At 39.0% G+C, this 72089-nt stretch overlaps 1 protein-coding gene and 1 long non-coding RNA gene across 2 annotated transcripts in view; both read left to right on the top strand.

Moving 5' to 3' along the window:
- LOC127544697 (uncharacterized) overlaps positions 1–2673 on the top strand; it is a 2710-nt gene extending 37 nt beyond the window's left edge. The window contains exons 1-2 of the long non-coding RNA XR_007949517.1: positions 1–619; positions 2601–2673. The exon at positions 1–619 is cut by the window's left edge and continues 37 nt beyond it. This is a non-coding gene — a long non-coding RNA (uncharacterized LOC127544697). The remainder of the gene's footprint in view (positions 620–2600) is intronic.
- A 9768-nt stretch (positions 2674–12441) lies between these two features.
- Positions 12442–54561, top strand: LOC127548021 (immunoglobulin gamma-1 heavy chain-like). Its single transcript, XM_051975180.1, has 8 exons — positions 12442–12481; positions 12758–13085; positions 46161–46204; positions 46774–47127; positions 47732–47995; positions 48362–48406; positions 52851–53613; positions 54197–54561. The coding sequence occupies exons 1-7, from the start codon at positions 12442–12444 to the stop codon at positions 52958–52960; spliced, it is 1185 nt and encodes a 394-aa protein (XP_051831140.1). The 3' UTR covers positions 52961–53613; positions 54197–54561.
- Positions 54562–72089: the final 17528 nt, after the last annotated feature.

The raw sequence follows: 72089 nt of genomic DNA, 5'->3' as shown, positions 1-72089 counted from the left end.
TATAAACTTAGGTAAATGGACAGTTATATCCTTGACAGATACAATTATAACAGGGTAGGTTGCAGCTGCCCTGCCTGTTTCTAACCAGTTACATTTGCTCACATGGACACTTTGAAGATTAATATCTTATAAAGCCCCTCATGTGTAATTTAGAACTGAAGTGTCTTGGATGTTTTAGGTGTGACAAAGCAATTCTTTATTAGTCATTCAGCAAAAGTACTGTTGACTCAATAGATCTTTAAAAAGGAGTCACCCATCTTCAATTCCCTCTTCCTATCTACAGTCTAAAGATTCTGTCAGCGCTACTCAAGTCTATCCCTGGATTGAAGGAGAAGGCTGACAGTGAGAACAGGGGGATTCAAGATGAGTTTCATTCAGCACCTTTGACTACCTCTTCTGCTTTATGGCTGTTGTTGGCTGTTTTTTTTTTTTTCCCTGATCATAGCTGATGCTGAACAATGATCCTGAGATGGATGTATCAAAATCTTGAAGCCAAGCTCACAAATTTGAGATATTGAAGATCCTGGGTCCATTGGTCAGAGTCTGGCAGAAGAGGGAGTTAGATCAGATCAGAGAATACAACTGCAGAAAAGAGAAGAGTCTAAGCCTAGCTTGCCAGGTAAGTCATGTATCTTGAAGGAGATTCCTTGAAGTGATATACCTATTTAGTAGCCCTATGAAATGCATCATGTTCTGATGTTTAAAATTTTAACTTCCCAGGAGGGCATAAATGCAATTATAAGTGACTGATTACTTAAGTCTTTTCAGTGTGCGTTTGTGTGACCTTTTTGTATCAAACATTTCTTTTATGTCTTCAAAGGAATTACCTGTAACATAGTTGATTCATACTGTACATTGAATACTTTCCTAGTCTTCCCTTTGCAGAGTTACTAGTTATCAGACAACTTAGAACTAATAATGAAGTATTTACATAGCACTTTAAGAATTTTAAATAAACTGAGAATGCTACAGGGGAAAATGAAAAAGAAATGAAAATTATGGAAGAAAAATTGGAAAGGGAATTAAGAGTTTGGCACAAGAGATTAAAAAAAAAAACTTACCCAAACAATAAAATCACTGAAAATTTCAGTGGATCAAATAGGAACCAATAACATCACAAAACAACAAGAAATAATAAAAAATTGAAAAAACAAAAAAGAGAAGAAAATGTAAACTATCTCATAGTAAAAATGACTGATCTGGAAAAAAAATGATTAGAAATTTGAGAGTCATTGGATTATCTGAATTCTATGACCCAAAATGAGCCTAGACTCGAGAAATATTAAAACAAAATAGCCCAAATTTCTTAGAACCTGAGAGCAGAGTATAAATAATAAATATTCACTTCCTGAAAGAATCTCTCCCCCCTTAAAAATTCCAGGGAATATAATAACCAGAACTCAGTTTCCAAGTCAAAGAAAATATTGCAAATATCCAGAAAGAATTCAAATTCTAAAGAGCCATATATAGTCTGACTCATAAGTGATTTAACAATCATTCTATAAAGGAATAAAGGACTTGGAATATAATAATACAGAAGGCAAATAATATAGTGACTTATAAATAAAAAGAATTTATCAGAAAAATTTAGGAACATGGTGCATCTATTAATGAAATAGATGGTATCCCCTTATTCCTTATGAAAACACCAGAGCTCTGTAGAAACCTTGAATTTCAAACATAAAATATCAACAGAATGCATAAAAAGGTAAACATGAATAAATAATGATAGAATACTAGACAAGCATAAAACTGTTTACATTGTAATGTGGGGAGAATTGATACCTGTTCTCCTCTGAACCCAATCATCATCAAAAGTTATGGAAAGAATTTAATTGAGAAGGCCTGGGAATGGTTTTGTTATGTGTTGATGGTTTTAAGAAGAAAATGGAAGAATAGGGGGAAGAGGAACACACTATGGGGAGGGGACAGAAGATTAGGGAAAATTAAGTCATATAATCAGTATTTATAAATTGACATCTATACAAACAATGGGAGTAGGGAGAACATCTGACACTTAAACCTCACTCTCATTTGAATTAGTCAAAGGAAGGAAGAATATATACACATAAATGAGTATAAAAATGTATTTTACACAAAAAGAAATGAGGAAGGAGAAAGAAAAAGAGAGAATGAGGAATTAGAAGGAAGATAGATTAAAGGAAAGATTAGTCCTAAGCAAAATACTCTCTAAGGAGGCACAAACATTTTTGTAACTCTTTTTTGACACATCAAAGAGTAGCAATCTAAAAAGGTAAGCATAAATTGGATAATAGTAATAATATATAAATGTAATAAGATACTATTGTGTTGGAAGGGTTGATGGAGTGGTTGAAATCTGGGAAGACCTGTATGAACAATTTATACAATTAATATATAGTAAAGACAAACGGTTCTGAAAGAATAATAAACCATTAGCATAATGACCAACCATGATTACAGAGAAGAAATGAAATATTCTACCCATATCCTGACAAAAAGGTGAAGGTCTCAGAGTGCAGAAGGAGACAAATTTTTTTGAACATGACCAATGTAGACACTTGTTTTGATTAACTACATATATTTGTAATGGTTTTTGTCTTTCTTTTGTTTTCATTTAGGTAGAAGGTTGGAAGGAAGAGTGAAAAGGCAAATTTTTGCTGATCGAAACAAATAAAATATAATTTAAAAGTATTATATTTATTTAAAATTTTTATTTCCAGTTACAAATTCTTTCCCTCCCTCCACCCTGTTCCCATTCATTCATTAAGAAATATGACATCCATTTAATATAGAAAGTTATGCAAAACATTTCCATGTTATGGTGCCAAAAAAAAGCAAGAAAAATAAAGAAAATGAGAAAAAATATACTTCATTATGTGCTGAATTGTCTCTTTAGAGGTGGGTAGGATTTTTCATTATCAAGTCATTTAGAGTTGTGAATTATTGTATTTGATTAGCTAGCTAGCTAGCTAGCTAGCTAGGTCTTTCATAGTTGATTATTGTTACAATAGTTACAATATTGCTGTTACTTTGTATAATGTTCTTCTAGTTTTTCTAACTTCACTTTGTATCAGCTCATATAAATCCACTGAGTTTTTTTTGAAATCATCCTTTTCATTATTTCTTACATTGCAACAGTAACAACTTGTTCCACTTATGATCATCTACTTAGTTTTCACTTTGCCACTGCTCTAAGAATTACTATATTTTTCTATGTATTTTTAAAAAACTTTTCTTTGTATTCTTCTAGACATACATTTAGTAACAGTATTGCTGAGTTAAAGGTTATGCATGGTTTTTATAGCACATTGGCTGTAATTCCAAATTGTTCTCCAAAATGAGTGGACTATTTCACAACTCTCCTAGCAGTGCATTAATATCCCCATTTTTCTACATTCTCTTCAGCATTGTTTTCTGTCAGAATTGTATTATTTAATGTGCATTTATCAAATTATTATTATTCAGAGCATTTTTATATGACTATAGCTTTGAATTCTTTGTCTGAAAATTGCTGTTTATATCCTCTGATCATTTATCAGTTTTTATCAGTTGTTATTTTTTCTTTCTTTCTTTCTTTCTTTCTTTCTTTCTTTCTTTCTTTCTTTCTTTCTTTCTTTCTTTCTTTCTTTCTTTCTTTCTTTCTTTCTTTCTTTCTTTCTTTCTTTCTTTCTTTCTTTCTTTCTTTCTTTCTTCTAAGGTAATTGGGGTTAAATGACTCATTCACGGTCACATAGCTAAGAAGTGTTAAGAGTCTGAGGCCAGATTTGAACTCAGCTACTCCTGACTTCAGGCTGGTGCTCTATCTACTGCACCAACTAGTTGCCCCAGCTCTTATTTTTTTCTATAAATTTGGCCCAGATTCCTATATATTTGAGAAAGTAGGCGCTTTCAAAGAAATTTGCTGTAAAATCCTCTTACCTCTACCTCAGTTTCTTGCTTTTCTTCTAATTGTGACTATATTGGTTTTATTTGTGCAAAACCTCAAATTTAAATTAAACTATCAATTTTAGATCCTGTGATTTTCTGTCTTTTTTTGGGGGGCATGAGCTCTTTCATTATTTATAGAACTGACAGATAATTTTTCCATGTTCTACTAATAACATTTTCCTTTATGTCTAAATCATATACCACTTTGCGTTTATTTTGCTAAACAATGTAAAATGTTGGTATATGCCTAATTTCTCCTGGAATGCTTTCCAGCTTTCTCAGCAGTTTTTGTTGTTGTTTTTGTGATTGTGGTTGTGGTTATTTTTGCCACAACCTCTGACATTTTTGTGTCAAAAATAAGGGTATTGTGGTCATTTATTTCTGTATATTGTGTACCTAATCTATTCCATTAATCTACTATTTTATTTCTTATTTAGTACCAGATTGCTTTTTAAAACATTTTTTCCAAAATAAATGCATAAATAGCTTTCAACAATCACCCTTACAAAACCTTGTGTTCCACATTTTTTCTCACTTCCTTCCTCACACTCCCTCCCCTACACAGCAAGTAATGAAATATATGTTAAACATATGCAATTCTTCTGTACATATTTCCTGTACAAAAAGGAGGTGAAATGGTCAAGCCTACTGTGCCTGGAGGTAGGGGATCCATAGGCTGGAGAGGAACAGATTTCACCTCTCCAGGGGGTATCTCAGTTGTCCCAGCTGCATACAGCTCTATTCTCCCCAATTGTAATTCCCTTCTGCCATCAGGTTGCTTCCTGGCTGGTTGACTGTGTAATCCCCTTCTCCCATCATATGGCTTTCTGGCTGATTGGTCATGTCTGGATACTGGACTTCTAGGCCCTCCCTGGGTGCACCATTGGCTGCCATCATGCCCCAAGTGTTTTTTGCCTTGGGCCCTGGGGCTGGGCCCCTCATCCCGTTTCCCTGAATCTGTCTGCATTCTGAGGCCCAATGGAAGCCTCTGTTGCATTTTGGACATGGGGTTTGGGGTCTTGTTCTCCCCCCTTGTTTTCCCATTCTATCTCTATACCAACATTGAGCTTTCAGATGCCCTACTTTTCCACACTGAAAGCATCTACGAGTCTCTCTGGAAGTCCCTTGCCAAGAGGGATTCTGTCTTCCCATGTTTGAATTTTGGGAAGTCTGCACCATAGCCTGGGTATAAAAGGCACCTGTGTCCACTGTGGCACAGCGTCTTATGATCTCCTCTAAAGGAGCATCCCTGCGCAGTCCTAGTATAATTCTTCTGCAAACCTCATTAGCATTTTCCTTAGCAAGTTGCCTTATCAAAACGTCTGTTATTGGATTTTCTCCATTTGTTCTTGTGATAGCTGTCTGCAAACGTCCCACAAAGTCAGCAAAGGGTTCATTTGGCCCTTGTGTTATTTTTGTGAAGGCCCCCCTCTTGTCGTCTTTACTGTGGAGGGAAGCCCACGCTTTGATAGCATTAACAGCAATTTGCTCATATGCTGCTACAGAATAATTAATTTGTGCTGCGACATTTGCATAAGGACCTGTACCTGTAAGTAGGTCATAGGTGATTGCAGCATGAACTCCACTTTGACTATTTTGTTGGGCTTGTATCCTACAGAGCTCACTATATTCAGAAAGCCACAAGTAGTTTTGTCCAGGTTCTAGGCATATCTTTGCTATAGATTTCCAGTCATCAGGGGTCAAGATTTCAAAAGACAAATTTTGTAATAGCATCTTAACATAAGCTGATGTAGCCCCATAAAGAGTGCAAGCTTTTTTCAGGTCTTTGAGGATATCTATATCAAAAGGAGAGTATCTTCTACTTTCTTGACCTGAAGAATCAAACTGTTGAATAACTGGAAAAATGTGGTGTTGGATTTCCAATACATTTCTCCCTTCTTCTTTGGCCTTAATTAGTGCCTTTTGCAATCTACTCAAAGGAGCAGCTGGACGCTGTGGGGGAGGGGCTGGATGCTGGGGGGGAGGTGCTGATGCTGTCACTGCCCCCCCTACTACCCCTCCTCCCTCCAACCCGGAGGGTGGAGTTGATGGAGGAGAGTCAATTACCTGCTCCTCAGGTGGGGCTAAAGCTGCCTCAGGTTCACCCCGCCCTTGAGCCTCACTTAAGTCTTCATGCCCTGTGGGGATATGGCCATTAATCTGTTCTTTGTCTTCCTCCTTTACCTCAGGCTTCCGCATTTGGCCATTCTTAGAGTTTTTTCCTTTTCTCCTAAAACTAGTACGGTATTTTAAGGCCAACTGTATCGTATTGTATAAATAGAATGCCTCAAAGGGAACTGACTGAGGGTTGTCAATGTTATAATCAGAGATCTGTTGACCAACCAATGCCCAGTTACCCAGAGAGATTTGCTCTTCCTCTAAGAACCCAGGGGAGGTGCGTTTTAATGTATCCAAAAGTTTAGCTGCGTGTTCCCAAGATACAACTAGCCCTTCCTCTTCTATCAGGTCACGCAGGTTTTTTATAACACCACTCCTGGGTGGGGCTGGGGGTGGGGGGGTTGGGGTGGGGGATGGAGAATCTTTACCTAGGGTCTGTCCCATTTCAGCCAAAAAGTTACTGCTTTCGTCTTTAAGAAAATAAGTTCCCTGTTTGTCTTATACTCACCTAAGTTCCTGGTCACTGGAGACTTCTTCAGTGAAAGTAGGGTCCTTGGTTCCCACGCTTGGGCGCCAAATGTAATGACCGCGTATTTAAAGTCAGCCGGAGTCAGGAATTCAGGTTAAGGGAAAAATCTTCAATATTTATTGAAGTGAAGAGGTGAATAAAGATTGCTATAGCAAATATAGGCAAGAAAGATTGCGATAGCAAATATAGGCAGTTGCGACAGGAAGCCAGCTAAGAGAGAGCAACGCGAGCCAAGCCAACAGTGGAGTCAACAGTGGAGGCAACCGTGGCAATGGCCGTCCCAAAAGTCTCTCCTCCCCTTCCTTCTCCACTCCCCTGCCTCCACCCACCAAAATCGTCATTTCCTATACAACACATCAGGACTTGTACAAAGAGTGGGTGGGGGCCATTCTTTCTCCAAGCTTACATATTAATAGAGTATGGTCCAATTACTATTTAGCCTCATGTGCTTGGGACCTCAGTGCATCAACTCAAGCCTCAGCCCATTACACTCCATAACTTTCCAAAGTCTACAATGTCCTCATTTATAGAATATGCTAATTTCCAAAGCATAAATGCTCACACTGAAATTCAAAATTTATTTTTTCTATAAAATGGGTCCAGCACATCCCCATGTGGGACAATAGGCAACTCAACCTTTTTTGAACCTAGTTTCCTCATTTTTAAAATGAAAGGGTTGAATCAGAAGACCCTAATTGTCCCTTCCAGTTCTAAATCCATGATCCTATTTTCCTGGGGTCTTTGAGTGCTCTCATTTGATCATTATTTGGGTCTTGATTGACTTAGATTGAATACAAATAGAAATCATTTCTGCTTTGACCAGAAACCCCAAGCATCTTCCTCTCCCAAATTCATTCAGTCATTTATTTAAATTTTTTAAACTAGGTGAATGAGATTCTTTGCCTCAATTGCTACCTAAGCTTGACCACTGAATAGGTGTGGCTTCAGTCAAACTAAGACATGTTACAGACTTTAGTTTAAAAAGGTCAAGGTCTCCCCTTTCATCCAAGGCCATCTCCAGTAGACTTGATATACATCTGACTATTGGACCCAGATGGCTCTGGAGGGGAAAATGTGGCAGGTAACTTTGCACAGCCCTCCCTCCCTCAAATCCTATTCACTTGCATGTCATGGTGATGGGTTACAGCTTCTAGGGGAAGCATAGCAGTGATGAGTTCTCCTGATCTTATAGTGCTTTTGTTTTAACAATCTGCCAATGATCTAAAATTTTCTGGCGTTAGGATAGTCCTACAAACTTTGCTGACTGTCAGACAGATAATCTGCTGGTCAGTGATTACCAAATTCTTGAGACAATAGTGAATAGATCACTCCTCAAAACTATTTGTAAGCATAAAATTAGCAAATAAGTAACACAAAGCTCTGGTCTCTCTAACTTCATCTGATGTAATGGGCTGAGGCTTGAGTTGATGCACTGAGGTCCCAAGCACGTGAGCTAAATAGTAATTGGACCATACTCTATTAATATATACCAGCCAGCAATCTTCCTTTCCGCTTCCCTTTCCACTCCCTTGCCTCCACCCACCAAAATCGTCATTTCCTATACATCACATCAGGACTTGCACAAAGAGTGGGCAGGGGCCATTCTTTCTCCAAGCATATATATTATGGTCCATTACAGTCTTATAAATTTATCTTCTTTCTCTGGGTTCTTTGCTAAATTCTTTTAGAATTTAGTACACTTCAATTGATAATTACAATTACAATTAACTTTACCTTTTGACTTGGAGACGGGTTCAAGCCTGCAAATTCCTCTCAACACTGGTCTGTGATCCCAAACTTTTGAACCTTAACATTGGCATCATCTCCCTGATAGCATACTCTTCTTCAAGAACAAAGGATAAAAGGGGCAGCTAGGTGGCACAGTGGATAGAGTATCAGCCCTGAAGTCAGAAGGACCTGAGCTCAAATATGTTCTCAGACACTTAACACATCCTAGCTGTGTAATCCTGGACAAGTCACTCAACCCCAACTGCCTCAGCAAAAAAAAGAACAAAGGACAAACAAGAATGACACTAAATCATGTCAACCCTGGAAAACAGGGCTTGACTCATATGACTTTAGGTTGATTGGTCAGAAGTAGGATTCAAATCCAGATTTTCTTGATTCCAAGCCTAATGCTCTTTCTGTTACATGTGATTTCGGATTCAGGGCATTAAATCTGGGAATACAAATGAGAAAAAGAATGAGAGTCCCTGTCCTCAAGGAACTTACAATCTAATGAGGGAAGATAACACACAAGAGGAAACTGAAAAACTGAGTGGGAGTGACCAGGGAATACATGGCACATCATGTTCCTTGGGGTTCAAACAAAGCAGAGATGCATATGTAAGGCGGAAAATGAACTAGAAGTTCAGATCCAGCCCTGTCTAAAGTAGGGCTTTGGGAAGAAATGAGTGCTCCACCCTCCAGGGAATAGCTGAGGTGATAGGAAGCTGAGGGAATTGAGAAGGTATCTTGATTTTCCTCTTCATCCCTTTTCCTCTCCCCTTCTCCCACCCCACTTTCCTCTCTACTCTCTTTTGGTCTTAAAATATCAGTAGTCCTAAATTCACATCCAATTGCAGCGTCATTGTTGGACAAGATCCTACCTTATGTACTAGGTTCCAAAGGCTGCTTCTCACTCCCTAGAGCTCTGATTTTGGATTGGGTACAAAACTGGGTATGGGCTCTACTCTTTGACTCCATCTCTGATCTCTTTCACTTAAAATTAAAGAATAAATGTCAAAGAGAAGAATTGAGGCCTATACTCATGGGTCATATGCTGGTCTCACATAGAAGGGCCTTACACTATCATTTCTCTTTCTCCCTGAAGGCCACCAGGCAAGAAGAAGTCAAACTAAGTGAAGGGACAGGTTATGGTGAAAAAGAATATTTAAATGTACCTTTTCTAGCTGTACAGGTAATCAAAGAGATCCTCTTCATAAAAGTTTAGGTCAATGGATCTGATTACAGAATATATGTGTATGCTCCCAAGTCCACATGGAGATTGTATTTGCTGAATACTGTGCACACAGCTTTATAAGGACTGGGGTCATGGGCCAGTTATCCATTATACTAGTTTTCAGAAAGTCTGTTACTTCCTGATAAGTTTTATCATTACATTTTCTAAGTTATTTATTCTTCTAACTGTTCCTTTGAGAACTTTAATATAATTTTTTTTATATTTTGTTACATTTTTTCTAGATAATCATAATCACAAAGTATTTATGAACAATTAATTTTTTTCTTCAATTCTCTATTCTAGTTGTTACCTAGACATCCTTTTCTTCTTTTGGGAGATGTCTATGTTCATAATAATTTTTGATAGTGCTTTTCTTTGGTTAACTCATCATTCTAAGTTTAGTATGTAAATTTTTACTCTAAGGTCAAGGCCAATCTTCACTCCCACTTCTCTTCCCCCAACTTCCCTCCTGTATTTTGGGTGGAGTTGTCAGTTCTGTTTGGTCTCCTTTTGGGTCAGTTGAATTTTTTTGTGTTAATTTCCTCTGGGCATGACTCCCCCACAATCTTTGAGGTTGAGTGCTAGACACTCATTATGCCACCTTAGAATAAGCTCAGAACTCTTCTATGTCTGGGTTTGGGATATACTTGTACTTGTCTTAGCTGCTTTTTGGGGATTCCAAGGTTTTTTTTTTTTTAATTTATAACTTCCCTGGGGATTTCTCATAATGGCCTTCTATTCTTGCTATTTCTGAACAGAAAGCTATCACCAACATTCTTTTAGTTTTAAAATTGTGCTAACATACTAATATATGCCTTTTCTCTTCTCTTCCTACAGTTCTGTTTGCTGCTGCATGGCTCAGGTATCTCTGTGTATTACACACAGCTCAAGAGGCTGCTTTTCTGTCAATTACCATTGGCCTCACTGGAAAATTAGAATAGGCTACAAGGGTCTCTGACTTTTCTCTAATGAGTACTGCTATGAGACTAGTCTTATTTGCTTGCACTGAGGCTGTCTTTGATAGGGGCTCCCTTTTCACAAAATTGTTCTGGGTTTCAGGGTTCCTCAGTTTTTCTCTCTAAAGTTCTCCTGTGGGTATTATGCTTAAGCAGTCACACACATATTGAAGAGCCTGAATTAACAAAAATTTAAATATGAAGCAGAGACATAACTTCTGTATGCTTGTAGAGGAGTGATATGTAGAACAAATCATGAAACATTTTGTGGAAAAGGTAAACAACCATTTAACTTATACCTCAACTCTCTATGGTACAAACAAGTCCTGCAAGATTCATATCTTTGAATCAGGCCAGCAGATCCATTCGTTAGAGATCATTTTTAAGAAGAATGTATTGGTAGGTGCCTGTTGCAGCTTCTAATTAGCTTAACTGAGAGAAAGGACCAGGTGCTCCCATTCAAGTGATCTATCTCATAATCACTGTTTGGTCATCCATGTTAGGGGGAAGAAACAAAAGAGGAAGTCAGAGGCAAAAGATTCAGAGTGTCCTATGGTTTGTTCAAACTTCATTTCCCCTCAGGTTACTCTGGAGCAAATCCCAGTGGTTTGCTTTCTGAATTGAGCTTCAGTGATTCAATTACTGATGCCTAGGGTTAGGCATGTCCTTGTTTTGAAAAGTGCTTAAGCAAACATTGTTAATTCTCCTTGCAGAAAAATATTAATGAGCAATGAACAGCAATCTTTGCTGGTTGTACAATACAAACCTTACAGCACCTTTTCTCTGCTATCACTCAGGAGATTTGGTGACAACACAGAACTTATCCAAACACCTCAAGGAATGCTGAGATAGGATGTTCTATAGATGAGAAGAGATGATGGAGCTGAAGGTATCTGCAAAGAGAAGGAGGGTCATATATACCCCAAAGTAGGATAATCCACTCTTCCTTTATTTTACTGCAGCCAATTTGATTTGATTTAGTATTCAGGGTCACAATAATCATTTCTGAATGTGTAAAGGGGAAGACACACACACAGATAGACAGGGAGAAAGAGGGGGACAGAGACAGAGAGAGAAAGTGATAGAGACAGAGACAGAGAGACACACATACACACAGACAGAGATAGAGACACACAGAAAAAAAGGGAGAGACACAGACAGAAAGACAGAAACAGAGAGTCAGACACACAGAGACAAATGGATGGACACATATACACATACAGAAAAAGAAAAAGGCATATAAAAATATCATACAATATTAAGTCTTTTGAATCTGAAGTTCTTAGCTAGGAAACGATACCAAATTTTCAATGTTGTGTTTGACAGCCCTCCTCCCCCCTGCTTTTTTACCCCCTGCAAAAAGAAATTAAAACTGTTTCAAGGCCAATTAATTGGCTGTATTGAAAAAACAAAACACAAACATATAAATAAGTGGACTTTTAAAAATGGTCTTAATAGGACTGCATTGTTCTTGTTGCTTGATTTTTTGTTCCTTTAGAGGAATTTCATTTTCTTTTTGTCTAATTCTCTAAAATGACACTTTTGTAGATTAATAAGTATGGCACTAAAGACATAAACTAGACTTACCTGCTTAGCACACTTATGAATGGTTGCCTGTGCCTTGAGCATCCCTAAACTATGTGAAGGATATACTCCATGATACAGAAGGGAGTTGGGAGTCAGCCATATAGTCACAGTTATACTGGGCAAGTTCCTTCTCTTTTGATTCACTTTTGTCTTTCTCTTCTGCTCCACCCTTGTCCTCCCCACCCCAGATGGGGGATGGGCTGCTGATACCATTGCTCTCAGCTACCTTTTTAAAGACTGCTCTGTCTGGCTGACCACATATCCATGCAGACATAATCAACCCTAGATCACAACTGTCTGGCTCTAACACACCCCTTGAAACTTGCTCCATGCTTTTTATAGTTGGCAAAATGTTTACCAGGAGCCCTACTATGCTTGCCATGGCCTATCTTTTGGGACTACTCTTCTTTAATCTTTCAGGTATCTCTGCCCTCATTCCCTTCCTCCTCTCTTCCTGGATTACTAGCTTCCAGTTATTTCTGTTCCATTCTGTTCCCCATTCTTCCTTCTTCAATTGCCTGGGTATATAGTTCCTTGCACCTGGCTCTCAGTGACTTGGGCTTTTCTCCCGAGGAGCCCCCAAGTGTGAGACCTAGCCTTTCATTAGCTTTCAGGTATCTCTGTCCTGGTCCTCCAGCTTTCCTTACCAAGAACTCAGTATGGGGTTGACCTTCTTTTTCCATGTTTCCTCTGCAGGGTCCTGGGCCCAGGTGCAGCTGGTGGAGACAGGAGGTAAATTGACTTATGAGGGCCAGAACTTGACCCTGACCTGTACAGCCTCAGGACTCCGCTTTAAGGACTTTTCCTTTTCTTGGCACTGGAGCCCACCTGGAGGGACTAAGGAATTTGTGGCCAGTATCACTGCTGGGTTAGGTAACAAAAAGGAATACAAGAAGAGCATTCAAGATAGAGCCTTCATTTTCAGGAACAATGAGGCTGGTACAGTCTCCCTGACTCTGCGCCATCTGCAGAAGGAGGACTCAGGCATTTACTACTGTGCAAGACTCACCGTGTTGAAACCTAGGTACAGGCTCTGACAAAAAACCCATACTCCCTGAGACAAGATCAGGACCAGATCTGAGAACACAGCTACAGCCTAAAGAATCCAGGCCTGGGAAACCTCTTAGAAGTAGTCCTACTACTGTGTCTCTATGTGTATATATGTCTCTCATGAGTGTGTTTGTATATTGGGGCAGAGACAGAATGTGATAAATAAGAATCTATTGTAGTTAGACTATAAGAGGATCTAGGAAGGTAGTGCAGTGGATAGAGCATCTAGGCCTGGGGTCAAGAAGACTCTTCTTCCTAACTTATTCTATCTTTTGAAACCTACTGGCTGTTTGACTTTGGGGAAGTCGCTCAATCCTGTCTGTCTTAGTTTCTCATTTGTAAAATAAACTGAAGAAAAAAACCTCAAGACTACTCTAGAATCTTTGCCAAGAAATTTACAAATTGAGTCACTAAAAATTGGACATGGCACAACAACAACAACAATAGCAGCAACAATTAGGAAACCAGTGAACCAGGAGCCAGGAGGGCAACTTGGCCATACATTCATCTCTTTGGACTTGTGATATGAACTGGCTATGAATTTGAGCTTTATCATTTACAAGTGTCAATTTTTAAAGAGAATTTGGATACAAAACTTCAAGATACTAAAGATAGCCTTATCTTGTTGGTCTGGGATGAGTTTGGCACTTCTTTAACCCTGTAAGGTCAATACAGGGGGTGTTAGAGGACATTAGAGAGCCATTTTCAAGGAAGCATAAAAAGTCTCACATCCTTATTGTTACAGGTGCCATCCTAGTAATAATCGTGCTTAGAAATCAAGTGTGCTTGTAAGTAGCTAACTAGTTTCTTAACTGTATGTCCTGTATTATTATTATAATTATTTTTGCTGAGGCAATTGGGGTTAAGTGACTTGCCCAGGGTCACACAGCTAGGAAGTGTTAAGTGTCTGAAACCAGATTTGAACTCAGGTTCCCCTGACTCCAGGACTGATGCTCTATGTCCCCATGTCCTATATTAATAAAATAAATCAGAGACTGGACCTACTGTGATCTGAGTGATTATACCTAGTGGTTTTGATCTTCAACTCTTCCCCTGGCAACTAGCTTTCAGGAAGAATGCCTCTATCCTATGGCCTTTCCAGTATAACAGAGAATGTAGGGAACATATGGATGGGCATGTTCTTCCAGAAAGAGTATTGGATGTGCAGTTATATACATACATACATATATATGCATAATATATGTGTATATATAAAATACAAAGATACACATATAAGTATATATTCATAAATGTATATTATATATGTGTGTATAAAGATACACATATAAATGTATACATGTGATGTGTAAAAACAAAGATATATATATATAACATATATGTATATATATGCATGTGTATGCATATTATATATATGTACATATATATATATATACATATATAAAACATTTAAAAAAGTTGAGATGGTATGCTAAAGCTTTATTAGAAGTATGGCTATAATAGCCTCTAGGGAAGGAGCTTATTAGTCAATTAGTTATTTTATTTAGCACCAGGCAGAGCTGGACACATAGAGACAAAAGACCCTATTTTCAAGGAGTTCACAATTGTGGCAATGTGGTATTGTGGCAACAGCAATATATACAAATGATATATACAGGATAAATAGGAAATAAAGAAGGGAAGGCACTAGAATTAAGAGAGAATGGGAAAAGCTCCCCCCAAAAGATAGAATTTTAGTCGAGATTTAAAAAATCAGAGAAATCAGTGAGTGCAAATGAGGAGGGACATTCTTCCAGACCTGGGGAACAGTCAGACAAAATGCTTGGAGTCAAGAAATGGAGAGCCTTGTTCATGAAGAACCGAGGAGGCCAGTATCACTGGATTGAAGAGTATAGTTCCTCTCTATTAGAATCTGAGCATTGTGTTCATGAGCTTATGCATCTTTTCTAAGAAATTTTTGCAATAGAGCCTATATACTTTTGATATGTACTCATGTAGAACCTTCAAGGGTCTCTGATATCATTTTCAAGGATTCTTTCATTCTTTAATGATATCGGTGAAGTTATAAGTAATACTTTTTGAATTGTGTGGTAGAAGAATTCCCACTCAGGGGAGATTTTAATTGCTTTGTTAGCTTGTTTTAAGGCCATGCTGTTGGAATAAGATTCAGAAAGCTTTGAAAAAAGACACTGAATTGTTTCTTTGATTCAATTTTCTCACTAATAGTCATATACCCCAAAGAGCTCTAAGACAAAAAGAAAGATCTTTTATAAAACAAAATATTCCTTACTAGTTCTCTTTCTGGTAGTCAAAAGAGAAACAAATCCGAATAATATGGATGATGTAGATACCAGGTGATGGCAGGCACCAAAAGTTGGGATTCAGTCATGTGAATTCAAAATTGCCATTCTCTTTGGCAAAAGGATGATTTATTTAGGGGAATAGGTTGCAGACAAAATGAAGGGATGCAATAGACACTAGAAATGGTAAATATGAAATAGAGTTAAGAGAGCATAGAAAAGGTTTTAATAATTAATGATGGAAAGGGCAAGTTCTCTATGTGGAACTTGCCATTTACCAGGAGAAAGGAAATACCCTATGAGATTAGGGCACGTCCTTAATTGACAGGTTTAATCCTGAAAAGGATTTACCAGCCCAAAAGAGTTAGCTAGCTATAAGGAGAAGTGAGGTTAGGAGAGACACCTCAAGGTATGGTGGGATTAGGAGAGACCATGTGGCATGGAGAGGGGCAAGGAAAAAGACACCAGGAGACAGAGCGTCATGGCAGACTGACCCAAAAGAGGGTAGTCAGTATGGCATGGGCCATAAGGAGATTTTATAGAGAAAATTTAACCTCAGGGAAATGATTGGAATTTCTGATAGGACATGACAAGGTGAGGCTGCCCAAGACCCCTACAGAGGGTAGGCTTCAGAGGTCTGACATAAATTTGATTTCTGACTGGAGGGTGGGACCATGAATCTAAACTGATTTCTATTAGTGCCTATTCCTTGCCTGTCTCAGGGATCAGTTCTTCAGTTTCTCTCTACCCAACACATCCACATTTAGGACCTTATCACTAATATTCAGTCCTATCCAAAAATGGAACGAACTGCTTTGTAAGACAGAAGAATACATAGCCCCACCGAAAAATGGAATAGGATATCTTGGGAAGTATGAGGAGATTTTTAGGCAAGTCTTTATGACCGCATGTCACATGGATTATAGAAGGGATTCTTTTTTATTTATGTATTGGATAGTCACTGGAGTAACTTCTAGTATTGGAAATCTGGGATTTTGTTGTAAGGGAACAGAGTGTGATTATTTCTTCATTTTAGCTAAAGAAGTAAGATTATATATATGTTGCTAACTTTAGTTCTTTAGAATAAAATAAATGTTTAGTGCTATTATTTGAAGAGTACTTGGTAGTTTGGAAATAATCAATTAAAAATGGATAAATAGAAAAAAAGTAAGATTATACTCACATATGATAATGTTTTATCATGTAACAAAAGAGACATCTATTCCCTATTCAGCATTTTATCCACTGTAACACCACCTTCCTTTTCATTTGATAGCATGTTATGTGTCTCACTACCATCATGTAACTCATTCTTCTCATGGCCTCTGTGTACATTGTTGGGAGAGTATGCTTTGGGCCTATTCAGGGAGCAGAGCTAACCTCCTGCTTACCCAAACTTCTTGAGAAAGTCATATGTTTGGGGCCCTGGACCTGAACCTCCTGAAGTGAGTTGAGGACTCCTTTGTGCCAGGACCCATCCTAACCCAGGATTCCTTGATTACCACGCTGAAGTGGTGGAACCTGGCCCGTGGCAGGGTAGGCACAGAAAGGATGGGCTCCTCCTTCGGGGAGGGATTGGAGAGGAGTCCCTGCCCCAATAGATGAATTACAAGTGGAGGGAAAAGGACTATAAAAGGAATGGACTCGGGATGGCTTGGGGGAGACACCGCTGACTTGTAACATCAATAAACATCATTGCATTCTATCCACCTCGGTTCTCTGTCTGTTATTTCCCTCCTCCCATCTCCACGAGGAGGGCCAGAGACGTCCGAAGCCCCATCTGGCTCAGGGAAGCTGGAAGAGGCAGTCTCTGTTAAGGTTCCCAATGACTAGGTCTCGGCCCCTGACAGTCATATATGCTAAATAGGTTCTCTCTCCTTTCATATATTTCCAAATCTTCTGTAATTTGGTTTCTGATATCATTCAATTGACACTACTCTTTCTAAAGCTAGCAAAAACTTTTGAACTGCCAAATTTAACCACCCTTTTTCAATCTTCATCTTTCTTGACCTCTTGGCAATCTTTGATACTTTTCTTTGTACTCTCCTACTTTTCTTATCACTTTTTTTCAGTCTCCTTTACTGACTTTTCATCAAAGTTTTATTTTCTAATCGTAAATATCCTCCAAAGGTCTGTTCTGGACCCTTTTCTTCCTTTATACTATTTCATTTGGTGAACTTATCATTTCTCATAGATTTAATTATCATGTATATGAGAATGATTCCCAGTGCTATGTATGCAGCTTTCATTTTTCTTCTAGGCTCCAGTCTATATCACCAATTGCCTTTTGGATGTCTTAAACTGAATGTTCTATAGGCATCTCAAATTCAATATATTAAAAACAGAATTCATTATCTTTCCACCCCAAACCTTTCCCTCTTTCTTTCTTTAATATTTTATTTTTCCCTAATTAAATGTAAAAACAATTTTAAGCATTTTTTAAAAAATTGAGTTCTAAATTCTCTTCTTCTACTTCTTCCCTCATTGAGAAGAAAACAATTTAATATTGATTATACATGTGCAGTTATGCAAAACACATATATTAGTCACATTGTAAAAGAAAACAGAGATAAAAAATCCCAAGAAAAATAAAGTAAAAAACAATGCTTCAAACTACATTCAGACTCCAACAATTCTTTTCTCTGGAGGAGGACAACATTTTTTATGTTATTTTTCAGAATTGTCTTGTATCATTTAAGTGCTGAGAATAGCTAAATCCTTTCATAGCTGGTCCTTATATAATATTGTTGTTACTGTGTACAATGTTCTCCTCATTTTACTTTACATCAGTTCATGTAACTCTTTTCAGGTTTGTCCTTCCCTTTTCTAATTTCTCTATTGCTGTTGAAAGTAGCACCAATATCTTAGTCATCAAGTTTCACAATCTCAGTGTTTTCTACTTCTCACTTAATTCATCCCCATATCCATTCTCTTCCAAGTCTTCTTTCTGCCTTCATAATATGTCTATTTCTCTCCCTCATATTTCCATTACCCTGATATAGACCTTTATCACCCCAAGCATGGCGTTTTGTTATAGTCTTCTTGTTGGGCTTTCTCTCTCAAGATTCTTCTCACTCCAGTTCACCTTTCACCTGGCTGACAAATGGCACAAAGTTCTGTGTATATTGGTGAAAAAATGTGCCTTAGTCCTATACAGGAAACAGAGCTGTAATGGGCGGGAGCTCTTGAAGTTTCTCGGTGCACTGAGGTCCTAAGCATTTGCGGCTAATTAGCAATTGGACAATACTCTATTAATATATGCTTGGAGAAAAATGGCCCCACCCACTCTCTGTGCAAGTTTGATGTGTTGTATAGAAGATTACATAGAGGATTTGGTGGGTGGAGTGTGAGAGCTAGAGGCACTGCTGGTCAGATTCTTGTTGGCACTGTTCTCACTTCGTATTGCCATTCTCCTTCACCTCCACAAAGAATAAAGATCAAGGATTTTCCCCTATTCTGACTCCAGCTGATTTTAATATACTCTGGGTGCTAAAGGTGGTCATCACACAGTGCTAATCATTTGCTTGTCCAGACTTCTTGAGAAAGACACATATACTGGGTAGCTTCACTTTCCCTCCTTTCATATACTTCAAAATTCTCTGTAATTTGGCTTCTGATGTCATTCAACTGAAACTACTTTTGCTAAAATTAGCAATGATCACCCTTTTGTTCAGTGAACTTTAGTAACTCAGCTTTAGAATCAAAATATGAAATGATCTTCTTGGCATTTCAAGTTCTTCTTTTTAGTCTTCTTACTCCCCTTCAAGTATTCTGTGATTTACCTATGCCAGTTTACTTGCTGTTACTCAAACATGATACTCCATCTCCTGACTTAGTGCCTTTTCACAAACTGTCTATGTATAGAATGCTCCATCTTCTTCCTGACTTTCATGACCTTCTTCAAAATTTATCTCAAATGTAAATCTTACTTCCTATAACAGACCTTTCCTGGTCATCTCACCCTTTCCCCCTACTGCTTATGCTATACCTCTGAGATTATCTTTCCTTTATTCTAAATATAAGTTGTCTGTACATAGTTATGATTATGTTGCTTCCTCCATTAGAATGTGAGCTCTTTGAGGGAAGGGACTAGTGTTTTTAACTTTTTTTGGTAGCCCTAGTGCTTCTCACAGTGTTGCTTCATAAGTGCTTAAGAAATATTATTAGAAAAATGTTGACTGATTGATTACTAACAGGGAACCCATAACTTGGAGCTCATGACTTATAATAATAGGATTATGGCCCTATGGGGTGGCTCCTAGAACTTAAAATAGCAGCTTCCTCTCAACCCATGAATGAGAACATAAACTTGGGAAATATCCCAGCGAGGGTGGCACACTACTTTATCATATAATTTGACATCTAGCTGTACTAGGCTCATTTCATTCCAACTTAAAAGAATTCTACCTTTTCTAGGCTAGCCATTCCATCACATTCCTTACTATCCTCAACTTCTTGGTTTTTGGATCTTGGGACAACCCTACCAGAGGCAGAACTCCTAGGGGATTATGATAACCAACCTGAATTCATACTATTAATTAAAAAATTTTCACTGATGTTATCTCATTCCCTATCCCAGTGATTCTAAACTGCTGGTTGACATTGTTCAAACCTGCTCTATGTCCCCTACTTATTCTTCCTTGTTCTTATCCCCTCAACTGAATCTCCCTAGCATTCTATGCTAAAGCTACCCATTCCCTCCACTGTGCTCTCTGGAATGCCTGCTCCATAGATAATTATTTGCTTTTATCTGAAACTTTTTTCTTTTTAACTCCTTCCATCTCCTTGCAATCATTGAGATCTAGCTCCTTCCTGATGACACAACATCCATGTTCCTAACACTGACTGCACTTTCACTCATTCCACAGATTCACTAGAAGACATTGGACTTAAAATAGTTCTTGCTTCCCATTGCCACTTCCAGGTTCTTCTCTTTCTATCATTAATCACCACTCTGCTATAAGGACTTCTCCATACACTTCAGAATCTTGCGAATCAGCTAGGAACACCTTCCATAGACCCTGCCATACCTGGGGTTTAAGGTAGGGCATGTATCACTGTGTAGACTGAGTTGGAACTCACAGTGATGAAACCTCAGAAACACCTGTGGCAGAAACCAGCTAGTCTGTTGGAGGTTGTGAGGAGAGTGTGTATGGGGAGCACACCTGTATTTCATTCCCACTTAGACACACACCAGCACTTTCTTCCCCTTTTGACAGAGGTCACAAAGTGGATGGGAGTTTCTTGACCAATGGCCCATCATCCTGATCTGAGATCATTTGATCCAAACCATGATATTACCTAAAAATGATCTTGAGGAAGTGCTGTCCAAGTTAGTTCACCTACTGGACTTAAATGGCCATATTTAGGTATAATAGAAGGGGACAAACCAGAGGAATTCTAATTCTTTCCCTTCCTCTGTGCTTGAACAAAATTGGGATTTGGCTACCTATTAAAGTATTTGAAGAAATGGTATGTGGGAGAGAAATTAGACTTTGTTTTAAAGCTTGGCCTAAAAGGCAGACCTAGGATGGGATGAGACGTTGCAGGGAGTTGGGTTTGGGCTAAATGAAGTGAAGAACTTTTTAAACTGTTAAGAGTTGTCTCAAAGAGGAATGGAATGTCTTGAAGGAGAATAAATGCTTTACTCCTGAAGGTCTTAAAGCAAAGACTGGAAATGTTTACAAGAGTCCTAAATAAGTCATTTTCCAACTTCTAAATAATAATGACACTTTCCAGGCTTCAGCCTCTAGGATATTATTCATTCCCACTTCTTTATTCCTGCTTCTTCCACCCTACTATAACAGTCAATTAGTACCTGCCTAAATTATGCTAATAACCTTCTGCCAACATTTTCTCATTGATTCAATCCAGCCTGAATACCAAAACTAGTTTAAGCTTCCTTGTGAGTAAGTCAACAAGCATTTTTTTTTCCAGTAACTGAAGTTTTTTTTTTTTTTTTTAATAGCTTTTTATTTACAAGTTACATGCATGGGTAATTTTACAGCATTGACAATTGCCAAACCTTTTATTCCAACTTTTTCCCTCTTTTCCCCCACCTCCTCCCTCAGATGGCAGGTTCATCAATACATGTTAAATATGTTAAAGTATAAATTAAATACAATATAAGTATACATGTCCAAACAGTTATTTTGCTGAACAAAAAGAATCAGACTTTGAAATAGTGGTTCATAGCCATCTCCCAGAGTTCTTTCGCTGGGTGTAGCTGGTTCAATTCATTACTGCTCTATTGGAACTGATTTGGTTCATCTCCTTGCTGAAGATGGCCTTGTCCATCAGAGTTGATCATCATATAGTACTATTGTTGAAGTATATAATGATCTCCTGAAGTCCTCCTCATTTCACTCAGCATCAGTTCATGTAAGTCTCTCCTCTTTCCTTTCTGAAATCATTTTTAACAAGCATTTGTTAAAAATTTACTGTGTGTCAGATACTATGCTAAGCACTAGGGAAAGGAAGACCAAAAAAAACAAAGTCGGTGCTCTCATAGAGCTCACACCTTGGTATTTCCACTTTTCTGGATTATTATAAAACTCACTTCTGAGGTCTTCTTATTTCCATTCTATGTAAATTCAAAGTAATTTCCCAGGGAGTCTAGGGAGGGGACTAGCAATTGGTGTGTGTGTGTGTGTGTGTGTGTGTGTGTGTAGGAATCAATTATCTTTTACTAAGAGACACATTGTCTTAGAGGTAGTACTCCTAAAGCATTAAATCCCTGTAGACTTTATTTCTTGAAAGATCGCCATCCCAAGATTTCTATATATTTTTCATCTACTCTGATTTCCATTTGTTACTTCACCCATTCTCCAGCAGTCTCTTTTCTTAATACAGGAGCTTTTCCGTTCATTGATTTGATTAGAGTACATCATATTTTCCTGCATCTTCGTTATAATCAAGTTGGATTTATATCAAAGCTTCAAGGATAGCTCATCATTAAGAAAATAATAAAGTATATAAAAAATCCCAAAGGACATGATTATCTTAATAGAAATAGGAAAAGCATTTGACAAGTTGCAATATTCACTTAGAATAAAAACCCTATACAATATATAGAGGGACCCTATTTAATGTATATTAAATATATAACTAAAGTATATAACTAAAAAGAAATAAGTAAAATCAAAAACAAGTGTCATACACAATGGTGATCTATTAGAATCTTTTCTAAGAAACATGAAAATTAGGGCTAAAATAAGACAATATCTGTGAAGTGTTTTCCCAACCTTAAAGTGATATATATATGTTAGTTATTGGCTTTGGGGTGCTATGTTTCATTATATTTCATGTTATGCCACACTTTCCTTTAATTGTTCTGCCTCAGTCTCCCAGAATTGTTCTATCTCAGTCTTCCTGGTGGCAACCCCCCTTTCTGGACATTAGGACTGAGATAATTAGGGCTGGGAGCCCTGACTGCTAGCATTCCAGAGAGTCATAAACTGCAGATGGTTTATCTCAAGATAGGTAGTCATATTTCCTATCTCAGACTTAGTGACTCCTAGCCTCCCAACTTATTAGAATTTATGATCCTTGCTTACACCCAACCTGTCAGACCTGGAAGTTCCCACTTAAGGTAGTGCTCTACCCTAACCTTGCCTTTGTGTCCCTGATCACTGGAGCCCTATAAGAGTCTCTGGAATCCCTTGCTTTCTGCTGGATACTTTGAGACAAGAGTCCAATCCAGCTGGCTGGAATCAACATGAATCCTGTTTTGTACCCAGTCAAGCTCTCCATTAATAAAACATTAAAAATTCTCTAATCTCTATTTTGCCTCAGTTTCTCCAGCATTATTTATTTAATGTTTTTTTCCCAGTTACATTCAAAACAAAAAAAAATTTAAATTTGTTTTTAAAATTTTTGAGTTTTAGGTTCTTTCCCTTATCTCCACCCACAATTAAAAAATCATGTGTAAAATTATACAAAAGTTTCATAAAAGTCAAGTTATGAAAGAAAACATAGCTATCCCACCCTAATGAAAATAATCCTCAAGAAAAATTAAGTTAAAAAGAAAGAGAGACAGAGAGAGGAAGAGAAGAATGCTTCAATCTGTATTCAGACACAATCAGTTCCTTCTCTGGCTATGTATAGGATTGTTCATCATAATGCCTTGAGAATAGCTATATTATGATTATACAACTGAGAATAGCAAAGTCATTTACAGTTGGTCATCCCAGAACATTGCTATTACTTTGTAAGTAATACGTTTTATTTTGCTTGATTTCATAGAAGACTTTTCAGATTTTTAAATGAGAGCATCTTGTTCATAATTCTCCAAAAAATAATATTATATCACAAACCTACATCACAGTTTATCGAACCATTCCCCAGTTGATGGACATCCCCTAAATTTCCTTTTTTTTTTTTTTTTTTTTTTTTGCCCTGAGAAGAGTTGCTATAAATATTTTTTGTATATATATCATTTTTTTCTTTTTCCCCCCCTAAATCTCTTTTGATATTCATGCCAAGTGGTGGCCTTGTTAGGTCAAAGAATGTACATGAATTTATAGCCCTTTGGGCACAGATCATATCTTTTGATCATTGATAAGTTGGGGCATGGTTTTTACTTTTACTTTTTTATAAATTTGACTCAATTCCCTCTATGTTTGAGAAATGAGGCCTTAGCAGAGAAACTTGTTTTGGCATTTTTTTTCTACTTACTATTGCTAGCAGTATCCCTCCCACCTCCACACCATTTATTCTCTCTCCCCTTTCACCCTATTACTCCTCAGAAGTGTTTTGGTACTGACCACTGCCTCCCCCAAATACCCTCTCTTTTATCATCCTATCTCCTCCCATATCCCATCCCTCTCCTATTTTCCTGCAGGATAAGATAGATTTTTAAACCCTTATTGAATGTGCATAATATTTCTTCTTTGAGCCAGTTCTGATGAGAATAAAGTTTTTATACTTATCCTCTCTTATACTGTCCACCTCGTCCATCTTAAAAGCTTTTTCTTGCCTCTTTTTCTTTAATGGCAGATAATTTGCAATATTCCACTTCTTTTCTCTTTCTCCTAGTACATTCCTCTTTTATCCCTTAATTTAATCATTTTTCAAAAAGATATTATATTGTGGTATATGAACATTATGGAATATTATTGTTCTGTAAGGAACGACCAGCAGGATGAATACAGAGAGGACTGGTGAGACTTACATGAACTGATGCTGAGTGAAATGAGCAGAACCAGGAGATCATTATATACCTCAACAATGATACTGTTTGAGGATGTATTCTGATGGAAGTGGACCTCTTCGATAAAGAGAGCCTTAATTGATCAAAGATGCTTTATAGAAGCAGCTACACCCAGAGAAAGAACACTGGAAATGAATATAAACTGCTTGCATTTATGTTTTTCCTCCCGGGTTATTTATACCTTCTGAATCCAATTCTCCCTGTGCAACAAGAAAACTGTTTGGTTCTGCACACATATATTGTATCTAGGATATACTGCAACCCATTCAACATGTAAAGGACTCTTGCCATCTCGGGGAAGGGGTGGAGGGAGGGAGGGGTAAAATCGGAACAGAAATGAATGCAAGGGATAATGCTGTAAAAATTACCCTGGCATGCATTCTATCAATAAAAAATTATTAAAAAAAAAAGATATTATACCTTCATATTCAACTCACACTTGTGCCTTTTGTCTATATACGCCTTCTAACTGCTATAATAATGAGAAAGTTCTAATAAATTACAAGTATCATCCTCCCATGTAGGAATATAAATAGATAAATCTTTTGATATCATTTTCCTGATTACTTCCTTTTGCTTATCCAGAGTTCTATATTTGAATCAAATTTTCCATTTAGCTCTTTTCACTACAAATGCATGAAAATCCTCGTTTCATGAATATTCATTTTTCTCCTGAAGGATTATGGTCAGGTTTGCTGGGTAGGTTATTCTTGGTTGCAATTCTAGTTTCAATGTTCTCTGGAACATCATATTCCAAGCCCTTTGGTTCTTTAATGTGGAAGGTGCTAAATCTTGCATTATCCTTATGGTGGCTCCAATCCTGAGGTTTTATATCACTGCACAAATTGGCAAAGATGACAAAAAATGGAAGTCAATGAAGGGGATCTGGGAAGAGTGTCATTACTGGTGGAGTTGTGAATCAATTCAATGATTTTGGAAAGCAATTTAGAATTACAAAAATAAAGTGATTAAAATGTTTATGCTCTTTGACCCAGAAATTTCATTGCTAAATTTATACCATCAAGAAGGTCATTGATAAAAAGAAAATCCTCATATAGACCAAAATATGTATGGCAATAATTTCTGTGATAGCAAAGAATTGGAAACAAAATAGATGTTCATTATTTTTGGGAAAGGCTAAACAAATTGTGGAGCCAGAATGTATTAGAATATTACTGTGTTAGAAGAAATATAGAAGAAATAGTGATTGGTTGTTTGTCCTTCATTCTTGAAGAGAACTAAAATGATATCACTATGTTAGGGTTGAGCAGACCAATATGAACTTGGAATATTTTACCACAGAAAAATCCATATGAGCATTTAGAGTATATTTCAAGATTTGTGTATCTCATGTTACTTTTGAATTATTTCTTTTTTAATAGTTTTTTTTTAATTTAATTTTATTTAATAATAACTTTGTATTGACAGAATCCATGCCAGGATAATTTTTTTACAACATTATCCCTTGCACTCGCTTATGTTTCATTTTTTTCCCCTCCCTCCCTCCACCCCCCCCCCCCCCAAGATGGCAAGCAGTCCTATATATGTTAAATATATTGCAGTATATCCTAGATACAATACATATTTGCAGAACCGAACAGTTCTCCTGTTGCACAGGGAGAATTGGATTCAGAAGGTAAAAATAACTCGGAAAGAAAATCAAAAATGCAAATAGTTCACATTTATTTCCCAGTGTTCCTTCTTTGGGTGTAGCTGTTTCTGTCCATCATTTATCCATTGAAACTCAGTTAGGTCTCTTTGTCATAGAAATCCACTTCCATCAGAATACATCCTCATACAATATCGTTGTCGAAGTGTATAATGATCTCCTGGTTCTGCTCATTTCACTTAGCACTTTTGAATTATTTCAATTCTGCTTTGCTCATAGAGCACAGTGTCTATTCTGATAGGAGCATATCATTCTAGGTAGTCCTGTGTCTGTGTCTCCCATGCCCCACAATCAATTTCAAAGTTCTTAAGAGAGACTTTGAGAGTATCCTTATATTGATTTTTCTGTCTACTATGTGAGGGTTTGTATTGTATATCTTTTCTATAAAATATTCTTTTTTGGCAAGTGTACATTTGGCAATTGTACATTCAAACAATGTGGCCAGTCTAACAGAGTTATGCTCTCTGTAATTGAGTTTGAATGCTTGGCAGTTTATTTTGAGTGTCTGGTATCTTATTCTGCCAGGTGATGTTTAGAATCTTCCTAAGAAAATTCAAATGGATGCAATTTAGTTTCCTGGCACAGCATTGGTACACTGTCCCATGTTTCACAGGCATACATCAATGAGGTTAGCAAAATGGTTCTGTAGACTTTCAGTTTGGTAATTAGTCTAATATGTCTCTCTCACACTTTCTTTTGGAACCTCCCAAAACACCAACTTAGCTTTGGAAATACACACATCAACCTCATTTTCAATGTGTACATCTCTACTGCTAAGTGTGCTGCTAAGATATTCAAATTTCCCCATTTGCTGTAAAGATGGTTCCACCTATATGGTGTGGTGCTGGTTGATGGAGCTCCTATGTTTTCTTGGTGTTAATCATTAGGCCCAAAGAAAACTGCAGAGAATCAATCAATACTTTGTTGCATCTCAGCTTCAGCGGCTACATTGAAGGTATAATCTTCCTCAAACAAAAAAATCAGGCACCGAGACCCCACTTCACTTTAGTTTTGGCTTATAACCTTTTCAAGTTGAAGAATCTATCTGTATGGTTGCAGACCTTGATTCTGTGTTCTTCCTCATTGGAATGAAGTCCTGGGGGATAACCTCCTCTTGCCATATAACTCAGAAAATTTCAGTCAGTTTTTGAAGGTGCAATGGACCCCCCGCATTTTAAATGTCAGTTGGAATAAAATCAGCACCAGGTGCTTTGTCACATAACTTAAGTAACTCTTCTTCAGTTGGAATTTCAAGCTTGGGGAGGATTGACTTCAATCTGACGTATATGGTCAATGACTTCAACATTGATGCTGGTCTGTGGAGAACACTATGGAAGTGTTTAGCCATTTCTCTCCAATTTCTGTTTCTGTGGATTTAATCCAGAAATGTTTGCACTTCACACAGGTTAATTCTTGGCCTGGGGGCTTTCTTCAAATCTTCTTGGATCGAGGAGGACCCCTGTCCTGCCCCAGGTCTTCTTGATATTTCACTGGCTATGTTTGCCCTGTTGTTCTATTTGTGGGGGAAATCTGGAAAGCTTGAAATTTAGAAACCTACTTTTCTAACTTTCCAGATCCTTCCCTCCAGGCCATCTCTCTAGAATTATGTCATTATCACTAAGCAATCAGCACTCAGTAGTTGAGATGCATCATAAATCTTTGCAACCTAAGTAGCCTTCAGGGCATCAAAAGGCATAATCTGCATAAAATTGGATTTTATCTGTGGTCTTAGTAAAACAAGAATTCTGCATCTCTCTAAGCTTTACTTTTACCTTATTTTGATATAATTAAATGCTGCCTTCTTAGAAATGAATGAACTATTATGCTGATATACTCTGTGGAGTTCTCATTTTTCATTTAGCAACTTCTAAATTTGACAAAAGGGAAAAACCATAAGAGAAAAAAAAACAGAAAAAAGAAGTAAGCATAGCATATGTTGATTTACATTCCATCTTCACAGTTCTTTTTGGATACAAATGGTGCTTTTATTCAAAGTTTATTCGGATTGCTTTGGATAATTGAACCACTGAGAAGAACCAAGTCTTTCATAGTTGATCATTACACAATTTTCCTGTTACTATGTACAATATATTCCTGGTTCTGCTTGTTTCACTCAGCATCAGTTCATGTAAATCTTTCTAAAATCAACTTGTTCATTATTTTTATAGAACAATAACATTCCATTCCTTTCATGAATCACAACTTATTCTATTGATGAGTATCTATTCATTTTCCAGTTTTTTGCTACTACAAAAACAGCTGCTACAAATATTTTGTGCATGTGGATTATTTTCCCTTCTTTATGATTTCTTTGGGATATGGACCCAGTAATGGCATTGTTGGGTCAAAGGGTATGCACAGTTTTATAGTCCCTTGGTCATAGTTGCAAATTGTTCTCCACAATGGTTAGATCATTTCACAACTCCACCAACATTGCATTATTTATTTATAATTTTATATCGACTAGCAATTCCCCTAAGCCAAAAGAACCATAAAGGTCATCAGGATGACTCTAGATAATACAGATAGGCCCATCCAACTTTTCATGCTACAGGAGGTTCTGTTGTCCAATTGATGGGGTGAACTCTGTATGACTGTTATGCCACAGTTTTCTTTAACTGTCCTGACTCAGTTTCCCTGTCTCAGTTATCTTAATTGTTCTGTCTCTGACCCAGTAAAACTAAGGATTATTTGCTCTCGGGTTATGAATTAGCAAGATAAAAGAGTAGATCTCCTGATTCTTTTATGGATTTACAATATTCCTTTAGAATATTCCAAGATCAACCCATGATATCTTTACTACTTTGTCTCTGGAATTTTTAGGTTTTATGGCTTCCCCTCCCTGATAAAAAAACTTTCCCTCCCTTTCTCTTCTTTGTCTCCAAAAAGGTATTTAAGAAGTTGGGGTTCTTCCATTCATGGCTGGAGAATGGCATCTGGCAGCTGTATGCTGGACGCTGGATTCTTTGGGTCCTCCAGCCCTGGGACCAATATGGATTCCTTGGTCCCAGTATACTTATCTCTGTCTGACTAGATAATCTGAGATGAGAGTCCTGTCCAGTCAATCTTACTCTCCCATTAATAAAATATTAAAAACTCTCTAATCTCTCTCCTGCCTCAGTTTCTCCGGCATTACAATTCGGAGGTTCCCACCGAGATAATAGAAACTGAGAACTGGATTAGAGATTAGAGACCTCTCGGTCTCCACCTAGGCCTGAGGGGGGCTCAGGACCTGGGTCTGTTCCTTGGGAAAAGGAAGCAGTTCTTCAGTCTCATTCCGGCCTACAGTGGACAACGAATCGATTCGGCATTTGATTCGGCATTCGGGAGAGTAAGTCTATCTGGTTTTGGTTCTGGTTCTGGTCTGTTCTGTTGCTAGCAACCTATAGTCTCAGAATAAATACCGACGGGTTTAAAAATTCTGAGACGGGTATTTTCTGGGACGCTGGAAAATAGCCTCTGGGTATGTTTGCTTAATGTTGTAACTGTGTAGTCTGTCATATATGTTCTATGTTCTGTGTGGTTTGTCTGTTATGTTGTTGGTTGGAAAACAACGTTGCAACTGTGCATAGTAAATTGGAGCTCCATGTTTGTCTGTGTGTGTCTGTGTTAAAATTTAGGAAGCTTGTAAGAGATAAGAATTCAGCCTCTGTGTTGCAGGCTTAGAAAATATCAAGAAGTTTGAAAAATCTTTCACTCTCTTCTGTCTCTGGCTGACTGCAGCAGCCTGTGAGAAAAAGGGAGAAAAGGGAGAGAAAGGAAGAAAAAAAGAAAAAGAAAGAAAAAATAGATTGAAAGGGATTTGAAAGCTTGGAAAGTTAATATACAGCAGTATGCTAACATTTAAAGGAAAGGAGATTGTTTAAATATGTAGTCGGGGGAAAGAGAAAGTTGGAAATGGGTGGATTTGGGAAGAAACCTGGTATTGGGAAACTGATGGGTTAAATCTTGAAAAGGATTCCCATATAGGAAATTGAGTGGGGAACCTGAGGGAAGTTTTTTTCCTAGGGGTCAGGAGTGGGGGAAGGGTGGCCACGTGGAATCCTCTACTTCCCTCACCCCCCTGAGTATGTTCCTGCCGTTTTTATTCTTATCTGATTGCGGCAGTGCAGCTAACTGTGATTTTTAAGGACATACTTACTTTTGGGTTAAATTGATTGAATAAAGTTTTCTTGGTTAAGAGATATGGTCATAAATGTGATCCATACTTTGGTCTGAGTATTTCTAAAAGTTTAATTGCTATGTTAAAAAAAAACCCTTCTTGAATTCTTTTATGTGGAATTGGGTGTTTTGCATAAGTTTAAATTGATTGTATTGGGTCATCCTGAGGTTATTTAAAGGGCCTCTGAACATAATAATTTTTTTCTTTGTCCTTTTGAAAATGTTTGTTATGGACAATATGCAATTTGGGATGTTTTTCTATGTATTGGATATTTTAAAAGCAAACTGATTTGTATGTATAATGTTCACTCATGTAACATCTACCTAGATATGATAATTGTTCTAAATTGTGAACTTACTGAGGCGAAATTTCTTTTTGTTATTACTGTAAGGTTATGGTAACTCTTTGTTTAAGATTTATCAGAAATTTGATTAATGACATCTGTTATTGGAGGTAAAAGTTTTGGGCTTAGAGTTAATTAGTTAATGCTATTTGGGAGTTTTAAAGCTCCACCCTCTGACAGTTACTGGGGCAATTGATTGATAAGCTGTTAAAACTCAACTGCTTATGTTATATTATAGTTATGTTCTTGAATTTTTCCTTCTGTAACTGATCTCTCTCTGATCAGAGCAATGGTCAATAGAACTGTTAAATGCAATTCAATTATGTCATGCTTTGCTATTTTCAGTCTGGTTATATGTAATCATTGTATCCTAAATGCTTGGGCAACTATTTCGCCTGGTCATCTGTCTGTTACTGGATATTTGTGTTTTGTTTCTAGGTTTCTACACGATAAGTGGACAATTAACAGGGGTCTGTAAGACTGCAGCCATTTGCTTGGCCTCTAAAGCAAACTCATTTCTTCACATAGGAAACTGCTGGCCAATTATTTTGGCCTCCTCATGTTTTGCAACAGTCTGGTGAACTGAGTCTTTCTATCTGAGACTGATCTAATCTTTATGTGTTAAGATTTGTGTTTTTGTTCTAGATTTTGGTCAAATTACAGATATTGACTTGCTTCTGGAACCTGGATCAGCTTTGATCAGCTTTGATCAGCTTTGATTGTCACCATGGCACACACCCACTCTGCAAGGAATGAGAGCCTCCTGTCACTTCACAGCCTGAAGCAGCAGTTTTAAAATGAGACCATGGACTGGACCCTGCATCGAGTGTACTTTGGACTGATATGAGGGACTTTGGGAATGGTGGTTGACTGACTGTTAAACCTTGCCTGGATCATCTATTACTGTGTGTTTTAAGATTTGGGATGGGATTTGTTAAAACTGTGTAATTATTGCTGTTATGTTTGAGGGCTTTTTAAGCCTTTTTAGGAAATGCTACTGTATTAGTCTGTTATGTAGAGGGATTTTGATTTGCTCTTGGGACTTATATGGGGAATGGTCATTTGATAATTCCTTTCCGTGAGAAAAAAAAAGGGGGAGATAGAGATAGAACATTGGGGAAACTGGTATATTTTTTTCAAAATACCAAAAAGAATGGGAACCCCTAGCTCCTATTTTGCCTTAGGTATCTCTGCCCCACCCCCTACCTCACTAGTTCAGATTGAATGTGGATGCTTTCATTTTAGAATCCCTTATTTTGTTAAAAGTGCCCTGGCAGACTCAGTTTTTGAGATTTTTTTAGAAAAGTTTTAGAAATCAGACACCTGTCCTGACACTGGCAGTCTCTCTGATCTATTTTTCCATTCCTGTAACCCCAGTTCATTAAGTATTTCAGCATTTCAAAGGACCTTGAAGTTTGGCTTGAGGCACCTAAAAAGTTTGGAGTTTGCCTGCCTTGATGGTCTAACTGTGCATAATCTGCTCAGAAATCTGTATTCTAATAGCAGTCCTGTTTCTCTGGGTGGGGACGGGTGGAGTACTGCAAGCCTCATCCTTCCCCCATGGAGAGGGCTGCCTCTCTGAATGGGCCTTGGACTCTGCTGCTTTGTAAGCAGAGACTGAGTTAAGTGCACAAATGACCACAGACCTAACTGTCCATCTCAAACTGGATTCTCTGGCTGAGGTGGTGCTCCAAAACTGTAGAGGACCTGACATGCTTGCAACAAGGGAGCCTTTGTACAGCTGTTAACTCTGGGGTTATCAGGGAGAGACTTGCTCTTGCCAATGAGTCTTTACATTTTTTTTAGTTTTATTTTTGGCTCATTTGCTTTACATAAGGTGGGACAAAGACCTCCTGGGTATCTAGAGGAAGGTGCTGAGATTCAAAGGTTTGAATATTTAGGAGAAAAAGTGTGGAATGTTATGCCACAGTTTTCTTTAACTGTCCTGACTCAGTTTCCCTGTCTCAGTTATCTTAATTGTTCTGTCTCTGACCCAGTAAAACTAAGGATTATTTGCTCTCGGGTTATGAATTAGCAAGATAAAAGAGTAGATCTCCTGATTCTTTTATGGATTTACAATATTCCTTTAGAATATTCCAAGATCAACCCATGATATCTTTACCTACTTTGTCTCTGGAATTTTTAGGTTTTATGGCTTCCCCTCCCTGATAAAAAAACTTTCCCTCCCTTTCTCTTCTTTGTCTCCAAAAAGGTATTTAAGAAGTTGGGGTTCTTCCATTCATGGCTGGAGAATGGCATCTGGCAGCTGTATGCTGGACGCTGGATTCTTTGGGTCCTCCAGCCCTGGGACCAATATGGATTCCTTGGTCCCAGTATACTTATCTCTGTCTGACTGGATAATCTGAGATGAGTCCTGTCCAGTCAATCTTACTCTCCCATTAATAAAATATTAAAAACTCTCTAATCTCTCTCCTGCCTCAGTTTCTCCGGCATTACATGACCTGAGTGAGCTCGTAAAATTATGTAAAATCACAGAAACAATGTCGCCTTTCATTTATCCCTCTAAATGGTCTCAGAGTACAATAAGCTGTGACATTCAAAAGCAAATCAAGCTCCTATTGATCTTGTTAGGAAGTCACAATCCCAGGCAAGATTTCACATTCAGTTGAGAATTATCAAACTTCCCCTCTGTGTAAGTACACATAAAAGGGGTCTCTGAAAAATGATTATTTGCAGATCTATCTCTCCATTGAGAAAGATATGCCTAAGAGAATTCCTCTTGGCATCTTTTAATAAAGCCTTCTTTTGCCATAGTCTCTGGGAGTTAGTGAATTCTTTTGCTTCTGAACTTGTGAACTTGAGTCTCTGAGCAAAAGGTACCTCATTCATCTCCACCTCAACACAATCAGATTCTATTATTATATTATACAACAAAGTAGCCACAAAGCCTTTATTTCCTCCTTTGCTTTCCCCTTTCAGAGTAGGGTGGGAAGCAGTATTCAACAGACATCTCTAAAAAGTTTCATCTCACTGGTATAGATAATGCTGAAGGGAATTAAATTCTTTTCCAATCAGCAGGCTACTAAACTTCATTTTCCAAAAATGCACAAAGTTATAAGTTTTTCTGTCACTTTACAGTTTCTCATATACAATAGTTCAAGTCTTATAGGCAGTTGAATCTGGTATCTTCTTGGCTGCTGTTCTGCTGGGTTCTTCTTGATTTCTCTTGCTGCATCATTTACCAAGAGATTCTGCTTCTCTCTTCCTCCTCATCTTAATCATTTGATCATGTTTCCCTTCCCTCCTTTACCTCCTATTTCTAACAAAGCCATAACCCTTCTTTTTTTGGGGGGGAGGTAAGAATTGCCCCTCTATATGTACTCTAGCTCCCAGTGTTTTCCATATCCTCCAGCAGATTGCCTTCTACTATTATTCCCACTTTATCCCTATTCTTCAATTTCTTCTGACTGCTTCCCTGATACCTCCAAATACTCCCAGGTCTTCCCTATCCTTTAAAAAATGCTTACTTGATTTAGTCATCCCTGGTAGCTATTGTCCCATCTCTCCCATCCTACTGCCGTTCTGAATCAAATTCCTTGAAAAAGCTGTTTCCTCTTGGTTTCTTTCAATTCCTTTACTTTCACTCACTGCTATATATATATATATATATATATATATATATATATATATAATATATATATATATATATATATATATATATTTGGCTAAATCTTTGTAATCTCATCATTCAATGGCAAAAAGACTCTTCAAAATTACCAATCACTTAATTACCATCATTCATTCTTCTTGCTCTTTCCATTGCCTTTAATAGACATAATCATCTACTCCTGCATCTTTTATACTTTCCTGTTTTCATGATGCTGCACTTTCCTGGCTCTCTTCCTACCAGTGTGACTCCTCTTTCTTAAGTCCCCTTTGCTGAATTCTCATCCAGGTTTTGATCACTAACTGAGTGTTTTCCGAAGCTTTGTCTTGAACCCTCTTCTTTGCTCCTTCCATAATATATCACTTGGTGATTTCATCAGTTCCCAGTTGTATCAATTATCAACTCTATGCAAATGAGTCTAAGATCTATATAATTTCTCTTCTGAGTTTCAGTCCTTTATCACCATCTTCCTTTTGGACATTTCAAATTGGATATCTCATAGATATCTCAAACTCAACATGTCCAAAAGAGATTTCATTACATTTTCCCCAAAACTCTCCTCTCTTCCTTTCTTCTCTATTATTTGGGAGGGTAATGATAATGCTCATAACCTTGTTGTGATGCTCTCCTCTTCATTCTCAGTCTTTCTACACTTACTATTGCCATGTATCATCATTTTTAACCCCATAGCTTCTCTCACTTATATCCCTTTTTCTGTACTCCCACAGCTACCATCCTAGTACAGATGCCTCACTTCCTCATGCTTCAACATTTCCAATAGTTTTTAAATTGCTCCCCTTATAGCAAGTCTTTCCTTATTTCAATCTATCTTCTATTCAACTACTGAAGTGATTTTCCTAAAGCAAAGATCTGATTATATTACCCCACCTACAAGGCAGTAAGTATCAAATATGAAGTCCTCTGCTTGGCATATAAAACCCTCCACAACTTACCTTTTCAATCTTTTCACTTCCACATATACTCTGTGATCCAGCTACCACTGATTACTTATTCCTTGCATATGGTATTTCAACTTCCAACCCTATGCATTTGCATTATCTATCCTCCATGTTTGGAATGCTCTCCTTACCTTCCAATTCTTGTTTTCCTGACTTCTTTCAAAACTCAGCTCAAAACTCATCTTCTGCAGGAGGCCTTCCTGTTCTCCTCCCTGGTTTTTTACCCTACTGCTCACGGTTTCCCTCTAAGATTAAGTTGCATTACTTTGCATATATCTTGCATGTACATAACTATTTTCATGTTGTCTCCTCCTCCTTTAGAATGTGAACTCCCTGAGGTTAGAGACAATGTTTTTTCCCGTTCCTTTATATTCCCAGCACTTAGCATAGCTCCTGATACATAATGAAGGCCTATTGACTGATTGATTCTTTACTTCCCTCAATTGTCCAAATTAGAGCTTCTTGGTACACAGTGATCCATCTTTCCTTCATGAGGTAAAATAGCTTGCATAATTATAATAGCTAGTAATAATAGCACTTTAAGATTTCTAAAGTGCTGTACAACTGTTCTCTTATTTGATCTTGATAATAACCCTAGAAGATAGATATTCGTATTATATTCATTTTACTTACAAATCTAACTTTTGTTAGTTATGAAACCAACAGTCATTATTTAGTCATCTCACACTTTTGAGTTATTTGATTTATTGCTTTGTGAATTTTAATTTCTCAAGTTTGAAAAATAATCACATATAAATTATCTGATGGACCGCAATGCCTGTGAAGCTGCATTTTTTACTGTCTTCACATAAGTCCTCCCAGTTCCCTACTGGGTATTCCTAATAGTCTGCATCTATTCTATTTAAAATTATTTTTTCACATATGGACTTCATAGTTTTTAGTGCCCAAAAGTTATTTTTATGCCCCTTAAAATGACCAAATTCATATGTAAAAGGGGCAGCACTTTATATTGTTCTTAAAGTGATTAAATCCTCCTTTTCCTTTATTCAAAAATTCTTTCTTTGACCCTGTCTAAAGTGAAATTTCACATATTTGTCCAAAAATCATATTCACATGTGAATTTTGTTTTGGCACATAGAAGATTCTTTTGCCCTTTTCATTCACTAATGTGTTTTCACATGGAAAGGACAGCACCATAATTATTTCACAAAATGATTTGTTACTTTTTCTTCATGCTGAAATTCATTTTCTATCCTTTTCTGCAAACACACTGCTCACATATAAAAGGAACAAGACCATACACTCTTATATTCATTGCCTCTTCTTATTCTTTTGGGAAACAAGAGAGGGGGGAAGGATGAGACTGGTGATTATATCAGACACATCAGAGTTATTTCCTTTTGAGTAAGTGCGGTCTCTGTCCTCATGTCCCCAGTAGTCATTCTTCACTCTCAGAGTAATAGCTTTTTGAGATATGGAGCTCTAGGATCTCATTCTCTGCTTAAATAGCCTTAGAGTAGACATTCCCAATGGGATTCTGTATGGTATTAGACACATAGTAGTCCTCATGAGATTCTTTTTGTTGTTAGCTGTTCAACTTTTTACTCTCTTTGTGGTCTTGCAACCTCATAGAAATTATTGTGCTCATTTTATTTCTTGTATGTAATCCCTATATCAGAGAGACTTGAAAGGTTATGAGGATCAGAGAAGACAATCTTCCATCTTGTGCATATGACCCAGAAATCAGCTGTCACCAATTAATCAGTTCAGGAGATTACCAGAAGAGGAGAGGATTTGCCAAACAAGAGAAAAGGAAAGACCAGAAAGTAGAAGAGTGACTTTGGTGAATATTATTCCTAAATGAACCAAGGATGTTAAAGCCTCTAGTTTTCCAAAGTGGTGAAATGCCCTCAGTACATGGGTTTTCTTTACTCTTATTCTTTCCTACTAGATTTCTGCCACTGTCTACTATCATTATGGACATTAAGTGTATTAGTGGGAGAATTTGGCTCAGGAATATGAGTGATTTATTGTATATTGATTTTTACTGCATTTGTTTTATATGTCTCATCATTAAGTAAATGCTTCTCTTGAAGATATAATGATGCTATTGTGTTAAGCTGATTTTTTGTACTTGGAAGCACATTGGTGAAGGCTTGAGAGTTACAGGAAAGAATGATGTATATTTTGCATCATGAAGGATTTTTTCTGGGAATGCAGATCAGCCAATGTGAAGGCATGAACAAAATAGCCCAGAGAAAGAAAGTATGAATGGCTATGCTATGTGATGTTAAATGTAATTCATAATAATAGGTTTAGATCTGAAAAGGTGCTCAGACATCAATTTATTCAAACTTGTAATTTTACAGATAAAGAAACAGAGGCCTTACTCTACTCTGTATTGTTTAGGTTCCCCTGGGACTGAATCTGGTCCTCATGAATGCAGAGTTGAACATCTGAGTAGAAAATATTTCAGCCCCCTCATCCATCAATGTTCTGTTGTACGTAATATATAAAAAATAGATACAAAGTAAGAGAGAGACTAATAGAAACTGGTGGTTGGGGTGAAGAGACTGGAAAGGCTACCTGGAAGAAATGGCTCTTGAAATGAACTTTGAAGGAAGCTATAGATTAATATCTAGAGAGAGAATAATAGAAACTGGTGGTTGGGGTAAGGAGACTGGAAAGGCTACCTGGAAGAAATGGCTAGCATTAAGGGAGCATTACAGGCATAGTAGACAAACTATTTAGTAGCATAGAGATGGCTAATGGAATGTTGTGTGTGGAGAATAGCAAGTAGGTCAGAAATTTAAGAGAATTTTGAACCTTCATATTATAAAGCTTCTGAAAAACAAGAAAAAATTACTTTTGATGATAATTCAGTGGAAAAATAGGAGGAGGGTCTTTCTCTACAAATAAGGCTTGAATCTTTGGAGAGTAGTTTATATGGTATAAAGGTGGAGCACAAAGGTGTCCTCTTTAAAATCTCCCCTCCTCTACCTAATGATTCCACATCAAAGGACTACAAAACTCTGTGACTGGCATTGTGAGCAGAGTGAAGAGAGAACAGAGAGAGCTGAGGAAGGTGGGGTTTTAGTTGAAACATCAATCATGGTGTAACTGGGATACACAGTGATGCATCCTAGGGAGATCATAAGACAAAAACCAAGATACACAGGTCAATCAGCAATAGTGCTAGAGGCTTTTGGACTTCTTGGCACTGGGAACACCAGGGAGGACTTGGAAGGTCACTGGAGAGGGTCTGTGGCAACAGGATGGAAGTCTGGTATACAGTCCAAGTGCAGGACATGCCAGTGCAGTACCAGACCCAATCCCAAGGCCTGAGCATCAGCAAAGCAGAACTCTAATGATTCAGAACATGATCTTACAGTTACAGTGGGACAGGAACACAACTAAAAGCTCCAAGGCAGGAAAGAGTGCTTGTGATCAGGTTCCTCAAAGAATCTCTGAAAATAATTGCACAAAACCCCTGGAGCTTGAGACAATGCACCCTCCATCCTGGAAACAGAGCCCTAGCTTAAAAAAGAGTTAAGGGCCAATTAATAGGTAAGGAAAATGAGCAGACAACAAAAAAGGTTTCTGACCATTGAAAGTTATTATGGTGACAAGGAAGATCAAAACACACATTCAGAAGATGGTAACCAAGTCAAAGCTCCTATATCCAAAACCTCCAAGAAATATAAGAATTGGGCTCAAGCCATGGAGCACCACAAAAGGTATTTTGATAATCAAGTGCGAGAGAGAGAGAGAGAGAGAGAGAGAGAGAGAGAGAGAGAGAGAGAGAGAAAATTAGGGAAAAAATTGAGAATGGTGCAAAAGGAAATGGAAAAAGCTAGTGAGGAGAAGAATGCAAAAAAAGCAAAATTGGCCAATTGAAAAAAGGAGGTACAAAAGCTCACTGAAGAAAATAATTCATAAAAAAAAATAGAATTGAACAAAGGAAAGCTTTAATGACTTTAAGCAAAATCAAGGCACAATAAAGCAAAGCCAAAAAAAAAAAAAAGAAAATATTTTTTAAAATGTGAAATATCTCATTGGAAAATGACCTGGAAAATAGATCTAGGAAAGATCATTTAAAAATTTTTGGTTTCCCTGAAAGTCATAATAAAAAAAAGAGCCTAGATATCATCTTTCAAGAAATTATCAAGGAAAACTATCCCAACATTCCAGAATCAGAGGATAAAACAGAAATTGAGAAAATCCACCAATAACCTCCTGAAAGAGATCCCAAAATGAAAACTCCTGGGAATATCATAGCCAAATTCCAGAATTCCCAGGTCAAGAAAAAAATAGTGCAAGCATATAGAAAGAAACATTTCAAATATAGTGGAGCCACAGTCAGGACACATAAGATTTAGCAGCTTTTGCATTAAAGGACTGGAGGACTTGGAATATTATTTTCCAGAGAACAAGGGAACCAGAATTACAACCAAAAATCACCTACTCAGCAAAACTGAATATACTCCTTCTGAGGAAAAGGTGGTCATTCAGTGAATTAGAGGAATTTTCATTTTGTTGCCACAGATCCTTTCCAGGGACAGATCAATTCTCCGTGACCTTCTACAGCCGTGAATCATAGCATCTGAAGGAGTTGCAGGGAAGCCTTTGCTGACACAGGTATTGCAGACTGGGAATGAGATAAATTGGAAGCATAGGGAAGAGGAGAGAGGTCAGACAATGCAATGGCCTCTCAGAGAGATCAGAGAAAAGCAACTGCCTCTTAGTCTCTTTGTATCATCCTCTCACAAGAGGAAATCCATTCTGCAGGTCTGGGTTGGATCTCCAGCAGCTACTGTCAGGTGACGCCTGTGTATTCCAACAGCCTTCCAAGTCCTCCCTGTGTGTTCCCAGGGCTCAAAGGTCCAGAAGCCTCTAGTGCTATTGCTGATTCAGAGGTCCCACCTCATTGATGATGGGGGTCTAACTAATGCTGGGACTGGGACCAGAACACGTGGAGGTTGGGGATGGGGTGGAGGCCAGGGCTTTGTCCCAGGCAGCATTGGTACAGCCTGTGTTAGGATTGTGCACTGCGCTCCAACCCTGATTCTACAGACCTTTTTTTGCCGTCTTTCAATGTCCTCTTTGGTGTCTCTGGGCTGAAAGGTCTGGAAGCCACCAGTACTGTGGCTGATTCAGAAGTGGAGCTGGGGTCCGGGTTAGAGCTGGGCCTATGCAGGGTGGGACTCACCCCATGACTGCATATGGACTCCTACCCTGGTGTCACAGACCTTTCTTGATGACTTTCTAAATTCTTTTCAGCTGGACAATGTTCTAGTCTGTCTTTTGGGATGTTCTGGCACTCAAATTAGTTTAGAGTCATTATTTAAAGAAATTTGGAATGGTTTAGGGAGAGGTTGGATGAGTTCCTGTCTTTACTCCGCCATTTTGGTTCTGACACATTTTTCAAGCTTTATTGTTAACATTTTTTTTCTAAGTCTAGAAATTAACAAAACAATAAATCCTGCTCTGATTTGTAGCATTTGCCAATTTCTAAAATATAAATATGCTGAAATTCAGTTTTCATGAACCAGTTTGAACTGGCTTAAGCACAGACCTCAGCTTCCCCTACTATTAAATCCCAGTGACTAGCATCTTGTCAATTTAATCAGTGGACATCAATTACCTTTTATAAAGGTATATTTACTTGGAACATACAATAAACAGAAAAGTACAGACATTTTCTTTTAATATTTTGGGGGTACATTTCTTCCTAAATTACCTCTGTCTGTGGGAGAGTAGGGTCATTTTTATTAAATTTTTTTTTTCAAGTAATAAAACTCTATTTTCTTTCTTTCCTGCATCCTTCTTTGGTTTCCGGCCAGCTTTGAGTGAAAGAGAACTCATTACAAATTTATATTTAAATTCACAGAGCTGTAATTTTCAACTAGATGTTCTACTTGGGAACTTGTATTGATTTCTCAATCATGTCATAGGAAGCTCATTATTGTGATAAATTTATCATCCTAAAAGATCTTATCAGTCTTGGTGATTTCATCATTATCCCTTTCCCCTCTGATTAGAAAGAGTGGGGCCATATATTCCAAACTTCCACATATAAAAGAACCCATTTCATATATCTCCCCATTTCTCAACTGACCTATACTATTTTTATGACCTCTCTGAGACATTTTCCAGCATATGCCTGTGTCAGGCTCCTTCTTGATTACCACTTCTTTTTCTCTCTCCTTTTCAGCTTTATTTTGTATATTGTCTATTAGATTGTAAGAATCTTGAGGTCAGGGACTGTCTTTTTTTTTTTTTTTTTTTCTTTTTTCTTTTTTAAAACATTGATATTCCCAGTGCTTAGCACAGTGTCTGGCAGGAAGTAGGCATTTAATAATAATCTTTATTGACTGATTGATTAATTGATGAAAAGTCATGTTTTCCCAAAGCAATTTGCTTGGATTTCATTAGCTGAAAACAGAGGCTATAATTAAAGCTGTGTCAGCACAACACAGAGAGGTTATAGTCACTATAATTGAGCATACTACAGTTGAAAGATGTTTTGAAAGAGTTGAGCCCTGAAATTGGCAGCAGGGAGCAAAACCTCACAAAGATGAAATGTAAATTAAGCAATTATGAATTTCTATCACACACACATCAGAATGATAAAGATTACCAAAAACCTGAAAATGACAAATATTAGAGGGGCTGTGAAAAAACAGCCATGCTCATTAGTTTGGTGAAGTTATAAATTAATTAGTCTAGAGATAATGAAACACAGTTAAGAACTATGTCCAAAGAGTTACTAAGATGTACATATTTTTTGACTCACAATAGCAATCCTATGTCTGTATCTTAAAAATACCAAAGAAACCCTAGAGAATCAACTAAAAAACTATTAGAAATAATTTACAACTTTAACATGGTTGCAGGAGACAAAATAAATCCACATAGATCATCAGTATTTTTATATTTTACTAACAAAATCCAACAGCAAGAGATACAAAGAGAAATTCCATTTAAAATGACTGTTGATAATATAAAATATTTGGGAATCTCTCTGCCAAGGGAACGTCAAGAACTATATGAGCAAAACTACAAAACTCTCGGATAGGTCAAGTGAATATAACAAAGATGACAATACTCCCTAAATAATAATTTATTTAGTGTTATACCATTCAAACTCCCTATTTTACTGACCTAGAAAAAATAACAGCAAAATTCATCTGGAAGAACAAAAGGTCAAGAATTTCAAAGGAATTAATGAAGAGAAAAGCAAATGAAGGTGGCCTAGCTGTACCAGATCTAAAACTATATTATAAAGCAGCAGTCATCAAAACCATTTGGTACTGGCTAAGAGAAGTTGATCAGTGGAATAGGTTAGGTTCACAGAACAAAATAATCAATGACTATAGCAATCTAGTATTTAATAAACCCAAAGGCTTTAGCTTTTGGGATAAGAATTCGCTATTTGACAAAAATTGCTGGGAAAATTGGAAATTCGTATGGCAGAAAGAAGGCACAGACCCTCACCTAATACCATATACCAAAATCAGGTCAAAATGGATTCATGATCTAGACATAAAGAATGATATTCTAAACAAACCAGAAGAACCTAGGATAGTTTATCTTTCAGATTTGTGGAAGAAGAAGGAGTTTGTGATCAAAAAGAACTAGAGATCATTATTGATCATAAAATAGATAATTTTGATTATATAAAGTTAAAAAGTTTTTGTACAAACAAAACTAATACAAACAAGATTAGAAGGGAAGCAATAAACTGGGAAAACATTTTTACATCCAAAGGATCTGATAAAAGTCTCATTTCTAAAATATATAGAGAACTGATTCAAATTTATAATAGTTCAAATCATTCTCCAATCGATAAATGGTCAAAGGATATGAACAATTTTCAGTTGAAGAAATTGAAACTATTTGTGACCACATGAAAAGGTGCTCCAAATCACTATTGATGAGAGAAAAGCAAATTAAGACAACTCTGAGATACCATTATACACCTGTAAGATTGATTAAGATGATAGTAAATGATAATGATGACTGTTGGAGGGGATGTGGGAAAACTGGGACCCTGATACATTGTTGGTGGAGTTGTGAATGGACTGAACCATTTTGGAGAGCAGTTTGAAACTATGCTCAAAAAGTTATCAAACTGTGCATACTCTTTGATCCAGCAGTGTTTCTACTGGGATTATATCCTAAAGCGATCTTAAAGGACCCATGTGTCCAAAAATGTTTGTGGCAGCCCTCTTTGTAGTGGCAAGAAACTGGAAAATGAGTGGATGCCCATCAATTAGAGAATGGTTGAATAAATTATGGTATACAAATGCTATGGAATACTATTTTTCTGTAAGAAATGACCAGCAGGATGATTTCAGAGAAGCTTAGAGAAACCTACATGAACTGATGCTAAGTGAAATGAACAGAACCAGGAGATCATTACACATAGCAACAATAAAACTATATGACAATCAATTTTGATGGACCTGGCTCTCTTCAACATTGAGATGATTTAAATCAGTGCCACTTGTTCAGTGATGAAGAGAGCCATTTACACCCAGAGAGAGAACTGTGGGAATGGAGTGTGGAACACAACATAGCATTCTCACTCTGTCTATTGTTATTTGCTTCCATTTTGTTTTCTTAGTTTTTTTTTCTCCCTTCTTGATTTGATTTTTCTTGTGCAGCAAGATAGCTGTATAAATAAATATATGTACATAGATTGAATTTCACATGTATTTCAATGTATTTAAAATGTATTGGACTACCTGCCAATAAGGGCAGGAGGTGGGGGAAGGAACATAAAATTTGGAATAAAAGGTTTTGCAAGGGTCAATGTTGGAAAAATTACCCATGTATATGCTTTGTAAATAAAAAGTTTTAATAATAAAAAAATAGAAGAAACATCAAAGATTCTCAATAAAAAAAAATCCATATATGCAAAAATATTTATAGCAGCTCTTTTTTAAAATAAGAAATTGGAAATTGAATGGCCATCAACTGGAGAATGGCTGGAAAAAATGATGATGTATGAGTGATAGAAGACTGTTGTACTACAAGAAATAATAAAAGGAACTGGTTCAGAGGATCCAGGGAAGACATATGAGTTCATGCAATGTGAAATGAGCAGAATCAGGAGTCAACAAGCCAAGTCAACAAGCATTTATTTAACAAAGTAAGTGTATCAGGAACTATGCAAAGTACTAAGAATATAAGTCCAAACAACAAAAAAACATTCTCCCTCAAAGAGCTTGTATTCTAATGGAAGAAGACAATATAGTTAACACATCAAAGGAGCATGAAAACTGAAAAGCGTGTGTGTCTTTGTGTGTGCATGCCTGTGTGACCACACACAAGTGGAGATATTTGAGAGACTCAAGAGTGAAGTCCAGAGAGAAATTTGAGATATGGCTGGATGGGCACTTTCTCAAAATAGAGGTTTTGGGAGGAACTGCCTGATAGGCGGAAGGGACTTCAAGAATGGAGGTGAGAATGTAAGAAGGCTTTGGATAAAGTGGACTTCCAGGGTGAGGGGGCCAAAAGGGAAAATGATTTAGGCAATAACAACAATGAAAGACAAACAACTTTGAAAGACTTAAAAATTCCAGTCAAAGAAAATGGATGATAAAGTATGTCACTCATCTCTGGACAGAAAGTTGACAGAATCAGAATGTCTGCACTCTTGTTTTTTCCTGTAAATGGCCAATGTAGGTATTTGTTTTACTTGACTTTGCATATATATTACAGATATTTTGTCACTGGGGTCTCTCCATGACATAATCTTTGAGAAATAAATGCTGTCAGAAAGGTCAAAGAAAAAATCAAAGTGGCTGGACCTCCATTTTGGTTCATGTTTTTAGTAGGATTGATCAACTCAAGTCCCATGAAACATATCAGGAAAATTAATTAGCTCAAAAACTCCCAAACTTCTTGAGAGAATTGGTCACTTCAAATAATACTTATGAGAGTCACCAATTTAAATATCCCTCAAGATCCAAGAAAGATTGCTCAACAAGTTGGGTCCAAAGTAGATATAGCCCAGTCCTCTTTGGAGAACCACAGCTGGATCTTGAGGGACACTAAATTCTGCTCCTGGCTTTTATTTATTCTGCAACCAGACACTAGGTTACATCTCTCTGTACTTTCCTTTCAATTGTTCATTCTTCTTTGGTGATTCCATATAGGAACACAGTTAGATGGGGCAGTGGATAGAGTGCAGGGCCTGGAGTCAGGAAGACTGAGTTCAAATTTTGCCTCAAATACTTACTAGTATTTGGGTAAGTTATCTAACCTCTTCTGTATCAGTTATGTCAATTGTAAAATGGATATAATAACAGAAAGAATTATCCTGAGATTGTCCTGAGAATGAAATGAAATAGTATTTGTAAAATGTTTTGCAAGCTTCAAAATTTTATATAACAATTTGTTGTTAATTAGTTATTATTACTTTATCATGTGATAGGGATGGAGCATTCTAACTCTCACTGTTGGCTGGTAGGAGGCAAAGAATAGAAACTTAAGTGGACATTTCTAGAATCAAGTGGATAGCTGTTTTGTCTATATAGCAAAGACCAACTCTTTCAAAATTACTGACTTGCCTCTGTCTTTTTAAGAGGGTGATCTTAGAGGACCTTTTGAGACTTAATTACTTAGACTTGTTTTTGGTTGGAATCCACTAGGTAATTCCCCATTTCTCTAGAACCTCCTGAGCTTGTTAGGTACTCCATAAACCTGACCCCGCATGTTTTTGTCACTAGTTTCCTGTATCCTTCCTCTGCCCCTCCTTTATTTCACTTCCTACCACCTCCAAGTTCCCTCCCCAACCTGCACCCAAGAATGAAGAGTTTAGGTTGCTTCTTGTGTCACGGTGAGATAGGTGGGACGATTTTGGGCCAGGAACAGAAGTATCTGTGTTTCCACGTAAGTTTCTATATATCTATCAGGAGTCAGAAGTGTTGAGGAAGGGAATATCATTCATTTGGACCCTGAGGGCAAATATACTAGGTTGGTACCTTTGGGATTCTGGATATGCTTCTTGGTAGCAGGGTTGTGGGGGGAACCTGGGACTGGGCTGATAGCTCATTAAGTAAATCACATCTCATGTTCAGCCTTCTCTCTTAATACTTCCTTTCTCTAAGAATTTTGTAACTTTTGAAGTTGTGGTATTTTTTACCCTCCTGACCATGGGCACTTCACTTTCCAATCCTAAGGATCTCTGAGAATCTGGAAGAATAAGAAAATTTCCCTATCCTTACCTCTGAAACTGAGGAAAAACTTTGACCTCTGGGATTTCCTAAATCTTGCCACTGATCATGCTTGAATTTTCTTGAAGTGCTGGGAGCCATGTAAATGGCTAAAGAGAAATGAGTCCTAAACTAAGAATGGATGGAATTTAAAAGGTTTAAGGAATCAAGATCTTTACTCTTAGGAGGCAGAATGGTTGTATTGTCCCTACTTAACTATAATCCCATCATTTTTGCCTTGTGCAGGAGATAAGATCCAGTTGAAAGAATTAGGAGGAGGTCCTTACCCTCGCAGTCTGACCTTGCGCCTCAAATGCCTAACTTCTGGCTTCCAATTCAAGACAAGCATATTAGGCTGGTACCTTTGGGACCCTGGACATGCCCCTCGGTGGCTGTCTAGCCTTGACCATACATCTTCAAAAACCAACGAACATCGTATAATTTCCTCCAGAGAGGACAACAGCAGCCAGATTTTTCTTCAGATTAAAGGCCTGGGCCTTGGGGACTCTGGCCATTATCACTGTGCAAGAAGGGTGGGTGATGGAAGTGACACAGACAAGCTGGTCTTTGGCCCTGGGACAGATGTGACTGTGGAGCCTGGTGAGTGCCTCCTCTGCCCTAGTCCTAAAGGAAATAGTTCATGAAAGTCTGGGCTTGACTCCAGGTCCTATAGTCAGTCAGTGCTAGTGATCAGATCAGAACCAGAGTCCCCCATTTTTCAGACCTCTCTTTCGACTACAAAGCTGTGTGACCAGAGCTAGTATACCTTCTCTGAGCAGTAATTCTGGTTATGGACTGTGGTAGGTTATTGAAAGGATTTGAGTCTCAAAGGCTATGGAGTTGGGATATCCATATGTGAAATCCTAAGATCCCTGACAGCCTCAGTGACAGTCAAGAGTAGGGAGTCTTGGGAGAAAAAAGGAGCTGTGATCTGGGGGGGCAACACGGGCACGTGATCTGGGTTCATAAAAGTTGGGCTGAGGCAAGGGCTGGCATCTGTTTTTCACAATTGCTTGGGCTCATGAGTTTTTGCTCCATAGAAGGGGCCAGACCTGGGCTGAGAGGGGACCAGGAAGTGGGTGAGGTTTGCTTTTCACATTTATTTGGTTGCATGTGTGCCTGCCCACAACCGAGTCTGTTGCAGGCTGGCAGGATTACCTTGTAGAGACCACCTGAATGACAGGAAGTCATGGTTTGATTGCAGGACCTCGGGCCCCTCTGTCACCCAGTGTGTTCCTGGTAAGGAGTCAGGATGCTGTGGCCTGCTTGATCAGTGACTACTATCCCAAGGAACTCCATGTGTCCCTGGCCTCCCCTAAGGCCTCAGTCTCAGCCCAGGCCTTCACTGTGACTCCCACAGCCCATGGCACCTACAGTGCCATCCAGATTGGCAGGATTGGTGAGAATGACTCAGTAACCTGCTCAGTGCAGCACCTTGGGAAAGAGACCCTTGTGTCCTTCCAGCCAGGTATGAGCAGTCCCTCCCTGGGGATGGGAGGGGGTACCAAGAAGGGGCATCTTGTGCTTTGGAAGTATTTTATGGATCATTGAGGGACAGAAGCAGGAAATAGGGAGGAATATTGTAGTGAGGAGGGGCTCCCTAGATAGTAGTCGTGGTTGGACCAAAGAGTTCTTGTTTAGGAAGTTTCATTCTAGACCATTAAAATATTCTAGGTTTTCCTTTCTGAGAGAGGGGACTCTATAAGTTGGAATGAGATTCCAGAATAATGGATGTGTGTGTGGTAAGGTTGGCTAATGAGGAGTATCCTAACTCAGAAAGTCCTGGGCTCAGTGGATCCCAAGACTATGCCTGATGATATCATTCTGTCCTCAGACCTTGTGAAGTTGCAACCATCCCATCCTGATCAGGAGTTTACAGGTGAGTTAAAGGCAAAAGGGTAGAAATAATGAAATTAATCCTGAGCAATTTGATCAGAAGTGAGACCATTCTCCAGCCTGATAGTATCTATAACTCCCTTTGTGATAATGTGATATTCCAGGGTTCCTTATGGCCATGGTCGTGGCCCAGGACATATAATATTGTATAAATAACCTAAATTTAGAGTGTGTGCAGAATGGCTCAGTGTGGGTAATGATTCAGGATCTGAGGATGAGACTTGTGAAGATCTAAAATTTAGGAAACATTCCAGTCTAAAGTTTATTCTTGTTCTCATTGGCCTTCTCAGCTGCTTTGGTTTCACTTTTCTCTCTCTAGAGCTAGCCTGGGTTAAATGGTCTCCTAATGTTTTCCTGACTTCTACCCTAAAATCCTTTGGTTCCCTCCCCCTTCTCCATTTCTGGACTATAGGTCTTCACCTTAGGTAATCTCCATCTTTTCCCTTTTCTACTCCTAGTTCTGTGATGCTAAATTTCAATGAAGAAAATCAGCAAATGTGGGTTGTGTGTGTCTTTGGTATTATTTCTTCCTGCCTCCTTCAACCTTGCTGCAGGTGCTATCCTCCCCTTTCTCTCATGTATTTTCAAGATCTGCCTCAATATTGGCTCTTTCCTTCTTCCTATAAACAAGTTTGTCTTTCCCATCCTCTTTATTTTTTATTGTCTATTCAGCTTACAACTCATCTCCACTTCTTTAGTGCTAAACTTCTATTAGAAGTTATCTGTAACCATTGCCTCTGCTAACTCACTTCTCACTATCTCCTGAAACCTGAACATCTGGCTTCCATTCCTAATCCCTGTATACAAGAGTTTCTCTCAATAACTTCCCCTATCCACAAAATCCACTGCTTTTTTTCAATCTTCAACCTCCTTGATCTATTTGAAACTTTTGTCACAGTTTATTATGTATAATTGAATCACCCTCTCCTCCATTGTCCTTCAGATACCACTCTATATTTCTGTTCCTCCTCCTTTCTAACATTATTCTTTATCCCTTTATTTCCACTATTATCATATTAGCACAGGTCCTCATTATCACCCTAAAGACCACTCTGATACTTTCAAAGATCTTTCCACTTGTATTCTCTCTTCCACTTCTTTCAACCTCTAGTTTGTCAATTCTTTACTCAAAAATTTTCAATGGCTTTTTTCTCTAAGATAATATTCATTCTCCTTTTTGTTTTTGTTTTTGTTTTTGTTTCTGGCATTTGAGAACCATCACCATCTGATACCATCTTTATCTCATTCTAATCTTTGCATTATGCTCTAAGCAAACTGATTCACTAAACACTCCACATGCCTCTACATTTCTTTGCATTTTCTCAAATTGGGACCATGGACTTCTCAGTGTCTTCCCATGTGTTGCTGGATTCTTATCTCTGTAAGCCCAATTTAAAAGCCATTTTGGCATAACACTTGCTTGATCCCCTTTTTTTGAAAAAGATTTTCTCCCAGTGAATTTCACATAGTACATCCCTAAGGTATTTATCAAGTTATAAAATAAACTATGAATATCTGAGTTGGTGTCTTCTCCCCTCCTCCCCACCCCCCGCCCCCTAGAGATTATAAGCTCTCTAAAGGGAAGGATTGTATCTTATTTAAACATTTTATCTTGCCTACAGTCTAGTGTAATTACTGAATTAAAGTTTAAGAAATTATAGTTAAATGAACAACTTAAGGGTCTATGATAATTTAAGAACTGAGAAACTATAATTTTAGATTATATGATAGAGCAAAGCTCAGGATACATGGTTTAGTGTTTCTAATATTCCAGGACAAAAAAGATATGATAACTTGGTGGTAAGACTGGGTGATATTCCAAGACTGTGGGAAATGGTGTGCTCAGAACATGGTTTCCTATAGTTCAGATTTGATAAAGAACTCAAGATCCAGCGTGTTTGATAGCTTAAGATTCAAGATATATAAGAATATAGTACTCAGAGTGTGTAATGTGCTAGGGCACATTTGAGATTCCAATGGGTGGTTTCTCTAATTGGGAGTCAACAATGAAAGTTTGCTTAGTTTATAAGGACCTATCACTGACACTTCACTAGCTAAACTGATTAATAAGGAGGAAACTAGGAATGTTTCTGTTATATTTTGTAGGCCCAGAGAACGAATGAATTCACGAAAACAAAAACAATTGTTTGATGTAATGGTCTGGGGCTTGAGTTGATGCACTGAGGTCCCAAGCACGTGAGGCTAAATAGTAATTGGACTATACTCTCTTAATATATATGCTTGGAGAAAGAATGGCCCCTGCCCACTCTTTGTGCAAGTCCTGATGTGTTGTTTAGGAAATGACATTTTTGGTGGGTGGAGGCAGGGGAGTGGAAAAGGAAGCAGAAAGAGAGGCTGCTGGCTGGCATCTTGTCACAGCTGCTCGCATTGCTATTGCGATCAGCCCTTCACCTCCGATCCCCCTCTGCTAGCTGGCTTCCTATTGCAGCTGCCCATATTACTATTGCAATCCTTCTTCACCTCTACTGAGAATAAAGATTGAAGATTTTTCCCTTAACCTGAATTCCTGACTCCGGCTGATTTTAAATACGCAGACATCACAGTTTTACTATGGTCAAAGCACCAGGAATACAAGTAAAAAAATGGACAGAATCCCTGCTCTCAAGAAATTCACAATCTTGTAGGATGGGACAACACTTATGGGAGATTTACTGTAAATCAAATAGCTAGGGACCATAGTGCTTAGAGACCAGTGGCAAAACAGATAGCAATTCATCTTTAAGATTATTTCTTCGATAAAACTATATCTGTTTCTAGTGCTGAACCATTTGATAGTAATAAAGACACTGGTGTCAAAAATTTCCTTCTCTGCATCTTCAATAGCTGTAGCTGCTGAGGAGCTGAATTCTGTAACACTTGCACAATGGGATCATTTGGTCAATAGTTGAAGTTAATGGTTGTGATGGTGGCACGGGATCAAGTTGCCTGGTATATGTTGCCCCCTGTTTCTCTCTTGAAGTGCCCCATTGCTTAAGCTGGGCTTGATGAGGTTCGGTGCAGGGCAGAGAGTTGTGGGAACCCCTTCTGGTCAGCACAGAGGTTCTTGGGGAAGGAATTCACAAACCTGAAAAGTTAGACTGGCAAAAAGAAGCTTATTGTTGGCTTTGAGAAGTCAGCTTTTGCTAGGAAGACTGATTTCCTCAGTGGCAAGGTCCCAACAGAGATAAAATTCCTAGCAGAGAAATCTTGGCAGAGAGAGATAAACAAGGGGTATAGAGAAATCCTGGCAGAAAGATAAGGAGGAGTGTTAACACTGAGAAGAGGGAGTCTCTTCACAGTGGGCAGTGGGGTCCTCACATGCAGTTATGCCATGAGAGGTCCCATGAGAGGTCCCTTATTCCTGCTTTTGGCCCTCTGCAAGTTCCTGTTAGGGAAATGGAGGCTGACACTGAGAAGAGAATGTCTTCTAAGCAGGCAGGGTCCTGAAAGCAGAACAAGCTATTTTGGATCTTCTGCCAGATCCTGACAGAAAAGTAGATGAGAGAGATAAAGAGGGGTTAATGCTGAAAAGAGAATGTCTTCTCAGAGGGCAGGGGGTCCTCACAGGCAGCTATGCCAAGGAGAGAGAGAGTTCCTTGGCATGGCATGTTCTGCTTTGTCCCTCTGTAAAGAATTGAGTGAACAGAAACTTATTTTATCTTGACTGGAGGTTGGGGGCAGTTTGAGTTGAAATCAGACCAAGATCTTTGAATTGAATAGAAGTTTCAATTGAATAAGATTACTGTCCCCAGGTCTAGATTTCCAGTAAAATGGGGCAGCTTACTGGGAATGGTTCTGAGCCAATTTTCAGCTCAACAGAAGTTAATAGAAATCTAGATCTTCAGCTAAATGAGGCCAGTTAAGTTCAAATAGTAGTAGTCCTGGACTCAACTAGTCCCACCAAGATAACAAAGTGAAACTACTTTGTCTTGATTCCCTGGGGCAGGTCTTTCACAGAGTCAAGAATTCAATGAAAATTTCTCAAGAGTTCCCCCCAAAGTCAGAACAGTGTGGGGTTCCCTCATCAGGCTAACTTTTCTATCATGTAAGATATGATGTCTGATCCCTTCCTCATAGCTTTCCCAGGCTGTTTTCCACAAGATCCACTAGCAGGGGATAGGCTCGAAGCAGGGTCAGTGATCTGGGAGGTGCTACCATTCTTGGAGCTCTTGGGCTTATTTGCTATTGCTGGCATCTTGTCAGTAGGCGATGTGAAAGATGGTAGATCCCATCTCCATAAGTACTGGTCCTTAAATGATGGTATTAGGGGCAGGGACAAAAGCAAGATTAATGGAATGTGACTAGCACTGCTATTCCCTGACTCTTGGACTCAGGTACAGGTGGAAATGGTGATCAATATGATAGTGGCATTTTGGCCTGCTGATTCTGCTCCTGACTTTGATTCTTACCTTTGTCTCTTAAAACAGAACTCATGCAGAGGAATAAGCTACTCTTCATTGTCCTGAGCCTGAGACTACTGTTTATGAAGATTATAGCCATTAGTGTCCTGTTCACAACCATAGCTTTGATCTTCTAAGGTGGTGATTTAACCTCACCCTTTCTTCTCCTACAGCTCTTCTCTTTTGATCCCCTATCTCTTTTGATAATTCTTATCTCCTACCTGTTCTCTTGTGCTTCCATTCTTCCCTTACCCTTTGTAAGTTTGTGGATAAATTTCAGGAGGTTTTTTTTTTTAAATTTATTTTTAAAACATTTTGATAGCTGCATTTCTGAATAACTGGTTTCTTTTTAAATCTTATGTTTTTTATTTTATGCATTTAAAAATATTGTTCTGACAAGGGCCCCTTAGGTTTCACCAGACTATCAAAAGGCCATGACAGAAAAAATGTTAAGAACACTTATAGCAATTTGGACATTATAGAGCTGTAGTTTCATGTGCAGTTCTCTCTCTCTGTCTCTCTGTATTCCCCCAAGTTATAGAAATTACTGTTTTATTTCTTAAGTTCAGAATGAAAAGAAACAAAACACTTGTCTTTGACTCTTTCATTATAGGAATACTATAATATTCCTAAAGCCAGACTTTAGGATCATTGTCAGATTGTTAGAACAATAGCCAGCCCCTGGTCCTTCCAGTGCCCCCAGGAGAGATTAGGTCCGGTGGCAGTAAAGACTCCACCAACAGACCCCTAGTTGGCTACAGTGGAGAATCTGGTTTGAAACCCTGTGGAGGTAAGTTTTCTGTAATATTTGGGTACTAGCACATTTGGGTCCCCAGACCATATAAAACTTTGGGATCTTTCCAACCTCCCCCTCTCCCCATCTTTGCCTCTCAAAGCCTGTCTTGCTGATGAGGGAAATGGTAGGACTGGAGAGAGTCCTCTTTTCTACAAATTATATATATATATATACTGCAAAAGTCAGAAACCCTCCTTTTTCTGAGAAGCCTTAGGCTTTGATTAACCTCCTTGAATCTGGTTTTCATACTCACCTACCCATGTGGGATGACTGTCAGCAGTTTCTCACCACCCTTTTCATTACCGAGGAGAGAGAGAAAATTGAATGGGAGGCTAGGAAGGCTGTTCTTGGACCTAGTGGGGGATCTGTAGAAGAACACCATAATCAGATAAGAAGCTAGTTTTCCCTCTGAAAGGCATGACTGGGACCCCAACTCTCACCACAGTAGTAAAGGGAGAGGGAAACTGTTGCCTTTACTGAAGCTGTGCTCTCTTTAAGATTATTACTCTGAAACTGTGTCTCTTTATTGAAACTGTGTTCCCTTTAAAATTAAATTGTGTCCCTTTTTTGATCTCAGAGATCAGGATCTCCCAGGTTCCAAGGAGTCTAGAGAGGACCCATCTTCCCAGGATGAGAGAAGCAACACTATTCAAGGGCAAATCAACTCCCATTGATCTTTTTGAAATTCTAAATTCTCATTCAATTGAGAAATTCTGGTCTGATCAGCTCAGGTTATCCCAGCCCCCCCACCAAGATACTTGTACAACAAGCTTCCTTCAGCTCAATTCCTTGCAGAGGGCCAGGCAGTTTGCTAGGACCCTGCCCACTGAGCATTCTAAGTGTAAGATTCCATTTCCCTGATAGGGCTCTGCCGCTATAGAAGTCAGTCTCTTAGCAAACTGGTTTCTATCCAACAATAAACTTTCATTTTGCAATTAATAATTTGTGAATAAGTGAATTATTTCATTTTAAACCTGTGGCCGGCTGAAAGGGGATTTTTAACAGTTCTCTTATTGCCACTAACCTCATCACCACTGGGAATTGAGGAGATTCAAACCTCATCGCAGCATTATCTGCTTATCATAGATTCCTTTTCCAGAGTCTTAAAGCTGCAGCCTGAAAGCTAACATGACAAACATTTCTGAGGTTGTTCAGAGTTCAGATGAATTCTCTGGTGCTTTTCTAGAATGTTTATATGAGACTTATCAAACTTATATTACTATTGATCCTGAGGCCCCTGAGAATTATAGGTCTTGAATATCTCATTTGTTAGTCAATCTGCCTCTGATATAGGCAGGGAGTTACAGGAACAGGAAGGATTTGAGGGCATGAATATATCCCAATTAGTTGAGACAGCTCTAAAAGTTTTTAATAATGGCTAAAGAAACAGGGAAGCAATATGCCCAGGCAATCATAGCAGCCATGAGAGAATCAAACAACTTCTTCCCCTGCCCTCCCCAGAGTCCCCATGGACCCCATCAATCATTAGGCTCAGACCAATGTGCCTATTGTAAGGAAACTGACCATTGGAAAAATGAATGCTCGATCCAACAATGTTCTCTCCCTTGTTGGGGGGGTGGCATGAAGAGGTACTGGTTCCCTCACTCTAGACCCTCCTGGAACCTTGGGTTTGCTTACATATTGGGATCAGCCTGTTGATTTTCAGGTTTATACTGGAGCCACTTACTCTGCTCTGAAAAAGCGCCTTGATACAGTATCTTCAAAGTCAACCTCTGTACAAGGTGCTACTGGTAAAATGATTTCTGAGCATACAGTCCATCTAGGGCATGGTATGGTCACCCATTCCTTCCTTGTCATACTGGACTGTTCATACCCTCTGCTAGGCAAAGATTTGCTTTGAAAACTTCAGGCAACTGTTTCCTTCTCTGAAGACCAGACTACTCTGATCTTAAATCTTCCCAGTCCACCACATCTGTCACCCTCTAGTTTGAAGATCTTTTGGTGGCCTCTTCTGGGTTCCCCCTCTCTGCTCCCTCCCCTCCTTTCTCTCAGTTACAAGCAGATTAACCTCAAGTATGGGCAGAAAACAATCCTCCAAACCTGGCTGCCCATCATGCACCAGTGATTGTGCACGTTCTGGTAACTGCCTCCCCTGTATCTGTCAGGCAGTATTCCATATCATGGGAAGCCCTCCTCGTCATATCTGTCCACATTAACCACTTGAAAGATGCTGGTGTCCTAGTTGCCTGTAATTCCCCTTGGAACACTCCCTTTCTTCCACTTAGAAAGACTGGGTATGCAGACTTCCACCCAGTTCAAGTACCTTCCACTTCCCTCTCTCCCTTCACCACCTCCTTCTTTGCTGCCAGCCTCTTTAGAGAAGTAAATAAATGGGTTGAAATTATCCATCTCATAGTCCCTATTCCACATACCCTTCTCAGCTTGCTGCCTCCTAGTCATACTGTATATACTGTCTTTGACCTTAAGGATACTTTCTTTTTGATATCCTTTGCTTCTGATAGTCATCCTCTATTTGCTTTCCAGTGGGTGGATCCCCAGGGGAGATTCTCAGGGCAGTTCACTTGGACTAGGTTGCCACAGGATTTCAAAAACTTCCGCACCATCTGGATCTCCAACCTTTCCTTGCAGCCCCCGATGAGCCCCTCTGCTTGAAGCTTGCCTGTGCCCTCTTGCAACTTGTATGATCCCTTGCTCAGCTCTGCCTCCTTGAGGTCTCTTATCTGGGGTCTCCTTCTTTCCTCCTCCTCCTCCTCCTCCTCCTCCTCCTCCTCCTCCTCCTTCTCCTCCTCCTTCTCTTCCTCCATCTACAATTGGGGTTAAGTGACTTGCCCAGGGTCACAAAGCTAGGAAACATTAAGTGTCTGAGACCAGATTTGAATTCAGGTTCACCTGACTTCAGGGCTGGTGCTCTATCTACTGCGCCCCTAGTTATGTTGATTATGCTCCTGGGTTATGTTGTTAAATCTGTTATGTCACAGTTTCCTTTAATTGTTCTGCCTCAATTTCCTAAATTGTTCTGTCTCAATGGCAACTCCTCTTCCTGACCATTAGAACTGTTATAAATTAGGACAGAGATAAGCCCTGACTACTAGCATTCCATAGAGCCATAAAATACAGATGGTGGGACCCTCAGACATCCTGGCTCCTAGCCTTCCAACTTATCAGGATTAATGATACTTTCCCCCAACTTGTCAGAATCCAATTATGGTCCATTTCTAGAAGTTCCCTCTCACCAGAGCTCTAACCCACCTGCTTTGTTCCTCTGGTCACTGGAGCTCTATAAAGAATCCCTGGAATTCTTCACTCCTGATTGGATGCTTTAAGACATGAGTCCAATCCAGCCCTGGGGGTAACATGGATCCTCTTTTGCCCCCAGCACAATCTCTCCCTCTCAAATAAAATATTAAAAACTCTCTATACTCTATCTTGCCTCAGTTTCTCCTGTGTTACAAATCCAGGCACCACTCCCTATCTTCTGAAAGTGGCCAGGCTATCTTATCTATCCCTGTCCCTTCCAATAAGAAGCAGCTCCATGAATTTTTGAGAATAGTTAGTTATTGCCACCTTTGGATTTCCTCCTTTGCTGAGATAGCAAAACCCCTTTATTTTGCCACCGTTAGACAGGGTCTCCTTGTCCAGGGCCCCTGAACAAGCTGCCTTTGATTGTCCCAGGGCTGCCCCTCACCAAGGCCCCCGTCTAGCTCTCCCTGATGTCACAAAGCTCTTCCAACTTTTTGTGGCAGAAGCTAGGAGTATTGCAAAGGGAGTTCTCTTTTAAACACTCGGCCCTTGGTGTTGCCCTGTCACTTTGGACTTGGTGGCAGCTGGGTGGCCTCTGTCTCTAAGGGCGGTGGCAGCAACTGTTCTCCTGATAAAGGAGACTGATAAGCTTTCCTTGGGCTAATCCCTCTTTATCTCTGCCCCTCACTCAATTGAAGCCCTCATAAAGTCTGCCCCTGATCAGTAGCTCTCTGACACACACAATCACTCACTACAGGCCCTGCTTCTTGATCATTCTCATCTCACTTTCTCCAAAATATCTGCCATGAATCCTGTCACCCTGCTCCCAGATCCTTGTTCTGACCCTGCCCCCATATGTGACTGCTTTTGATGAGGTTTGAGAATTGAGGGTTAGAGATCCCCTCTGGTTGATGTCACAGATTTCTTGTGAAAGAATTCACAAACTTGAAGTCCATGGCAAAAGGGGATTTATTTTCACTAAGAAGACAGCTTTCTTAGTGGGCAAGGTCCTGTCAGGACTATTGCAAAGGTGGGTTAACACTGAAGAAAATAGCTTCATCAGTGGGCAAAATCCTATTAGGACTTCTGCAAAGATGTCTGGGCAAACATCACTAGACATATTGTGGCTGCTTTGATCTTTGTACCTGAACTGGGGGCCTAATCAACCTGGATGAATCTGAGAGACTGATTTTCAATTCAATTCAAAATTGAATGAAATTACTTATCTTGGGAGTTTCCCTTATAGACAGAAGGATGTCCCCTCCTAGAGGAAAGTTTGAGACACTGACTCACCTTTCCCCCACAGATTAAAGAGAACACAGTTCGTCAGGGCCTCTTCAACCCTCCCCCCAAAAAGATCTCAATTTATATCATTTGCAGCTTCTTGAGGAGCCCCAGTCAGTAAGGTCCGACCTTTCTGACACCCTGCTAGAAAACCCTGACCTGATTTATTTTATAGACAGGACTAGTTTTATTTTGGGGAATACCCGTGTTTCTGGGGCAGTGGTGATGGACTATCCCTCTCTCTTTCTTTATCTCTTTCTCTGTGGTGCTCTTCCCTCCCATCTGGGTCTTCTGCCCAGAAGGTTGAGCTCATTACCCTGACTCACTCTCTGTATTGTGGGAGGGAAATCAGCTAACATATTCATTAACAGTCATTATGCTTTCACAACATCCCATATTCATGCCTCTCTTTATAAAGAAAGAAGTCTGCTGACCTCTGCTGGTAAGGAAATTAAGAATAAGGCAGAGATACTTTCCTTACTAGATTATTTAGTTACTCCTCTGTTGCTATTGTCCATTGTCCATTGTCCATTGTCCAAGTCACCAATCTGGTGAGACAATGGAAGCAGTGGGAAATTGGGCTGCTGGCAGGCAGCCACCTCCCCTTCTTTTTCCCTGCCCCTGGCCATTCCCCACTTTCCCCGTGTGCCCTTGGAGGATTCCTTTGCTGCCCAAAGCAAAGGGAGGAAGAAGGACCCCTGGTGTTACACAGAGGACAAAATTTTTATTCCACAGGCATTAAGCAGAGTGCTTGTGAAGGACTTGCATGATTTCACTCATTTGGGAGAAAAAAAAAATGATCAGTTACTGAGTAGAAATTATGTAAAAGATGTCAGCTAATTGATCAAAAGCTATATTTATAGATGTAACACCTGCGCCCAAGTAAATGCAAAAGGAATTCAAAAAGCCCATACAGAATCAAGTTTAAAGGAAACATCCCAGGGGAGAGATGGGAAGTGGATTACACTGAAATGAAGCCATCAATAATGTTTCAAGTACCTCCTGATACCTTTTCAGAATGGGCAGAGGCCTTCCTTGCATGAAATAAGACATCTCTTTCAGTAGTTTAAAAAATACTGAATATATTAATGCCCCATTTTGGTCTCCCAGTGGCCATGGGGTCTGATAATGGTCCTGCCTTTGCTGCAAAAATATCACAAGGTATCACTAAGGAACTAAGCATAAACTGGAAACTTCATTGTGCATACAGGGCAAGTGGAAAGGCTGAATAGAACACTTAAGGAGTTCCTTACAAAGCTTGTCTTGGAAACCCAAAACTCCTGGGTCTCACTTCTGCCATTAGCCCTCCTTAGAGGTAGATGACTCCTAATAGATTGTATCTAACTCTCTTTGAAATTCTGTTTGGGAGATCACCACCTCTCTTTCCCTTAGTCAGAGAGGCCATAACTGCTGAAATCTCTAACTACTCCTTTATCAAGTTCCTATAGGCCCTGTAGAAAATCCAAAAGGACATTTCGTACCTTGTCCACGTGGCTCTTCCTGTCCCTGTTAATGAACCTGTTCATTCATTCCAGCTTGGTGATGTAGTACTGAAAGAAATTCTCCACTACTGATGAGGGGAGCCCGAAATTCTCTTTCTCTCTAGGGGATGACTTAGGGGGTGAGCCATGAGATAAAGCTCTTGAGATGCTCCTTGAAGGAGAAAGTCTTGAATCCTGGCCTCTGTAAAGACCCCACCTGAGGGAAACAAGACAAACAGCTTCATTCTGTTATCTAGGTAGGGCTGGTTGAGTCCAGAGCTGGAGAATTGCAACCCTTTTGAATTGAAGAAACACCCTTTCAATTCCAAGATTGTCTATTCTGATTCCAGCTCAAACTTGACCCATCAGCCCCCATCAGGAGCAGGCCTTTGCTTGTAGCCAAAGCTTCTATTATTAAAAAAAAGCCAATTTTAAACCCAGTCCTTGCAGAGGACTGGAGTACTTGTGCACTTAACTCAACATAACTAGAACTGCTTGTCAAACTTTCAATCAGTAGACCCAGACCATCCTGCAACACCTTCCCCCTCCCCACCAATCCTAACTATCCAGCAACTATCCCACTAAAAGTGGGAAAAAACCTGAAGACTAATCCTTTCCTCCCAGATGCGTAGCAGTTTTAAGTTCAGCCAATCCTTTTTAGTACAATGAATAGATTCACCTCCTTTAAAAGATCCCATGACTGCCCTACTAGTGCCTCCCCAACTCAGCACATGAGTCCTGGCTGACCCCATTCAGCCAATGCCATTGTTGTTCCTCCACCAGCCCTCATTCCCATCCTAGATCCTACTTCCCTTCCTGACCTACCAGTTCCAGCTAAAAGTAACCCCCACAAACCCTTTGATCCCCACGTTATGCTTGGCTTATTACCAATAGTGCATTCATATTTAAATTCCATGAATCCCCAGCTGGGTAGTGATTGCTGGCTCTGCTTTAACTTTGAACTCCCTTATTTTGTTGGACTTGCCTTGACAGAATCAGTTCCTGGGACCACTTCTCAATCTATCTGTTCTTGGGAACAATCAAAAATCATCCTTGGAAATCTCCAGGTATAGGTACCTGTCTGTGACTGCCTCCATGAGTCCTCCAGTTCTGTAACCCCAGTTTCTTAATTAATATTTCAGCATCTTCAAAGGATATTGCAATTTGGTATCAGGCCCCTGAGGGTTCATGGTTTGCCTGCCATGATGGTGTGACTAAATGTGCACATTCCCACACCCTCCTCAAAAATCCAGATCCTTTCTGTATCCCAGTAGTGGTATTCCCTAATCTGTCTATTCCTCCAGATGGGGACAGATGGAGCCATTTCAGACTTCACCTTTCTCCCTTAGAGTCTCTCTGACATCGATGTGCAGTGCAACTCCTTCCCTAATAGTAGGGTTAGGAATGACCAGCACAACAGCCCTTAGCACCACTGCTTTCCTGACAAGCAGTTCTGGTTATTTTGAGTTAAGTGCACAAATGAATACAGACCTAGCTCACATTAAATCATCCGTTTAAAAACTGGAAAACTAGGTTGATTTTCTAGCTGAGATAGTACTCCAAAACCCCAGGAGGCTTGACTTGCTATTCATGTATCAGGGAGGCCTTTGTGCTACCCTAAACAAAGAATGCTATTTCTGTTTCTGTTAACCTTCCTGTGGTTAACTACCCTTATCTTGTCTCTCATGAGACTAATGATTTTCTTCTCCTTGCCCTAGCCATCTTGCATAAGTGCTTGCATCTTTTCTAATCTTATTCAACTTATCTACTCCCAGGTAGAGTTAGTCAAGATCATGGTGTTGAGACTCCAATTGTCTGGAGGAAGATGATTCAAGGGTTTGTATATTCCCTAGAGAAAGTGGGAATATGTTGAACCCTGATAATTACCCATAGCCACTCTTTCATAGCCTCCTTCAATCTTCTGAACATCACAGCACTTTCCTACTCTCCACCTTGGTCATGTACTTAGATAGGTTTGTCCAGGAAGCTGGAATACCACCTCTTTCCATCTCAAAAAGAATTCTAGTCACCAACATCAGGGTTAGCTGACAAGTAAAAATCTTTTAAAAAGTGAATTTTTTTTTAGTCAATTAACAAACATTTATATATTTTAAAATTTTATTTTATTTCTTATAAGATCTCTGAATATAATTTCAAATTGTATTTGGCTAAAATTCTAATTTCATGACCAGCAGGATGAATACAGAGAGGACTGGCGAGACTTACATGAACTGATGCTAAGTGAAATGAGCAGAACCAAGAGATCATTATACACTTCGACAACGATATTGTATGAGGACATATTTTGATGGAAGTGGATTTCTTTGACAAAGAGACCTAATTGAGTTTCAATTGATAAATGACGACAGAAGCAGCTACACCCAAAGAAAGAACACTGGGAAACGAATGTGAACTATCTGCATTTTTGTTTTTCTTCCCGGGTTATTTATACCTTCTGAATTCAATTCTCCATGTGCAACAAGAGAACTGTTCGGTTCTGCAAACATATATTGTATCTAGGATATACTGCAACATATCTAACATATATAGGACTGCTTGCCATCTAGGGGAGGGGGTAGAGGGAGGGAGGGGAAAAATCGGAACAGAAACGAGTGCAAGGGATAATGTTGTAAAAAAATTACCCTGGCATGGATTCTGTCAATATAAAGTAATTATTAAATAAAAATTAAAAAAAATAAAATTCTAATTTCAAAAATACTACAGAAATTTAGAATATGGATAAAGAGCTAAAAAGGAGTATACAGGCCATATAGTTACTTTTAAATATAAGAAAACTAAGGCATACAGATGTTAAGTGATATACCCAATAACACACTAGAAATGAGTAGGAGAAAAAAGATTTGAACTCAGATGTTATGACAAGTTTAACACTACTTGCACAGTACCACACTAAAATTACCATTACCATAACCATAATAACCAGTCAATCAAATTTGGTGATTTATATTATAATGCAACAAAGATATTGAGGTGGGGAAAAGAGAAAACAAAACAAAAATAACTTTGGAATCAATATACATAGTTAAGGGAAACAAATTCCCACATTGAGCACAGCCCTACTCTCAGGTATATGGGTTCCTCTCCCAGGCATCCTGCTCTTATGGAAGATATTGATCGTCCAACTTTTCTTCCAACTATATATTCTTATACATTCTTTGTGGGATTCTAGGTCCTGGTGCAGCTGATAGAGACATACAGCAAACTGATCTGTGAAGGCCAATCTGTGACTCTGATCTGTATAGTTTCAGGGCTCTACCTTAAGGATCTTGACATGTTCTGGTGTTGAGACAGAAGACATTCCAGCAAGATTAAAGTCTGTCAGTTGATGTCAAGGGTTTGGTGAAAGAATTCAAACACTCAGTCTCCAGGTTAAGAGACAAAAATTTCTTATGCTGCTTGACAATGAGCTAATTTCCAAGGGAATTTTAGCAAAGGAAATAATTTTATAGATAATTTAATATAATTTATTTTATTTATAAAAAGAAACAAATATTAGGTAGATATGTTAATATTATGGTTTAGGGGTACAAATGAAGAGTGGTTGGGGTGGGATAGTTCCCATCATTGAGCTCTACAGCTAATTGAGTAACAGATTGGGCAGCATTTTTTTTCTTTTAAATTTGGTAAAAATATATGTGAATCCAATATAGGCATATATATTTTCTTTCTGCACAAGAAAAATCAGATCAAAAAGGAAAAAAAAATTAGAAAAAAAAATTCAAGCAAACAACAAAAGAAGTGGAAATACTATGTTGTGATCAGTTCCTACAGTCCTCTCTTTGGGTATAGATGGCTCTCATCATCACAAGATCATTGGAACTGGCCTGAATTATCTCATTGTTGAGAAGAGCCATTTCCATCAGAATTGATCATCGTATACTCTTGCTGTTGCTGGGTACAGTAATCTCCTGGTTCTGCTCATTTCACTTAGCATCAGTTCATGTAAGTCTCCCCAGGCCTCTCTGAAATCGTCCTGCTTATCGTTTCTTGCAGAACAATAATATTCCATAACATTCATATGCCATAACTAATTCAGCCATTCTCTAACTGATGCGCATCCACTCAGTTTTTAGTTTCTTGCCATGACAAAAAGTATATGGGCAGCATTGTTGTTGCTGGGTTGCCTTAGTGTTTCTGGGCAATTGCTATTTTTCACACCTCATCATTCTCCCCTCATACAATCGAAACCCAAATTCAGTTGGGGCAAAGAAAGTTTCATCTTATAAACCTGCTTCAGGCTGACAAAGGATGTAGAGCTAGCTCTGCCTTGCTGAGTCTAGAATAAAGACAAGAGACTTGAAGATGGTGGTAGCAGCATACAGAAGATGTTGAGGTGGCCAATGATATTCAGGTTGGGAAGTTCATGGACTGGAGCCTAGAAGATACAAAACTCATTAGTAATAAGGAAGAAAGTAATTATCTTGGAAAAAGTGGAGGATAACACCATCAACAAAAAAGAAAGCTAGATTGAGGAAGGTCTAGTTTTTTTTTTTTTTTTAACCAATAAAAATAGGGATAGAGGGCATTCTTTCCCAAGTGACTAGCTTGGTATAAATCAAAAAGAAATTTTCACTGGTTGGTCTCTGGGATTAGAAGGTGGCCTGAGGGTGTTTGAAACTACCCATAAGGAGAAAGCATGAATTCCTTTCTTTAGCAAAGACCTGTCCCTGGGAACTATATGATGGAGTATAAAAGTCTGGTAATTGGGGAATCAAAGGTGCCATCAGGGGCATCCAGGCAGCATTATGGGCAGCTGAATCTGCAAGCCTGATTCCCTTGGCCTGAAGTGAAACCTCCTTCTGGGGGGTTTCTAGGTCCATGGAAGACAGTTTGCAGTATTATAGAATTTCCCCTGTATATTGTATATAATTGGCTGTAAAAAATCCCTTTTCTTTCCATATAGCCCATGAACATGCAAGACATGAAAGGCATATTTGGAGTCAGTATAGATATTCATTCTTATTCCTTTCCCTAATTCTAAAACTCTGGTGAGGACAAAGAATTCTATTCTTTGGGCAGAGTTCCTGGGGGGAGTGACTTAGTCTCCAAAGTGCTATGGAGGCTCATCACAGAATAATGCCTTCCTTTACCTGTTTTCAAGAAAACTGGACCCATCAGTAAACCATTTACTGCCTGGGCTATCAAGAGAAATGTCCAAGTCAGATCAACTGGAATAGACAGAATCTAAAGCTTTCTCACAATTGTGAATAATATCATTCGATTGAATATTGTTAGAGAGCAGGGTAGCAGAGTTCAGAGTATAGCACACTTGGAGAATCAAATTGGAGGTGTTTACCAGAAGAGCCTAATACCTGGTAAGTCTCCTACTAGAAAGTTACTGATGACTTCTGGCTTCCAAAATGCTGTGAACTGGGTGAGGTTCAGAACCTTCATTGGTTGGCCTAGGGTGAGCTTCTTCGATTAGAAGAGTTGTAGCAGCCACTGCTCTAAGACAGGAGAGTCACCTGGATGACACTGAACCAAGTTTCTTCGAGAAGCAAACTATGGGCTAAGATTAGGGTTCAGGGACTGAGTCAAGATCCCTAGGGCCTGTCCTCACCTTTCATCAACATACAGAGTAAAAGGCTTTTCTAAATTAAACAGGTCTGATGCTGGGGCAGAAGTCAGTTTAGCTTTCAGGGTCTTAAAAGCCTTGGCCTGATTAGGGAGGACTGCTGATCTCTCTCTCTCTCTCTCTCTCTCTCTCTCTCTCTCTCTCTCTCCTCTCTCTCTCTCTCTCTCTCTCTCTCTCTCTCTCTCTCTGTTTCTCTCTCTCTCTCTCTCTCTCTCCTCTCTCTCTCTCTCTCTCTCTCTGAGAGAGAGAGAGAGAGTCAGAGAGAGAGGGAGAGAGAGAGAGAGAGAGAGAGAGAGAGAGAGAGAGAGAGAGAAACAGAGAGAGAGAGAGAGAAGAGAGAGAGAGAGAGAGAGAGAGAGAGAAAGAGAGAGAGAGAGAGAGAGAGAGAAAGAGAGAGAGAGAGAGAGAGAGAGAGAGAAGAGAGAAAGAGAAAAACTGAGAGGGAGAGAGAGAGAGAGAGAGAGAAAGAGAAGAGAGAAAGAGAAAAACTGAGAGGGAGAGAGAGAGGGAGAGGGAGAGAGAAAGGAAGGGAGGGAGGGAGAGAGACAGAGACAGAGAGACAGAGAGGGAATAGGTGGGAGATAGATTGTGTCTGTGTCTTTTAAGAAGAAAAAGGACTTCTCTTCCAAAGACTCCTACATTCTGTTTAGGCCCTATTTATGGGTTCCTTCAAGTTACTTGTTGGTAACTTCTGACAGCTATAGTATGGGAAAGAAACAGCTAGGCCATCTCCTATGAAGCAGTTCACCAAGCAAAAGAGGAATTAATAAAGAAGGATTGATGGAGGATTAGGGGCAAAGTTAAGAGGGTATTAAGGTCAGGGAAAGAGTTGTAAACAAAATAGCAGATTTTGGAGTGAGTTCATCCTGCTCAGACCTCCCAGATTAATTTTACTAAACTCAGGCACAGTTGATCTCTGCCCACAATGACTGTTTATCACAGCATTTATCCTCAAACCTTGAGCCATTGACCTGTTCTTGAAAGCAATTACAAGATAAATGCGCTTATCAATGTTCTAGTTTCCTATTACACAAATAATGGAAATATTAAACAGCATAAAGAAGTACAGGTTCCTGGGGCCCTGCACTGTAGAGCTATTGTCACTTTGATATTGAACTATTATTAATGATTTCTATGAGTCTAACTCTCATCATCTAGTTTACATCTCTTTATCTTTCCCATAAGAATAGAGTAAGATACTTTATCAAAAACCTTGTTAACATCTAGGCAAACTTTATCTACAGCATCCTTCCCATTTATCATGACCTAGATAAAGTTGTGTTGGTTTTTTGGAATCACCATTTCTCTTTCTTGGTATTCCCTAATCATCTCTTTAACTCAGTCTTTCATTATGAGAACAGGAAATAAAAAGTGTGGAGTGACCCCAGGAATTGTCTCAGTAGTTATTCTAATGTTTAGCAAAAACCAGCCCTCCCTGAGAGTCTGGTCTTCCTAGGATCCTATCAAGGAATGGACCCTGAAGGGATCTGTGGACCTGCTTAGACCTGTCTTTGGTCAGAATCCAATTGGGGGTTCACCATTTTTTTAATCAGTCCTATGATTTTTTTTGACATAAGGAGCTCTTAGTGAGGCAATTCTTTTGACTGATGCAGATCAAGAACTCCTTAGAAACTTAATTTTAGAGTGTCCTGAGACATTGAAGAGTTAAATGACTTGCCCATGGTCATATAGTCAGTTCATGCTGGAATCAGACTTCAGCTGAAGTTTCTGGACTCCAAGGCTATGCCATTATGCCATGTTATCTCTTTCCTGGGGCTTCATGAACTTGTGTTGTTCCCATGAGCTTGACAACAGGTATCATTGCCACTCATTTCCCGGATCCTGCTGTTATTTTCAAACTCATTTCCTGCCATCTCATGTTCCCCTTGCTCTTCCCAAGGATGGATATTTAGGTTCTCTCCTGTGACATAGTGAGCTCATAGTGAGTACTTTCATGTAAGTTTCCATGTTCCCAACAGGGGTGGGAGAAAATGGGCAGGAGATTCTATTCCATTGGGCCCCTAAAAGCTACAGGATTGTGGGAGGGAGCTTGGACTAGGATGATGATCCTGTACCCAAACCTGAGGTGATTATGATAGCCAGTTCTCACAGCCAATCTTACTTTCTAATGCTAGGATATATCAAAAGTATCACTCCATAATCCATCAACATTAACTAACCCCCAAACCACTGAATTCCAACTTAAGAATCCAAGAGCACTGATTTTTTCCTCTCTTGATCTTAGGAACTTTACCTTTCAATGCCAAGAAATTCCCCAAACCTGTTGGACATTGGGAGCTCCCTTCTACTCAACTCTAGGACTAGTCCCTGAACCTTGTCAATAACTATGTTTGTCTTTTCCTTTGCCTCTGGGACTCATGTCCTCCATTTTCCCCCACTATGATATACCTAAAGAGAAAAGAGCTCTAACTTTGGTATCTAAAATCCTGGGGGAAGAGAGAAGGGTCTAGGATAGAATGACATTTAAGTACTTAAGAACTCAAGATCTTCACTTCTAGGAGGAGGATTGGGTCCCTTGTTATTCTGCCTCTATCACTTTTTTGCTGTAAAGGAGATGAGACACTACTGAGTCAGGGAGAGGCCTACCTCTGATAAGAATGATGCTGAGCCTCAAGTGCCAAGTATCTGGATTTCAGTTGAATACAGTTGACTGGGCTGATACTTTTGGGCCCCTGGATGTGCCCTATTGTGGCTGACCAACCTTGACAATGCATTTTTAGAAGCCAGAGATAGTTACATCACCTCTAGCTGGGAGGATACCAGCAGTCAGATTTTTCTCTAGGTTAAGAAACTTAGCCTCAGAGACTCGGGCTACTATCCTTGCACAAGGAGAGTGGGTGATGGAAGTGATACAGACAAGCTGATCTTTGGTTCTGGGACAAATGTGACTGTGGACCCTGGTGAGTATTTCCTCTGTCTCTGCTATAGGGAAAGAGACCTTGTGAGACTAGGACTGGTTGTAGGTCACATAGTTGCTGGTGCTAGACCTGAGAGCCTTCATTTCTGTATCAGAGTGCTGTGTGAACATGCACACCTAGTGCATCCACTCTGGGTAGTAATTCCTGGGACTAGACTGTGGTAAATGATTGAAGGACTTTGAGTTCTTGTCATAATAAGGCTAATGGACTTGGGACACGCAGCTATGAAGTCCAGACAACTGTTAGCCACAGTGGAAGCTACGACTGGGATGGGGGGAAGTTGGGAGAGAGAAAAGGGGCTGTGGGCTGGGGTTAGCACAGGCATGTGAACTGAGGTTTTGAGAGCCAGCTTTAGGCAAGGGCCAGGAAGCTGGGGCTGAGGTCTACTTTTTACAGTTATTTGTTCACATGAATTCACTTCCCACGCATGGAGTTCAGGTGAGAGAGGGCTGGGAAATAAGGGTGAGGTTTGTTTTTCACAGTTAACTTGGTTTCATGTGTTTGCTCCCCCACACAAGGGGCCAGGCTAGAGCTGAGAGGGGGCCAGGAAGTGGGTGAGGTTTGCTTTTTGCTGTTATTTGGTCACATATGTGCCTTGCCACATGTGGAGCTGAGTTGCAAGCTTGAAGGATGCTTTGTATGGACCAGCTGAATGACAGGAAGTCATGGTTTGATTGTAGGACCTTGGGCTCCTCTGTCATCTTGTGTGTTCCTGGTGAGGAGTCAGGATACTGTAGCCTGCTTGGTCAGTGACTTCTATCCCAAGGAACAACATGTGTCTCAGGTCTCAGTCTCAGCCCAGGCCCTCACTGTGACTCTCACAGCCCATGGCACCTACAGTGCCATCCAGATTGGCAGGGTTGGTGAAAATGATTCAATAACCTGCTTAGTGCAGCACCTTGGGAAAGAGACTCTTGTGTCCCACCAGCCAGGTATGAGCAGTCCCTGCCTGGGGATGGGAGCGGATACCAAGAAGGGACAGCTTGTGCTTTGGAAATGTTTTCCAGTTTACTGAGGGATAGAAACAAGGATAGGACCAAGAAAATTCTATAGAGGGAAAAAAGAGGTACTTGGTTAGGGAATAGGAGCCTGGAGTGAGTTAAAAAGGACTATTTCCAATTTCCTGATTGGGAGTATGTGTGTATGTGTGTGCGTGTGTGTGTGCGTGTGTGTGTGTGTGTGTGTGTGTGTGTATGTGTTTGACTAGGGAATCCATAAATAGGGGATGAATTCCTGAGATAGATGAGGGAGGAGCTTGGCTGATGAAGGGATTTCTGACTTATTGAAGGATGTCCTGGGCTGAAGAAGAAAGTCCTGGCCTCACTGAATCCCAAAGCTGTGGCTGATTATATCTTTCTGTTTTCAGATACTGGGATCATCCCTCAGCTAAAACCAACTTGCCATGACCAGGAACTCACAGGAGGGTTAAAGGTGAAAGGTGAAGAGGCAGAGATAAAGAGATTGAACTTGATCAGCATGATCAAAAGGGAAACAATTTGACCAGTATATTAATCTCCATGTCTCCCATTCTAAGAATATGACCAAACACAGAATGTGCTAGATAGTTCCGGGTTCAGAGTATGCAGAATGGCTCAGTGTGAGTAATGGCTGAGGAACTGGAGGAAGTGATGGCCTAGACCTTCAGAGTATGTGAAGATCCAAAATCAAGGGAATGTGCCAGTCCAGCGCTCAGGATGGGGAGTAACTCATTTCTATTCTCCCTGGCCTTCTCAGCTGCTCTTCATCCCTCAGTGGCTCACATATCTCCTTTCTTTGCTTCTAGTTTTGAAATATTGAGTCTCAATGGAGAAAATCTCAAACCTGAATTAACTTCATTCATTACAGATTTATGCTATAGCATTTCAGTTGCAACCTCACTCCGAATTTATGTTTATTCAACTCTTCATTTGTCAATATAATGGATATAAAGTGCACCTTCAAGTTAGGAAAATCTAAGTTTCAATTCCACTCCTAACATATACTGGCTGTGTGCCCTTGGACACTTCATTAGTTTAGGCTACTCTCTGATATAATTTTCAATATTCACCCTCACAAAACCTTGTGTTCCAAATTTTTTCCCTCTCTTCCCCCCACCCCAGGCCCTACACAGCAAGTAATCCAATATATAGTAAATATGTGCAATTCTTCTATACATATTTTCACAAATATCTTGCTGCACAGAAAAATAAGATCAAAAAAGAAAAAAATGAGAATGCAAACAACAACAAAAAGTGAAAATATTGTTTTGTGATCCACACTCGGTTCCCACAGTTCTCTCTCTGGTTGCAGATGGTTCTCTTTATCATAAGACCATTGGAACTGGTCTGAATCATCTCATTTTTGAAGAGAGACATGTCCATCAGAATTGATCATCATATAATCCTGTTGTTCTTGTGTACAATGATCTTCTGGTTCTGCTCATTTCACTCAGCATCAGTTCATGTCAGTCTCTCCAGGTCTCTCTGAAATCATCCTGCTTATTGTTTCTTACAGAACAATAATATTCCATAACATTCATATACCATAACTTATTCAGCTATTCTCCACTGATGGGCATCCACTCAATTTCCAATTTCTTTCCAATGGAAAAAGGGCTGCCATCAACATTTTTGCACATGTGGGTCCCTTTCCTAACGGCTGGATTCTAACCTGATGTTGGCTCCTCATTTCAGGAAAGTCATTTTGGTGGTTGTTGAGAATAAGCTTGAGTGGTGAAAAACCTGGAGTAAGGAGACCCAAACAAAAGGCTTAATAATAGTCTTTCTTGATTAAGTCTCACACTTTCTCTAATTCATGATGCTGCGTGTGAGGAGTTCCTAGTGCTGTCTCTGACATTAAGCCCATCTCCTCATGCCTCCTCCAGGACTTTGCTCTATCCCCATGTCTCCTTTACTCTTAGCTCCTTTTTTTTTTCTTCTAATGATAAATTTGGGCCTTTCTAAACCTCTTGAACTTAATTGCTCACCTGCTTCTATGAAGCATTCTTCTCTCCACTGCTAAAATTCTATGAGTTACCTTCACTCTCTAATCATTTTCTCTCCAAACTCTTCACATCTGTCTTCTATACTCCTCTCCTCAGCTCTGGGAGCTCTCTCAGTGACTTTCTAATCAGAAATTGAGTCTCCATTGTCTTTGACCTCTCTGTAATTTTTTAGAGATTGTTATCTATAACTGAACAACTTCTCTTCCACTGACCTCCAGTGATAATACATCATTTTTATTTTTCACTGCCCTTTCTAACTGCTCCTTCTCTATTTTCCTCTCTGGATCCTCTTTAGTTTGGATACTCCTCATGAGCCAGCCCTAGACTTTATTCTATTCTCTTGATTCTCTTTCCTTTGCTAATCTTGTTCATTCCTCTAACTTCATTATTAAGTCTCTGTTGGTGACACCAATCTTTCTTTCTAGACCTTTACCTTTTTTATGAGTCCTCATAACCATATCTCCAAATTCCTTTAGAATACATCTACCTGGATAACCCACAGGTCCCTCAAATTGAACAAGTCTAAAATGAAGCTTATTTTCTTTCTCCCTATTTTTGGCAATATTTCTCCTTGTTCTACTGCCCTTCAGCTTACCCCTTCTCCTATGTTGTATCCTTGGTGTGATTGTTGATTCTTCAACTCTCTTCACCTTATATCTAGTCCAAAAGTCTTGCCAATTCTGCTTCTACATTTTAATTCTTGTCTACATCTCTTTATTCTTATTGTCATACTGCTAGTAAAAACCCTAATCATAATTTTCCTGGATTGTTGAAATATTTCCCACATATGTGTTCTTAACTATGCTCTCTTCTCCATTTCACAATACAATCATCAACATAATCTTTCATACATATGGAAGATCATCTACACACACACATATATGTATATATATATGATTGTGTATGTGTGTGTGTGTACAGTCATTTCACTTGTCTGTTCAGAAATCATTAGTGGCTTCCTTTGG

This window comes from Antechinus flavipes, chromosome 1 (genome assembly GCF_016432865.1).
Source record: "Antechinus flavipes isolate AdamAnt ecotype Samford, QLD, Australia chromosome 1, AdamAnt_v2, whole genome shotgun sequence".
NCBI classification, from domain to species: domain Eukaryota; kingdom Metazoa; phylum Chordata; class Mammalia; order Dasyuromorphia; family Dasyuridae; genus Antechinus; species Antechinus flavipes.
Note: the sequence above shows the minus strand (reverse complement) of the source record. Positions and strands in the feature narration are given on the sequence as shown.

Coding starts and splice junctions, on each gene's coding strand:
- LOC127548021 (XM_051975180.1), top strand. CDS start 12,442: ATGGCCTATCTTTTGGGACTACTCTTCTTTAATCTTTCAG. Junction 13,086..46,160: donor CTCACCGTGTTGAAACCTAG/GTACAGGCTCTG, acceptor ACGGTGAGATAG/GTGGGACGATTTTGGGCCAG. Junction 46,205..46,773: donor AGAAGTATCTGTGTTTCCAC/GTAAGTTTCTAT, acceptor TGCCTTGTGCAG/GAGATAAGATCCAGTTGAAA.